This window comes from Sapajus apella, unplaced genomic scaffold (genome assembly GCF_009761245.1).
Source record: "Sapajus apella isolate SASKATOON/1434 unplaced genomic scaffold, GSC_monkey_1.0 scaffold87, whole genome shotgun sequence".
NCBI classification, from domain to species: domain Eukaryota; kingdom Metazoa; phylum Chordata; class Mammalia; order Primates; family Cebidae; genus Sapajus; species Sapajus apella.
The window spans coordinates 7911218-7983306 of record NW_022437027.1 but is presented as its reverse complement, the minus strand read 5'-3'; the positions used below and the strand labels follow the sequence as shown (position 1 = coordinate 7983306).

General features: G+C 35.4%; 1 protein-coding gene across 3 annotated transcripts; it reads right to left on the bottom strand.

Moving 5' to 3' along the window:
- Positions 1–41619: 41619 nt before the first annotated feature.
- Positions 41620–69332, bottom strand: CXXC4 (CXXC finger protein 4). Of its 3 annotated transcripts, XM_032254879.1 has the most exons (4): positions 68989–69030; positions 68793–68868; positions 65034–66343; positions 41620–45653 (listed from the first exon to the last, which is right to left on the bottom strand). In XM_032254879.1, exons 3-4 carry the CDS (start codon positions 66084–66086, stop codon positions 45609–45611), a joined length of 1098 nt encoding a protein of 365 aa, XP_032110770.1. In that variant the 5' UTR covers positions 66087–66343; positions 68793–68868; positions 68989–69030; the 3' UTR covers positions 41620–45608. The 3 variants fall into 3 exon arrangements, with proteins under 3 accessions (XP_032110770.1, XP_032110771.1, XP_032110769.1); XM_032254880.1 differs by lacking the exon at positions 68793–68868 and having other exon boundaries at positions 68989–69327; XM_032254878.1 differs by lacking the exons at positions 41620–45653; positions 68793–68868 and adding an exon at positions 59631–62214 and having other exon boundaries at positions 68989–69332.
- Positions 69333–72089: the final 2757 nt, after the last annotated feature.

Below are 72089 nucleotides of genomic sequence, written 5' to 3'. Positions count from 1 at the left end.
TTTTTTGAGACAGGGTCTCATTCTGTGGTCTGGACTGGAGTGCAGAGGCATGTTTATCTTTCACTACAGCCTTAAACTTTTGGGTTCTAGTGATCCTTGATCCTCTAGTCTCAGCTCCCAAGTAGCTAGAACTACAGGCATGTCCACCACATCCAGCTAATATTTTTATATTTTTTCTGTAGAGATGAGGTCCTGCTCTGTTGTTCAGGCTGATTTCAAACTCTAGTCTCAGATGATCCTCCTACCTTGGCCTCCCAAAATGCTGAAACTACAGATAATGCCACTGCACCTGGCTCTAATAGTCATTTATTATAGGAGTTGGTACGGTATGCTGAGTTCCCAGATAAGGGAGTGGTCACTCTCACCTGGGAATATTAAGGAAAAGTATGAGACATTTGACCAAACACATGAGTTAATCCCTGGTATCTTGATTGGTTCAGCTCTAACCTTTGACTTTTCTTTAATTGGTCATCCATCATGTACGCTATCATTATTACCTGCAAACATGATTAACTACACCAAAATGTGTTGTTTTTATATAGCAATTTACAAGTAAACCAAGTTCATGAGAATAAACACACACATATACTATATAAACTCTTCTAATGTTGGGAACTTCTAACTTCTACAGGGTCCCATTTCTTTGGTCTCCTCAAGGAGGTAACTGCCTCGTTATCAAATAATAGTTTCTAATATAGTTTCCTCCCAGTTTTCTGCACATGCTTTCTTTAATCTGAATGTTTTGGTACAATCTCTTTAGAATACAGTGGCCACTCTAAGAGGTTCTTGAATTATTCAGCATCCAGGAACTTCGTCTTAGAATTTATCTAGTTGCTAAGTAGAACCATTGTTTGTTCTAACTTTCAATATACTTGCAATTCCACAAAGAAACCAAAATAGAAAGTAAAATGATTTTGGCTAGCTCAGTGTATGCTTAAGTCTAGTTTTGAGGCAGCTCTATAGCCAAGCATTTCTGACAAGGGGCATTTGCCAAAAGCAGATTTTCATACACTTTCCCAAGTTTTTAAAATTGAGTTTGAGGTTTTATTGCTTCTTTTGCTTTTTTTCCAAACTTAGTGGCTTTCTTTCACTGGCTTGTGCTCAGCTTGAGCATACAAGAAAATAAAATAAAAGTTAACATATATCATTGGAGACAGGCCTGAAAAACTAATTTGAATGTTTGACATATTTTAGTTAGATAATCTGACAGGGAAAATTTCAGGTCTTAATTAGATGCTTTAATTATTCCTTATTGGTAAAATGAATCTTTATTGATAGCATTTGAAAGAAATTAAACTAAAAACACTGAAATTTGCCTCTCCTTTGTTGTAATTATTGTTATATTTTCAAAAATAAATCTTGATTGCTTATCTCTACACCGTTCTTTTCTGTTTTTTCCTAGCCGTTTATTCTTGTTTGGGATGCCAGAGAAAATAAATCAGATTTAAAAGCCACTTCACAGATGTAGTTATTTTTTTCTGATTATTAGTAATCATGGGAACTTTTTTATAGAATATCTAAAATTTAAATGCAGTCTGGAGGAAGACAATACGCCTTTGTGTCTGTTGAGTGAAACCTCCTATTTGCCTTTGTTGTCTGAACGTATTTCACCCTTCTGTCAAAGTGTGTCCACTCTAACCTTTCCTTTCGCTCTGCTGGCATCTCTCCAGCCTCCAAAATGCATGTTTGACTCTCATCTGACACCTTTATCTGATACAGTCACAACACTTCTTTGCATAATGAGCAGGCATTCCCTACCCATCAGAAAGGTAATTAAAAAAATGTTTAGATTTTTGTTTTCATAGACGTAACAGTATAAATGCAACTTCTGCTCAATTAAGCTCCAGTGTCAGTGAGAGGGGGAGGGCAGGAATGGTTCTTAAGTGTGGATTTTATGCTTCAATCTTAAAACTAGAGATACGGATTTGTGATTTTCCCTCCCCCATGGAAAGAAATCTTTAAAGAAAGATGTCTTCATCTGAATTGACCACCTTTTATAAAAGCAAATCTGGTTGGGGCTTTGCTGCTTTTGCTGAAGGAACATTCCTCCCCATTACAACGGCATTTGCACATTTATAGGAGGAATAAAGAAAAAGATGCATGATACATGTGAAGGAGCCTTCTCTCTGCCATCCAGAGAAAGAAGAACTAAAAGGATTATAAAAGTTCAGATTAAAATGATATAAAATCTAGCATTTGGCTCCAACACTAGTGCCTTGGTCCTCTGAAGCTAATCTGTATGCACTCTGTGACCTCCTCGCAGCGAACCCTGCTAAATATATTATTCCCACGGGGGCTTTCACTGCTGCTTGGTGTCAGAAATCAATATGTATGAGGCGCGTGGATGGGAATTTCTAATAGATCTGCCTGGCCCTGTGCTGCTTTTCAATATCTGCCTTGGACTATTAGTGCCGCCTCGGTGCCTGTGAAATAACCGAGATAATCTTTTAAGGTGCACTGTTAAGGTGGAACCTAAATGTTGCTGTTTCAATTAAAACAAAAATTATATTCATAAATCAGTCAGGTCTGTGTAACCTTGTATAGTCATTCTGGAAGGCTGATTGGAAACCAGGTGGGATTTAAAGCTTTTGGGAGTGCAATGTTATTTTTAACTTCTACTTAGAGTTTGAAGAAACATTTTACATTTTAAGTCTAATAATGTGTTATTTGGAGAGGGGTATAAGGTTAGAAATGAAATTTATAAAGCTGAGAGTTCTCGAATCAAACGTGTGTGTGTGTGTGTGTGTGTGTGTGTGTGTGTGTGTGTGATCATGTTAATAACAGAGAAAAAAGAGTCATAATATATGGTTAGCAAAGTCATTTTCCCCATATTAGATGGGAATGCATTTGCATGTGGTTCTTTTTCATGTAATTTATTCACACTAAAATTACTGCATGAGTGATTTTTTTGGATAACTGTACAAATTAATTTTATCACCATCAAGCAATTGTGCCATGTCTTTATTTATACTTATATCTGTACAGCTATTTGGAGATAAAAGTGTGCAAGAAAGTAGTTCATTAAAGTTCCATGTTACCCGCCCTCATTGATGAATACCTTTCTTCAGTAGCCCAGTAGCCTGAGCACAGGGCAAAGGGGTGTTGGTCTAAGCAGTGTAGAGGGACCACAGAATCGGTCTGGGTTCTCCTTGTTTTCCTCTTTGTTTGCAGGTTAATACTCAGAGGAAGCTGTTCTGGCTCAATGCACAGAGATGCAGCACCCCCAAAAAACTAGCAAAGGTACTTCATCATTACTGGTAGTGGTAGTATCATTATTAATATCAATGGAGAACAGGGAGGATGTCTGTGACCCACACACACATGCATCTGGGTCCTCATGCAGAAAGGCTGGGTTCAAATCCCTGCATGGTGTGGCAGGAAGAGAGCCCTCGCCCAAGAGGACCATGTTTGGTCACCTTTAGCTCTGTTGCCTTGTGAGGCTGTCACCCTACCAAAGGTTGACGAACTGGCATATAACTGTTTTCTGTTTTTCTTCTTTTCTTCCTTTCTTGCACACTTCACTTAGCACAGCACAATCCACCTGACAACCTTCTGAAATGCCTTGACTGCTTGTCTGGCCTTCTCTGGATTGTATGTGAGGCCACAGCATACAACTGGTGATATGGGGCTCTAAGCTGGAAACATCAAAAAGGCAGCACCAAAAACCATAAGGCTAGTAACCCTCTGTTCATTAAGAAGCTGCCTTTAAATAATAGCTCAGTTTACTCCATCTTTATTTATAGTGACAGCAATATAATTGCTGAGGGAAAAAGTACATATTTTTTAAGAATACTCATTTTTCTGCTTACTTCCTGATTTTCCAAAAATTGAAGAAATTGAACTTACTAAACTGTAAATATTACTCTCAGCACAAATTTCCTAGACAACATGTAAGAAAACTCCCTTTAAGGAAGTTTCTCTTTCACACTTGTTCTGTTTTAAAGATGCTATCTCACAGGTACATTTCTATGTGCTCTATAACTGCACTTCAGAATTATAAAAATAAAAAAAAGTTTGACACACAAGAAACCAAACTTGTCTTTGACTTCTTTGTTCAAGATATGGAATTCTATGCATTCACTTTATTCAAAATATTTCCAAAACCCATAAATAGAATGTAAATGTTTATAAAGTATTGTACCACTAGGTTTGTTTCTTTTTCTCTATCATCCAGAATGGAGAAAACAAGCAAGTCAGCTCAATTTTCAGCTGGGCATATAACACAGTCATGATCTCCTATGAGAAATTCCCGGCAGTTTAATCCGTCTAGAAGTCCCTCTCCTCTAAATCCCCCCTTCTTTCAAACCTTCAATTAGAGATTTGTGAAAATCATCTATGTGTTTTCTGCATCTCCCAGAGAGGTGTGACTTTGTGAGGCAGTGGCCATAAGCTTCAGCATTAGTGAGGGGAATAATAACAGCATTTTATAAATGAGTACGCTTAACTAATATAAAATTTAAATAGGGAGAAGGAAAAAAAAATCCCACCTACACAGTAATGTTAAACTATCTTCTTCTATACTGGCTGAATAATAGTAACTTCCTGAGCAATGTAATTAAACGTAAAGAAAAGTAAAAAGGAATACATTTTAAAGGTGACTTCTTACCACGATATTGATGCCTAAGATCAATCCAAGCAAAACATATAATAAAACAAACAGCAGCAGTGATAACAAAATGTGTAATAAAAATGAGTACAGGCATAAGGTGTTTATAATAACACAAAGATACTATTTTTTCTCAATATTCTTAATATCCTATTTTTGCTTAATATCCAAAAATGCCTTGTTAATGAATTTACATAATCTTTTTTGGTATTTCTTTCTTTGACAGAGTCACTACAATTATATCTGTTACAGAATGCCTGAAGAAGTATATTGTATAAGATCCTTACCCTCATTAAATATCAATTACTTCTGTAATAGTTTGAACACAAAGAGAAATGACCATTGAAATCTCATGAATCTACCCATCTAACTAAGAAAACAGAGAACTTTTCCTTTGTGAACAGATGCTCCAACCTGGTGGTCAAAGATAATAAAATCTTTGTTTTACAGTCAACATCACTGATGCAAAATCTGTCATCCAGCCAAATAAGGGAAACATATATTCAGTCACTTCTGCTCATACCTAGGATTGGAGATAATTCGAAACATAGCATCAAGCCATTACCTAGCCAGAAAGTCGAAGCTCACACAGAAAGGCCAGGTTCATACCTTGGCATTTTTGTGCAAATCTAGAAGAAAAGGGCTTTGCTCCACAAGTTCTGTGTCTTTTCAATGAGATAAGAATTTCCTAAATAGAGATTTAAAATGCATCTGAATTACTTTACTTTCTACCTTTGTGTTCATTTATTTGCCCTTTAAGTCAATACACAAGATATATATAAGAACACAGTAGTTGACTAAATATATCACAAATACAGGAAGGAAAGTGTAGAAGAAAGTATAAGGTAAATGAGTTGCCTCCTCCTATGAAATTATAAACTCCTTGAGGACATCAAACCCATTAATATTATTTGGCTGTGTACCCACCCAAATCTCATCTTGAATTGTGGCCTCCATAATTCCCACATGTTGTGGGAAAAAGCTGGTGGGAGATAATTGAATCATGGAGTGGGTCTTTCCCATGTTATTCTTGTGATAGTGAATATGTCTCACAAGGTCTGATAGATATGGTTTTATAAAGGCGAGTTTCCCTGCACAAGTTCTCTCTTTTGCCTGCTGCCATGTAAGACATACCTTTCATCTTCCACCATGATTGTGAGGGGTCCCCAGCCATGTGGAACTGTGAGTCCATTAAACCTCTTTTTAATAATAATAATAACAATAATAATAATTCCAGTGTTGGATATGTCTTTACTGGCAGTGTAAAAACAAACTAATACACCCATCATCTTGTTTTACATTTTTCATGGATCCAATTATTAGGTTGGTACAAAAGTAATTGTGGTTTTTTCCATTACTTCTAATATAAAAATTGTATTGGGCCTCTGTAAGTTTTGGCCTATGTGACAGACTCTGCAAATAAAAGGCTAATAAGGTTCAATGTCCACATAGAGTTTATATTGAAAAAGAGGAGAATGATCTGCAAATAATAATTAAGTATTACACAGTAGTAAGTTCAATGTATCCTCTAGCTTCATGAAGTCAGGTTTTCAGTCAGCTTGACTCACCATGATAGCTCCAATGCACAGTCTTGCCCTCACATATGGTTACTCAAGCAATCAATGTCCAGTCAAAAAAAAAAAAAAAAAAAAGCCACTCAAGGTATTTCTAGGAGAAAGAAATTTAATATCAGGAACTCACTACAAAGGACTTAGAAGAGCTATAGGAGCTAAAAAAAAAGAAAGTGGGAGCCAGGCAGTGCAACAATATGGAGAAGAAGATTACCCAGAGCTCAAGAAGCTGCTCCTATACCTGGGCTGAAACTAAGAGCCATGTGCTGACTATTTGAGCTGGTGGAGACAGTGCAACTAATGATTACACTGTTGGAACTGCACCACAGCTGAGCAGGAGAGAACCAAAGAAATACACTTGTGCTAATCCCACTGGAGGTGCTAATCCCACTCGAGGTGCTACTGCTGCTTTTGCTGTTAGAACAGCATTGCCTAAGCAGGAGCTTGGAGCCCCTGCTGGGGCTGCCATGGTAGAAAGCATCTTCTGAAGCTGGGACTGAGAAGGAGCAAGGTTTCTTTTTTTTTTTTCCCTTTGGTCTTTGGATCCCTACTAATGTAACCCATTGGTGAAACCTAACAGGTGGCCAGCCGAAAAGGCAGACTAGAAAAGTACTTTTCAGGCTTTCAGCCTGCTGGGATACAAAGAAGAAGAAGGAATGGTGGAAAAGACGCTAAGAGATAGGATATATATAGCCAGCCAGTAGCTTTTCAGATAACACATGTTGAGTGAACAATAGACATATATAAAATAGATAATGTAAAAGAGAAAGGACTGGTAACTCTGTCTAAAATTATGTTTAACTCTAGTGATTTCTAAATATTTTTGGCAACAAAATCTACATTTTTTCAAATGAAATTGTAATAAGAAGCACTAACATATATTAAGTGACAAAAGCAGATACTTAAGTTGTAAGTTCAAATGTATTATAAAACAAGTTACAAGTTATTGCAGAATTATTGAGAAAAAATAAAGCTGTTGTGAAAAATGAAAATACTTTTATGTAGTGATTCTAGTTGATATTTGCAGTCAACAGCCATAAAATGCTAACTGAATATTAGGAGTTTTCCTGAATCAAGCACCTATACACAATCATAGGGTTTCAAGAAAAATTAGAACAGTTCTATACCCACAAAAATTAAAAATTAAAAATAATACATTTGAAAAATAGTCAAGTTATAGCAGATATCAAAAGGTTCATAGCAATAATAGTATTTCACTATAGTGAATATTAATTTTAATACAGTTAATTATAAAAGAGATGTATGTATGTCAAGGCAATATTTAGTTTGCTAAAATCTAACAACTGCATATGACAAAAGTTTTGAAATGCAAAGACTCATAATAAGCAGTTAATAATCTACATTTATCTATAACATTTATGATGCTTCATCTCCTTTTATAAGATCTGATAAGATAGCTTTGCCCGCATCACTCCTTTGCTCAAATAATTTCAATATTTCTTCACAGTGCACAAGATAAGCAATAAATGACTAGCTAGCCTAGAATTCAAGGACTTCTAATGTCAAGAATATAACTAATATTTCAATCATATCTTTCAAGATTTATTTAGATAAATTATCTGCTTCAATTCATTGGTCTCTGTACATTATTCACATTTTTCTGCCTTTTCACCTTCAATCAAGTCATTTCCTTTATCAAATTTTGTTCCTCATTCTACCTCAGAAACAACTCTGGATATCCATGCCTATATCTACTCCAGTTGCCTTTGTAGTATTTCCATCGTCTCTGTCTTTCACTCTCTTTCTGTGTGTGTGTATATTTTGGGGGTGGGGGAGGGCTGTTGACAAATGTAAAACTGGAGTTGAAAGCACCATTTACCAAAATTCAAGTGCAGGTAAATTTTTTAAATAAAACCACCCAAAAGATGATAAACGATGGCAAAGTCATGAAAGTATTTATGGTATATATTTTGCTCACAAGCGCCTATTATAAAATTTAGTGCTAAATATTTGTTGAATTAATAAGATAAAATAAAAATAATTTTCAGACATGCTAAAATATTATAACATAGATAGGCCTCTACCTAGCTCTCCTTACCATAAACAGATATAAAAACCTAATTAAGGTATTCACTTACTGAACCAAAATTTACTTTCATGATCCTTCTCAATATACCATTTAAACCAGCCATTATTTATCACTCAGAATGGAACAGAAGACAGTTATTTGCCATACATTGATACACATCCAGTGTATTAGTGTGTTCTCATGCTGCTAATAAATACATACCAAAGACTGGGTAATTTATAAAAGAAAGAGGTTTAATTGACTCACAGTTCTGCAGGGTTGGGGAGGCCTCAGAAAACTTACAATCATGGTAGAAGAAGTAAATATATCCTTCTTTGCTGGGCAACAGGATGGAGAAGAGCTGAACAAAAGGAGGAAAGCCCTTATAGATCTGATTTTTATAAAACAAGAGATAGTGAGAACTCACTCACTATCATGAGAACAGCATGAGGGTAACTGCCTTCATAATAAATTACCTCCCACCAGGTCCCCCGACAACAGTGGGGATTATGGGAACTACAATTCAAGATGAGATTTAGGTGAAGACACAGCCAAACCATATAATTTAGTCTCTAGAATATAGTAATTTGTATTTTCATTTAACATTTAATGTTATATCAACATTTTGCTCAATCAACTGGACTATAATTCATGTGAAGACAGGGAGAAAATATATCTCCTCAGCCTATGCAAGCCTCTACGCATGTGTAATTATTAAATATTGGTTTAAAATGATGAAATACATGCAGAAGCAGGGGATTCTGATTTATTTCTGAAATGCCCTCTGACCAATGAGTATAGCTCAGGAGAACTTAAAAAATTACTGTAGAACATGCTCCCATTGCTGAATGTTGGACTTCTATAGAACATACTGAGTTGAAATTTCTGACACAAATCTCCTGAGGATCACTGTCAAATATAAGGCCATTTGAAATGAACATAAACTCTTCTTCTGCCCCTACCCTTTTGCTTCAAAGGTATTCTGCAATTAGCGATTTCTTCCCATGTGCTTAAAATATAGCACAGAAAAACAGTTTGCACTATTTTTTATCTTCAATTTACACAAATGTTGTCCAGTCTTGCAAATAATGATGTGATCAGCTCTTCTCTTAATGTTATATAAAAATAAACCCTCATCAACTGAAGCTGTACATAAATATTAACATAATCAGAGAAGTGGGGTAGAGTGATAGGAACTTTACTGCCTTTACTCACAAAATCAAGATGTAGGATTCAGTGTGAGTGGTATAAATCCAATCACAATTATCACCAAACAAAACAGTCATTTACCTTGGCAGCTTGGGCTTCACCATTTTTATAGGATGAACAAGACAACAGCAACTACACTGCAAATGAAGAACTGTCTGTCCATGAAGACTGACAATAGCACAGCTCTTTTTTTTAGAAGGAGGAAAAACAATCCTTATTTTTCCTCATCTTTCCAGTCTACCTCTAAAACACATCCTAAAGGAAACGACTTGCTTACAATGTGTGGAACAACCCATTGCTCCTATATTCTTTATTCATAAAAATAATGAGTTTGATAGCAGATAAAGTGTCAAGATGAATCCAGTCAGGATCCTTCCAGTAAACTCTCATTCATCATGCCTGGCCCCTCTATTACATCTCCTTGTAGCTAGATAATCCCTTTTCCATTTTGGTTCAGAGAGCTTTATGCACACTACCTCATTAACTTTGCAAAGGGCTGTGTGTGATGAAGAGAAGGCAAGTAACCAATATGAAAGCTGGAAACCAGTTGCTGAGTGCCAAATGATGCCCCAAATACCCATGTACAACTTATGCAATTGAGTTTGTCAACCAAAATTTCTAATCATTTCTTTTGCTTTTACCTCTGTTAATGAACTCATGAGTCTTTACATAAATGTACAGTAGACAAAGTTAAACAGAAAGTGGATTAATTCTCTGGAAATAACCTTTAGTATATATATATCATTAACCAGGATGATGCTGTCAAAAAATAATTTTAACTAACTAGCTACTTTAGACTAGCTTTGTACCAAATAAAATGAGATTGGTAGCAGCAAGTTAACATTACCCAAATTGGCTATTTACCTATATGAATTTACCAGATAACTGTTCAGTCTTCAAGATAACTTCTGTTGGGTAAACCTAACCTTGGTAGACATGTTTTATTTTATTTTAGTTCTGGGATACATGTGCTGGGCATGCATGTTTGTTACATAAACATGTGCCATAATGGTTTGCTGCACCTATCAACCCATCACCTAGGTATTAAGCCCCACATACATTAGCTATTTATCCTGATGCTCTGCCTCCTTTCACCCTCTGACAGGCCCCACCTTTTGTTGTTCCTCTCCCTGTTTCCATGTGTTCTCATTGTTCAGCTCCCATTTATAAGTGAGTACATGCAGTATTTGGTTTTCTATTCTGTGTTAGTTTGCTGAGGATAATGGATTCCAGCTCCATCCATGTCCCTGCAAACGATATAATCTTATTCCTTTTTATGGCTGCATCATCACAGTGAACAGACCATCTACAAAATGGGAGAAAATTTTTGCAATATATCTATCTGGCAAAGATCTAATACCCAGAATCTATAAGGAACTTAAACAAGTTTGCAAGAAAAAAACAGCCCCATTAAAAAGTGGGCAAAGGACATGAACAGACACTTCTCACAAGAAGATATATTTTCACTTGTGATTAATCTCTATAGTTGATAGTCTCTTTCTTTCATTAGTTAAACTCAATTATCAAGAAATAATTTTCTGACAGATCTATGAGAATAGTATATGCACTGTTTCATGTAAATATGAAAAATGCTGGAAACATAAGGAAATAACCAAACTGGTCTCCAAAATGATGTAGCAGACACTTCTGCACTTCATTTCAATGGTTATGAGCTATATTAAAATATTAGATATTTTTTAAAAACTGTAAAATGGAAATGGTAGATTTTAACCAAAATTCTGTATCATATACATTAACTTCTCTTTGTAAACCTTTTCTACATACTCTCTAACACCGTTTTCCTTTTCCCACCAACATTTTTATTTTAAATAACCAGTCAAGTATAAATAAGTGAATCACTCTATTTGGATTAATAATGAATATGAATTTATTGAGCTCTTTATTACACTCAACACAAGGACTAGAAATTGAAGAATGCAAAGTACCACAACTATCAAAATATTTAGCTATTCTTAAACCTGTTACCTGTAACTCAACCCCTCAGTCTACCTCTGTTTGTTCCCTATCTCAACAAATACCATCATCATTGTCTGTCCAGTTGGCTCAAGCTGGATACTAGTAACTCCTTTTATTCATTGTCCCCACACGCCTAGAAAAGTCCTTTTTATAATGTCTCTTTATCAGTTTTTAAATTGATTGCACTACCACTGTCTACGTCTAGAGCACCACTGTCTATGGTCTGAATTATTCCCCGGCTCTAAGCTCATCTCTATTCAATCCAATTTTAACATGTACATGCAAAGTTGTCTACTGGAATTCCAAATTTGATATTGCCACATCTCAACTCAAAATTGTCCTCTAATACTCTATTTTCTTCAGGTTAAAGTTTAAACTTAGAATAAACTGTCCTTCATAAATTGGTCATAGTTTTACCCTCCAACCTTATCATTTTTAATTCTACTATTTCTGTGTATGTGTAGCTTAAACTACTAAATGTTTATTAAAATCCATTAATTTTTCAACTGTTTAGATAACAAGACTTCATTTCTCACCATCTCTTATCATCTGGAGTGTTCATGTGACAAAATTCTTACATCCCAGTGGGATGTAAGCAGGAATCATATGTGTCACTTCTGCATTAGAATAATTGAGAAATTTGTGTGTCTTTTCCTTGGTATCTTTTTCTATCTGCCAGTTAAATGGGGAGGACTTTAAGGACTCAGAAAAAAAAAAAAAAAGGGATACAAGACAAAAGAAGGCTAGATCCCTGGATTATTACATGGGAAGCTGCCTCACCAAGACCACTGGCAGTGGAATAGAATTTGTGATTTATCTTTAACAGCAATTGATATCCTCTTAGTTTGTACTTGACCATTATCCTAGACACATACTTTTCCTAAAATGTTTCAGGTGCTTACTCAGTTCCAAGTTTGGCACATGATGTTGACTGTCTAGAATCCTCTGACTTTCATGCTCCTTTTACTTATCTCACTCCTGATCATCTGCTGGATTTTAGATTAAACTTCACTTTGGCCAACTATCCTTGATGAGCTTAACCCTCTCTAAAGCCATACCTGTGCTCTTGTTATGTGAATTCAATGCCTTGGACCTACCTTATTTAAGAACTTATCACATACTCACTGTATTATACTTTCCTGTTAATCTGTCTATCCCACTAAATCTAGCAAGCTTCTTAAAAAGGAAGTCTATGACATGATCACTGTTGTATATTTAGCAGCTTACACAGGAAATGGTGCATAGGAAGCACTGATATTTAAATTAATAAGTCATCGATAAACTGTCTATATTTTTGAATCAATAAACTGATTATATTTATTCAATTTGCAAATGTTTATTGATAAACTAATACACGACAGCTACTGTGACAGACAAATTGATATAGTGGTGCACAAAATAATCAAAGTTTTTGCCCTTATACAAATCAGTGTGAGTGGGGAAAAGATAAAAATTGTGATAAATGCCAAGAAGAAAAATTAGATAGCAAATAAAAGAGTATCAGCGTGGGGGGACTAATTTGAATTAGAAAGTGAACCTTCTCTGATGTTGAATTCTGAAATAAAGTTTGCTCTCATTCAGTGGAAAAATTACCTCAATCATTATTTATAAATAAGGAAACTGTCAGTATAATATGGAAGTTGCATTGGTTCAGACAGATTTTTCTGTAGCATTTTACTATTTTATTCCTCTAAATTCTCACAGAGCTGAGTCCAGCTTGCCAGTGACAGAGTGGTATAGTACTATGCACGCTGCTCATTCACCCCATGCTCCAGCTCTTAGCTTAGTCTGGCCACGTGCTCTGTCATAAAATCAGTACTGCAGTGGTCTCCCTACTGGATGTACATTTTTTCTTTATATCTATAACTCAGCAATCTCAACTCTTTGTTAAAATACTTCCATAAACCTTCCATTACTGATTTTTATGGATAAATATCCTGTATTTACTCATGTATCCCTTTATGAATAAGGATGTTAACATATTTTTAAACTGTTAATATTTTCATTAGGGTTATTATTGATTTGTGTGATTATAGTCTATCAATTATAAACTTTCAATGTTTTGTGAAAATATGAAAATTTCAAGTGGCCGGTCCCAGATCTATTCTTGGGATATATACTCTGTTATTTTTCTGTAAATTTTATGAAATGTAAGCTTCTCTAGGAACGTATATATTGTGTTATGGTCAAAACTATATACCATTCCTGATATACCTCTTCCTTCTTAAATTGCTTCCATACAGCTTTCTCTGGAAATTAATAGATGCCCTGCTCTTCTTGCCATATACCAAACACTGGGCATGTCATTTGGTCCCATCTGCGTACAGAAAACCTGTCCAAATCTACCTGTCTAACTGTTAACTTGGCCTCTCCATCCAACTTGGCAAGAGTTTTCTGTACATGGCATTTCAAACTTTATGTACTGTCACTAACAGAAATGAAATGTGGAGAAGACAATTCAGCTTATCATCTTGCAGTGACAGAACTCTGTGCCTGGTTTTTTTGTCACACTAAGGTAATTCCACTATATCAGCAGCAGCCACACAGGAAATCTTGGAGTAATTGTCAACTCATCACTGTTCTTTGTTCTATAGCTTCATTTTCTTTAACTCCCTCTGTAATTGTTCTTATACTTCCCAAAGTTAGCCTTTCTTTATTATGCTTTCACTTTATTCCCTTCTTACATGTATCATATTAAAATTTTCTTATCACCAGACTTTGTGTGGGCCAGAAAGATATGCATCGAAATCTTTGCTTTGTGAGATCCAGTGCAGGTTATTTTACCCATCAAAATCTCTACTTTCTCATATGCAAAATAGGAATAATTATATGCACAATTGTTTTAACATTTGAGTAATGGTATATAAATTTAAATCAGATGTCAAAAAACATAAAATCAAATTTAAAACAAAAATTGAGCAACTATTTGACAAAAAACTAAAAACATTAATATTATATTTTAACATGTTTAAAAGCTGCAAAAATACACTGAAAACCTAGTAAAAATATAAACATTGAAAAATATACGTCTTTGGAGTAAATATTCAAAAATACATAAGGAATTCAAACAACTCAATAGCAAAAAAATGAATAACCTGATTTAAAAACAGGCAATAGCCAGGCTCAGTGGCTCACTCCTGTAGTCCCAGGAATTTGGGAGGCTGAGGCAGGAGGATTACCTGAGCTCAGGAGTTAGAGACCAGACTGGGCAACATGGTGAAGCCCTGTCTGTAATCCCAGCTACTCAGGAGGCTGTGGTGTGAGGATTGCTTGAGCCTTGGGGTTGGAGGTTGCAGTGAGTGAAGATCATACCACTTCACTCCAGCCAGGGTGTCAGAGAGAGACCCTATCTAAGAAGAAAAATAAATAAATAAATAAGCAACAAACTTGTATTGATAAACCTCAAAAGAAGATATACAAATGGCCAACAGTTATATAAAATTGCTCACCATCACTAATCAATCAGAAAAATGCAAATTAAAACCATAATGAGATATCACTTCACACCTGTTATTATCAAAAAAAATAATAATAACAAGTGTTGGCAAGGATCTGGAAAAGGGAAACACTTGAAAACTATTGGTGGGAATATAAAGACATCTAGTCATTATGGTAAACAGTTTGGAGATTCCTCAAAAATTATATCTATATATAATTACCATATGATCCAAGAATCCCACCACTGGGTATACGCCCAAAGAAAATGAAATCAATATGTCAAAGAGATATGTGTGCTCCCTTGTTTACTGCAGCATGATGTGGCTATTACCACAATAGCCAAGATTATGAAATCAATGTAAATGTCCATCAATGGATGGATGAATATGGAAAATGTGATATATACATATACACAAATTGAATACTCCTTACCCATAAAAAGAAGAAAATGCTGTCATTTGTGACAAGATAGATGAACTTGGAAGACACTACATTAAGTAAAATAGTCCAGGAGCAGAAAGATAAATGCCACATGATATCACTCATGTGAAGTCTCAAAATATTAATCTCCATAAAAGTAGAAAGTAGAATGGCGGTTACCAGGGACTGAGGTAGTTGCAGGGATGGAGACAGGGGAGACGTTGGTCAAAGGATACGAAATGTCAGTTTGATAAGAGAAGTTTATATATATATATATATATAGTACAACAGTATGACTATAGCTAGTAACAATGTAATATTTCTTGAAAAATGCTAACAGAAAGGAAACAAATGTTCTTACCACAAAATAATTATATGAGGTGATACATACGTTAATTAGTTAGAGTTAGTCATTCCATGATGTACGTATACTTCAAAATATCATGTTATATACAATAAATACATACAATTTTATCTGCTAATTCCAAAGACAGAGGCAGGAGAGAGAGAGAGAGAGAGCACTACACCCTTCTGGCTATATTCTACTTCTTTCAGAAGTTTTACACTTTACAGTTATATGCAAATATTATTGTAGGCCACAAAATTATTACTCAAACTAATTGTTGTTCAAAACAAAAATGGTGAAGTATCAAGTCTCTCTTAATAAGAAAATATTTAAAGGTCTTATTGTTATTTTTGTGTCATAACTGTGCAGCCTGTTTAATTCTGGATTTTCTGTAACAGGCTTGACCCAATCTGATGAACCATAATCAGAGGTTGTAAACTTCATGGAAAAATCACTGGAGTCAGTGTTGGATAATCTTTACCGGTGTTTAGCTTTCTTACTAGCTGTTTGGCCATAGCAAGATACTTCTCTGAATTCAGGTTAAAAATCATGAAAGATTTTTAATTCTCAGGATTGTTTGTGCAGGGCGACCATATGCAGATAGGCAGCTTTTGTGTTTTACAAAGTCACCCATACAAGAGAAAACGTAGGCTTAAAGCTACTACTGTCTGTTCTTCAGTGACCAAATTAGAAGTCCTGGAGTTGGGCCCATCTATCAGGAGGAGATGTGACATTTTTCTTTCTAAAGTTGTCTTTCGCTTATTGAGCCCTAAGCTTACATCTGCTCAGAGAACGTACTCTTTCTAGTTTACTGAAAGTTTCCACATAGGTTACCTCATTGTGAAAACTGTAACAACAACAACAAATCCTCGAAAGATAGTAACTGTAGAATTCTACACATATATAAAGTATTGTTAATTTTAAAAACTTTTAGGGAAAAAGTAGAGCAAAGATACAAATAGTTATCTAACAAACTAAAAACTAAAAAACTAAAATTATGGGAAAGGCTTTAATAATACTAGTAATCAGGCAAATGTCAATTAAAATAGCTACAAGATATTATCTTTTTATAAAATTAGTGAATAATAAAAGTCAATAGTGAGATGACAATGTATTGAAGAGACACAAACTGCTAGCAGTTTAATTGGTACAAACTGTCTTAATTATTTTTGCAAAATTTGTCAGAACCTTTTAAAATATTCTGACTTAGTAAATTTCCTGAAAGTTCACAACGTTAGCATTCTCAGAATTCTCCTTTTCCTAGGAAAATAAATAAAATATAAGGCCAAGAAATTTCTTGCCAAGAAATTATGAAGACAGTCATATTGATGAGGTCACATAGCTAAAATAACTTCTTAAATAGCATTCTGCAAAAAAAGAGAGCTATTTAAATAGACACTTTTATGCCTTAGTGCTTATGTGATAGACTGACTAGATACAAATCAATTAAAACCTGTGAAATGTTCATGCATTTATATATATGAAACAAACCTACTTTATTCAGCAGATAATCAAGGGAATATTGTTCAAATGTCTACTTTAGTTTACCAGATGTCTAGCAAGAGGAGAAACTGTCCCTTATGCCTGTGTTCATATACTTTTGTTACAATATTCTCAGATAAACTTTTAATATGAAGAATATTTGCTATTATTCTATTTCTTCTTGGTACAATTTCTTGCTTGGTAGTTTTACATTAAAAAAATATTATACATTAAGTTCTGAGGTACATGTGCAGATCATGCAGGTTTGTAACACAGGTATACATGTGCCGTCGTGGTGGTTTACTGCATCCATTGCCTTGTAATCTATATTAGGTATTTCTCCTAATGCTGTGCCCCCATAATCCTCCCACTCCCTGCTATTCCTCCCCTAGCTTCCCACCCCCCAGACCCTGGTGTGTGATGTTCCCCTCCCTTTGCCCGTGTGTTCTCATTGATCAACACCCACTTACGAGTAAGAACATGAGGTGTTTGGTTTTCTGTTCTTGTGTCAGTTTGCTGGGAATGATGGCTTCCAATTTCATCTATGTCCCTGCAAAGGACATGAACTCACCCTTTTTCATGGCTGCACAGTATTCCATAGTGTATCTGTGCCACATTTTCTTTATCCAGTCTATTATTGATGGGCATTTGGGTTGGTTCCAAGTCTTTGCTATTGTTAACAGTGTGGCAATAAACATACCTGTGCATGTGTCTTTATAAAAAAATGATTTATAATCCTTTGGGTATATACCCAGTAATGGGATTGCTGGGTCAAATGGTATTTCTAATTCTAGATCCTTGAGGAATCACCATATTGTCCTCCATAATGGTTGAATTACTTTACACTCCCACCAACTTAAAATAATTATTTTTCTAATCCATCTAATTCCCTGGGACACCCCTCTTCCAGTAATTCTTTGAATTTACCACCAATTTGCTGGATTAACTATCCCCACTTTTACTGTCCATGATCTCCTCACATTCTCTTTCCTTTTAACTAGCTTAAATTCTATTTTAAAACCATTATAATCATTATATTTCATAAACATACTCCCCTTGCCCCCCCATCTCACCACACTTCTTTCCACTTAAATCTAATTCTCTAGTTATATTAGTTTACACCTTTGCTGCTGAACATGAATGGAGAATAATCCATAGCCATGTTGACTGGCTTTACTTTTAATCAATGACCACAAACTTCAAGTGAACTGTTACCCCAGCCTGATAAGCGTACTGTGTTTTCCTAGTCATCTCACATTCCTTTTCTCTTAAACTTCTACTTCTCTATCTTTCCCCTCCTCTTTTTTCTTCCAACCACCCCCTGGCTCAGATGATGACTTGTTTTCCATTGCACTAAGAAAATAGAAGCAATCAGAAAAGAGATTTCTTATTATCTTCTCACCAAATCTGACAGATCTGAATCTAATTTGATTATGGAGGCATTCTGTGTGATCCATTTCTTCTCATCTGAACAATGAAACAGGTTCATGTGATAGGTCCACTTTTGTTCAATCTATTTCTTTAAAGCTAATGTTAAGGTTTCAGGAAGTTACCCTGCAGTTGGTATTAGGGTGTGTATAATGCTTTTCTGATAAATTCTTTTACTTTAGTAAATTATGAATCTATCCAATGATTCCTGTGAAAGTTAGCCATAAATTATTATATATTGGCATTGTCCATCTAATAAGAATATTCCAGCTTATGGGCCATGTTGCATAATGCATAGCATTAACATTAATCTAAGGACTCTTATCTTTGCATTTTCCTTCCCAAGGCATTTCCAATTCATAGCCTTAGATTACAATTCAAAAAATTACTACAGATAGGGAAAGCAGGAACCTGGTACAAATGCCCTTTCTCTTTCCAAATTGGTTTCAAGAACTATACCACTATGTAATACTGAACTATATGTGAAACTTGCGGCAGTTCTGACAGAAGGATACGACAGTCTTTAGAGCTTTGGTTCTTTAAGCTCATCTATAGTGTGCTACATATGTGAGATAGTTAAATGACAGTGAAAAACTGCTGCACTGAAAATCAGTATGAGTAAAAAAATGATAAAATAAGTTTAGATTAAGAAATAAAAGTGTACAAAATTAAATAAAAAGAATTTGAACACAACAAAATAAGAAAGCAAAATGATGTACTGGAAAAATTAAAAGGTTTAAATTCTGGTCTGTTTTACTGGTTTTCAGTGTTGTAAGATTAGTTTAACTCTTAAAGCCAGAGTTTCTTTAATTGTGAAATCAGGAACATAAGATGTCTATAACCTAAGGATATTGTAAAGATCTAATAATATATATAATAAAGTGACAATTGAAATGCCTAGCATACTCTATATATTAAATAACTTTATTTTTAATCATTTATTCAATTTTGCTAGTAGTGTCCTTGTCATTTTTAAGTAAAACATCCTACATAAGCAATCTCAACCATTTCCAAAGCAGCAGCTATTTATACTTTATATTATATATATTTGAGCGGGTGCTCAAATATATATCATTGGTTCTGGGCTTTTTGCTGAACTTGTTTCTACTTGTAAGTGTCCCACAAAAAGCTCAAACCCAAAGTGAACTCACTGTCTTTTCTTATTTTACCTCAAAATCTTGCATGTTTTTCATATGTACCCCAAAAGCTAAAATGCAATAAAAAAAAAAATGTATCCTTCACTGTACTTTACGTCTCATGCAATGGTACTACCGACCACAAAGCCAGTAACCTGGGGATCGCCTTAGGACCTCCATTTTCAATATGTGGACAGGTTTTAACAGGTCTATCTTTTCAACATCCCTTTATGACATCATAGCTTTAATCAGCACCTTTACTTCTTCCCCTATGTTTTTGTTCAAGATCTTTAAGAAAGATCTTCGATCTTGTTTTCCTTCCAATGAGAGTCACTGTCACCAAAGTAATTTGTCTAAAGGAAGCAAGGATACAATCTTCTGGTGGCCCCATGGTGAATAGAATAAGGTCCAAATTCCTTAGTTTGACACATCGACTCCCCAAGATCTGTAGACCTTTTTGAATTCATGGGCCACTGTAAGCTCTGGATATCATGAGTTTGCAGTTGTCTACACACATGATAATGTCCCGTGCTTTCTTGCTTCATCAGTTCTAGTCTCTCATGCCAGAAAGGCCCTTCCTCCTTATGCCCAGCTCAGTTATTTTATCAACCCATTGATGACCAGTTCATCTTTCCCTGTATCACATAAGCATTACTCCAAGAAGCCCTCTCTGAAACCCTCTCCCTATAGAACCAAATCACCTTCTTTTTTGTGACCCCTTCCTATAACTCCCAATTCATTTCTATTTGCATGGATGACTCCATTTCTGCCATTCAAGTTCCTTAAAGGCAACAACTGTATCAAATTCTTCAGGGTGTACCCAGTCTGCATCAGTCAGTTCAGGAGACAGATGCCACCGTCAAAGTCTGCAATTTGAGGAGCATTCAGTAATGATACTATTTCAAAGAGTGTGGGCAGGAATTTGGGAAACAAGTAAGGAATAAGATGGAATCTGGAAGCTCACATAGAGGGAAGCCATACTCAAGAGTAAGGGGAGGGAGTAATTACAGAACACAGAGAAGATAATTATGTGGAGAGGGCTTCCTGGGGCCTACGAGCTGTGGCCTTTTCTACAGGGATGCCACTAACCTGAAGCAAACCCTGTAGGGACAGTAACTAGGGCAATAAATACGCCTGTTTCAGCATCCTCCCGCCCTGCCAGTATTTCCTATATTCTGAATGCAGTCCAGAAGCTGGAGGGAAATGCATGCAAGCCATTAATGTAGCCCATAAAGTTAGTTTTCAGGGGGTCCAGAGCACATTTGAACAACAACAAAAAATATATAGTACAGAATTTAAAGGAGCTGACAGATCCTAATAGTTTAAAAGGTGTGTGTTGAATGAAAGTCCGTTGAATCATCATTCATGTGCCTTTGAAACCTGTACAAAAATGGACAATAAAGAGTTAAACACAAATGCTCTGAAATAGCATTTCTGCCAGCTTTATAGAGGATTACATTGTACAGCCACTTAGCTGCTTCAGCAGAGAAATGCTTTAAAGGGAAAGAACAGGAAGCACTGGAGAAAAAGGTTTTGTCATATTTCCTGGGGGAGAAACGTATTCCTGGTGGTGCTACCCAGAAGGTGGGCTTTGCTAACAAAAAGGTGATGTTTTTGGGGGATAGATGGAAAAAAAAATGGAAGGCCTGCATACAAACACAAATAAACTAGTAGACATAACAAGAGTGATGTCAAAATAAGAATACCAATGGCACAGGGATAAAGAGAAGTGAGTTTTAGTGACAGGTGGAGAAAAGCGGCAGCAGCATGATGAGAAAGGAAGCAGAAAATGGATAAATAAAGTAAGATAATAAGGATTTACTGCAAGGAAAGCAGGCAGTAGTATCAGGAGGAAAATGAGATATCTGCAGAAGGAATCTGTAAATCGCCCACAAAACTCATAACAACTGTGAGAGCCTTGGAATAGCATGTCTGCCAGCTTGGAAAGATTGTCCAAGAAATGACAGCCTGTTCACCCAGCAGGATCTGCAAGGACAGTGCTGGCTCTTCAGGAAAAAAACATAATAAGACCGAAAGAAGAGAAGAAATGGTCTGGGACCCACACTATTCAAATTCAGACTAATAAATTCCTAACAATTAGTTAGAGATGTCTTTCATTAACTGTACATGTACAGACTAATTCTTTGCTAAACTGATTATCACTTTAACATTCTGTGTATATGAAACCAGCTTCAAATAAATCAAATAGTTGATTAAGCTTCTAATCATTAGGTGTTAAAATACCCCAGCCAGGTACTGTCTATGAAAAAATACATGACTTCATGGAAGTCAGAAAGGAAAAATCATATGAGGCAGTGTGACACAGTGCTCAAGAATGTAGGCTTCAGTATCAGATGTACATTTATGTCAATTCTTGCTCTACCATACATAGTGAATGCATATTAACACTGTGCCTGGCACACATTAATTGTTCAAATCCTGAATTATTACTATTTCCAGTGGAGCATACTCTTTACTTGATTTGCATGAGGTCGAAAGGAAACTTTTGAAAACTTTAACATTTTGAGGATTATAAAATATTCTGCAAATTTAAGGTATCATTGGCCAGGCATGGTAGCTCACACCTGTAATCCCAGCACTTTGGGAGGTCGGGAATGGTGGATTACCTGAGGTCAGGTGTTCAAGACCAGCCTGGCCAACATGGTGAAACCCCATCTCTACTAAAAATGCAAAAATGCCTATAATCCCAGCTATTCAGGAGGCTGAGGCAGGAGCACCTCCTGAACACAGGACGCAGAGGTTGCGATGAGCTGAGATTGTGCCATTGCACTCCAGGCTGGGCAACAAGAGCAAAACTCTGTCTTGAAAAAAATATATATATCATTATTACATACAATTATTTATAATGTAGGAGGATTGACTTAAAAAAAAGTAGCTTAAAGATGGTAATTTTTAACACATCAAGATGCCATATCTAAATAGTATTGTTGAGTCATTGTATTGCATTATAATTATAGGGAAAGATAAATAAAGGATATTATTTTGTGAATTAATTACATATCAGTCAAACTATAATGTCATAATACCCAGTTGTTCCAGTTTTTTCAATTATATTTTTCTTGAGTAATATGGTTTGAAAAATAAAATATAGAGGCGTACATCATATTTGTATTATCTAAATCATTAATAATTTCAATAGTCATTCTACTTTACAAAGTTTCTTTAAAGTGTTAAACACATAGTGGGTGCTTAATGAATGTTAAAATTTTTTAAAGAAATAGATGAGACTTGTTTTGATCAAAATTTTTGTTTAAGTTAGGAATCAGGCAAGTGGAAACAAAATTTTAGTGATTAATCATTTTTAACTAAAGTTTTTGTAAATATAACTAATGTACCTAGCTAAATAATGAACAGGTTTTGAATACTGAATTAATGGATTTGAGCTGAGAAATAAATTATAACACATTCCACATTCGTTCATCATGCCACTTTCCAACTATCTTCAACCAAAAAAAAGATGAAAGTTAGGCCAAAATCTATTCTTGCTTAAAATAATTCTTAACGCTGTGGAATGTCTTTGCCTTTACCCTAGAAAGTATGATTTTGAGCCAAATAATTGTATTCTTTATTTCTATTTATTTATTTTTATTCTTTATTTCTCTTTTCTAGAGAGTAATTGTTGAGAAATGTTTGAGAAATACCCTTGTTTAATCAGAAAAAAAGCAAAAGCAGCAGTCACTGAGGCTGCAGTGTGCTCACGATACTAGCTAGATATGCCTCCTTGGTGATTTTTGTAGTTCTTGCAAAAAAACTTTTAAAATATGAAAGGACCTGAGGTCAAATATTCGAGCTATTTTTATCTAGAATTGAATTGTATATATTCTGTATCCAGAACATCCATAAAATTAATTCAAAGCCATCCTTTATGCTAATGCCCCATGTAAAAAATGACACACTACACTCTCCCTTCACTAACAATGACAAACTTTGGCAGTGACATTATTTCTGAATTTGAGGTATAGGAAGAAAGCCAAATAGATATGTGGTTTTTAAAGACCCCCAAGTGATTCTACTAGGTTTTCCTTCTTACTATCTCCCTTCTGAGAATCTCTGAATGGAAAATAAGAATCTCAATGTTAAATGGAAAATACATCTTCTGAAACACACACACAAAGTATTCATTTTCAGAAGCTAAAATTAACTGAGCACTTACTTTGTTAGACATATTTTGACTATTTTAAATGTATTGTCTCATTTGAACTTTAAAATAGCCTTAAGAAGTTGACATTATTTCCAACTTTACAGATGAAGTACCTAGACACAGTGAAGTTAAAATACTTCACTAAGATTGTAGAGTAAGTTAGTGGTAGAACTGAGGTGTGGCCCTATGCTGTCTGGTTCTAGAGCTTGCACTCTAAACTATGAGGATATGTTGCAAAGAAAATGTATTTGGCTAAAATATAAATAAATCTGATTACTTTTACATATAATGCATAATTTTGTTGTTTGATACCACTCTGTCCTTGCTTCTGCTGTCAAGGCTGCCCTTCTACATTTTCTTTCCTTGCCCAACTTCTATCCATCCTCCAAGACTCACCTTAGTTACAGGCTGCTCCAAGACTTCCACTGAACAAACAAAAGGCACTGGGCTTTCACACATAACTCCATCAGAGTTCTTTATTCATTCCTTCTCCTACAAAGTTTTTATAGATATCATGTGTCAGGCTCTGCACTAGACATGTATATCATTTAAATTGCTAATTTTAAAAACTCTCTAGTTTTAATGGCAGGCCTTTATTAAGTTTTGCCTCTCCAGAGTCTGGCAAAATGGCTAGCACATAGGCTGCTTATTATTTCTAAAACTAAAATAAAGCTTAATATGTTGTATCTAGTTACATCAATATCAATGATCCACAGTAATAGATAAGGCCTTTCCAGAATACCAGAGAATCTCTACCAACATAGGTAGAGATTCAGATGGAACTGTAAGCCTCTGCTATTGCTATTTTCCTGTAATTTGTTTAATTAATATGATCAACATTTTTAAGTACTTCTACATGTCAGGTCCTATGTTAGGCATTGAAGAGAGTATAGGTTCCAAAAATGAATAAGGTTTATTCCCAGCACACAAGGAGTATATAGTCTAGTGGAAGAAACAGAGTGGGTACTGGGCTATTTTAAATGAGTGTGATAAGAACCACCATAATACAGTTACAAGAAGAAAAAAAAAAAAAACACTTTGAATTGGAGTGATTCAAGAGTACTTTCAAGAAAAGCAGGCTTCTGGATTGCAACTTAGAGCTCTGCTTGGTGCCAAAGGAAACTTCAGGAACCAAGAATAACCTAAATAGAAAAATTGCAGAGAAATAATATTTTGAGATATTAACTAATTTTTGCCTCCTGTGATATATTTTTTTTAAGTTTTTATCCCTTTTCCTATTCTTCCTTTTACATTAGGGGAGAGATATCACAATATGCAAAGACAACTCTCTTTATTTTCAAAAGCCAAAGCCTTTAAAACTCAAAACACAAGGATTTTGCAGTAGAAGAAGCTAAGCCCTGAAGGATTAAAGGCATAATGTTTATTCCATAAACAAGGAAGAAAGAACGAGACTCCCCCACACAGACTACGTAAAGATTCCACCAAGGAAAATGAAAAATAACCCAGGAGGAAGCTAGGACTTAGATGCTGGTAAGTTTCTGGAAAGAACCCCTAATTCTAATCTACCCTAACTTTGGAAGGTATAATGAAATGCTTAGATAGAATTGAGATACCCAAACCAGGATGGGACCTATTTAAACCTAAAAATAAGAATAGTAAGGTCTAGCCTTGATCAAGCACTTAATAGGACCTGGCATTATTCTTACCAAATTTTATTTGAGTAATAACCAGATTATAAAGGAATTATCATTACAGTTTCACCATTTTGTAGATGACAAAACCAGGTCACGGAGAAGTAATTTGCCCAAAGTCCCTCAATTAGAAATGACAGAGTTAGTATTTGAACCACAGAAGTCTGATTCTAGATAGTGAAAGGGCTAAGGTAATGCTTCCCTTCTACCCTCTGGTTTGCTGAAAATAAGCTGACAATAGGCAGATTTATATGAGAAAAAGGCATAAAAATGTATTTAAAGCAGACTGTCATGGAGCCATACACAAAGTATAAGATTTAAAGAGGGGCCAGATGGTTGAGGCTTTCAAAAGTTCTATATTTGGAAGAGATGTAGGGAGACTTTATTTTGTAAATAATACTCTTGGGAAGCTGGATGAAACTGACAAGTTAGGGAAACCTAGGAGTGGAACTACACAGGAACAAAGGTTGTCTTTTTATGCAAATAAAATTTCTTAGATAGTCTCTTGAAGAAGCTGCTCTGAGATGAAAACCTGTCTTGGTGTTGTGATGACTTTTAGCTATCTTCTCTTCAGTGGTAATTGTGTCCTTTTTTTTCTTTTTTTATTTTTTTTGATGAGATTCTTAAAGAAGCAGTGTCTTAATGCAATTCAATTTCTTTAGGAAAGTTACTTACCTAGTCAGATAAGGAAATTCCAGAGAAAGTCTTTCCTGGTGCTTCAGGAAAGTAAGAGGATCAGAGAGAAAGGAAGCCTGGGAAAAGCCAGAGAGAGACCTTAAGGCTGCTTCTTTAGCTCATCACGCCAAGGCACCATGATTTTGGGTATCATTTTCTGAGCCCCAACAGGCTCAAAATCACTGTGCTAACTGAGGAAGACAGAATTACCTAAGATTTCATTTCTAACACAAGCTAGGATTAAAGATCAACATGAAAACAATGAGTTCGGTTATGAAAAAAGAAAGCAAGTTACATTTTTTGTTGAGTAACTGAACTGCAGATGTAATCACAATGACAGATTTTCCACAAAAGACTTTTTAATCTCTCCAAATGGTTCTGTGACTGTAACTATTATTATCAACTTAAATATGAAAAAGTAGATGACATAGGTAAATTCATCTAAAATTTCATGATTAGTATGTAACTCAGCAGTATTTGTACTCGAGGAATTTGACTCCCCAATCTATATTCTCAATCACTATACCATTGATGTGCTAAAGAAATGGCGACTGCAGGCTGGGTATGGTGGCTCACACCTGTAATCCTAGCACTTTGAGAAGCCGAGGTGGGCAGATCACTTGAGGTCAGGAGTTCGAGACCAGCCTGGCCAACATGGTGAAACCTCATCTCTGGTAAAAATACAAACATTATCCAGGCATGGTGGCGCGCGCCTGTAGTCCCAACTACTCAGGGGGCTGAGGCAGAAGAATCACTTGAACCCAGTAGGTAGAGGTTGCAGTGAGCTACAATCACACCACTGCACTCCTGCTTGGGCGACAGAGTAAGACTCCATCTCTAAATAAGTATATAAATAAATAGCCACTGAGGAGTACATAAAAATATGCTGCTTAGGCCAGGCACGCCTGTAATCCCAGCACTTTGGGAGCTCGAGGCAGTCGGGTCACCTGAGGTCAAGAGTTCAGGACCAGCCTGGCCAACATGGCAAAAACCCTTCTCTAACAAAATATATAAAAATTGTCCAGGTATGGTGTCTGGGTGCCTGTAATACCAGCTACTTGGAAGGCTGAGGAAAAAAAAAAAAAGTGCTGCTTAAATCTCCTGCTATGGGGAACACGGCTGACTGATGGCCCCAACTACTGTTCCTCTAGGTCCACCTCTGCCTTCATTCTAATGCTACACTTTCTACTGGTTGTTCCCACTCAATAATGATCATGGCAAGACAATGTATGGGACTTCTCCAATGGGGATCTTATCCCTAGGAGGCTCCTCATCCACCTAACCAAATCTTTATTGAGCTGTGCTGCAGTCTGAGACTCTTCCTACCTAATCTCCTTTCTTCTCTTTCTCCTAGCATAGCTATCAAACTTCTATCATGGCTAAGGCCTACCCTCACATTCTGCTGCGTATTTCCTCCCTAAATCTCTTACCTGTCCAGTTCTTTTTTGGCATCTGTTTTTCTGTGGACCCCAACAAATGGAAGTGGTAGAGATATGAGAGTGGTCTGAAAAAAAGACATGATGCATGGGGATTTGGCTAAGGCTCACTAACCAGTCATTTTCAGTGAAAGTCGAGTCATGAAGAGTCCTTGACATAAGGCCCGGTTGCTGAAGATTTCAATGGGAGATGATCTACCTTGTAGGTAGAATGGTTCAGGCATTTTAAAGAGAATCAAGTTGGCTAGTTAATACTAAATTGTATTGATATTGACTTCTTGTATAGAGTAAGAAACTGAGAGCCACTAGCAAGTAGTTAATAAGTGTGAGAGCCAAAAGTACTCTTGATAGCCTACCAAAAGCCTGTATCTCCTGGAATGGAAGAAAAGCACAGTTAAGTGGTATGCCAAAGATCTGAAAAAGTCAAAGAGACCCAGAGACCTGTGAATGCTTGGCAAGGGCAGATCTGTTATGCTAGACTCAGGGTCCTGGTTTGGAAAATCTGGAATTTTGGAATATGGGATGGGGACACGACCCTGAGGAAGCTGGCTCCGCACAATCCCCTAATCCCTCAGAACATGCAGATCAGAGGAGTTTATCACATTTCTCAATGTCCTTCCAACATTTAGCTGGCATGTACCCTCAAGAGCCTGCAAAGTAGATTTGGATTTGCATTTAGAAAACGCATCATCAAAAGGGTCAGAAAATAAAACCGGGTAAGGAAGAATTCATTGACTTGGGGGCACATTCTCTAGATTTAACTTTCTCCAGATGTAACATCCTGACAAAGGCCCCCAGGGAATGAGGAATCTCGCTGCTTGCGTGGATCAGGCAAGGCAGCTCTTTCTTGGAACTTTGCTATAATCCAAAACCCATTCTACCCAGTCTTCCATCCTAAATGCAGGTATCAGATATCCATTATGTCCTGAAAGTTTCTCACAACCTTTTGCTCCTTCCTGCAATAAATCTCTGGCATCTCTTATCCTGTCCTATTATCTGCTTCTGGGTGGACCTATACTAACACAGAAAGTAAACACAGTCCTAGGTTCTATAGGAGAAAAACAGGAAATGAGGCTGAAAACTAAGCTCTGGATCTGGTCTAGCACATAAAAGCCCAGGTTGAGGAATCATTCTTAACCTAATGAGAAAATGGGTGAGATTTATAGTTAGCATTTAACATAAACAACATTTGTTGTCAGTATAATAATTTGGGCTCAAGGGCAGGGAAAGAAAAAAAGGGTTAAAAAATCACACATTTGAAAGTTGTTTAAAATCTCAAAAATGTGAGGTAAGAATGCAAATGTCTTTAGTATGGATGTATAAGATAGTTATATTAAAATGCTTGACTAAGCAATGGCACACAAAGGAGCCCAGTAAGTCTCCTTCTCTCTCTCTCTTTTCTTTTTCTCTTCTTTTACTTTAAAGGTATTTGAGAAATGTGAAGGCCCAGTTAGGAGGCTTTTTCATTTACCCCAATTAGCAGGGCTCTGGTAAAATAAAGGAGATTGGACAAGAGTCCATTTAAGTTAAGGAAACATTACCAGATTGTATATGAAAAGTTACCACATTTGCAAATGAATATCCTGTCACCACAGATCTGTTGATGCCTGACGAAATATGATTAAGTAACGATTAATGGAGTACCCTTTGCCATTGGATATAAAGTATTTCTAGGGCTGAAGTTGGGGTGGAAGGGAGATCTCACAGGGTAGGCTTCTTTCAAAGTTTTTACAGTTTGTTCAGTCTAGTTTTTCTTTTTTATCCTCAATACTTTCCATTACTTGAAATTCTTTTTTTTTTTTTTTTTACAAAATAGATAATTGAAAAATATATCAATTATTCTTTTAAAAAAACAAAACAAATTGAAATTAAGTCATGCTGATACCAACAACCTCTAATATAGATGAGGCATATTCAAATGTATGCTTGTTTGGTGTCCACTTTTTTTGGAGAAATTTTTTGAGAAAAATTATATTTTCTGTAATTACATAAGTTCGTGACCCTTGCATTTCATGATATGAACTCTAAAAAGTTACCTTTTCTGGGATGAATAATGTAGTCGATCCACTTAGGTGATATTTTTCATCCTAAAGAGGAGGTGTGCAAGTAAGTAATTGAGCATTAAATTAAGCTAAATATTATAGACCAACAAAAATAGCAGTAGTTATATTTGAACTATCCACTGTCAAATGTTATAAGAATACTTTCTGTCAATCAGGGTGTTAAGATGCACATGTTTTAATGTTATCAATGCTGTAAACATAAAAGTCTATTTTAAGATCTGCTTCATTTTAAAAATTGGTGTTTCTGTAATGTATGCATGCCCGCCTGTATGTGTATTACACTAATGAGTCAGGAGTGAACAACTTGAAAATTTGTAAATATGAATATAGATACATTAAGTCTAACCTATTTTTAAATAATCTGTTTAGTTTGAAAGCATTCATTATCACAAATAAAAGAAACAATCAATTTCCTACAAATATATTTAAATGTCATACTTCTTAGAGTTCATGGCAATGTCCCTTGGATCAGATTTTTCATGTTATCTGTAATAAAGGCCTGCCTATTTTAACTCAAATAAAGAGTCTCTTAACTGAACTTAAAGAGAAACCTAATTCAGAATTCAATGAATTTTTCTTTCTTTGCATTACGTATTTTAGGCATTTTATTTTTATACATATATTTTTAATCTGTCTACATGTCTATATTAATATAAAAGACCAAATTATCTTATACAGCTATTTTCTCTCTTCTAAATTGGAGACCAAGAGGGAACAACCTTTATGTGTGCACAAAAGCCAAATATAAGCCGTATCTTTATAAAGCCAACATACTTAATTTTACTTAATTTTTTTCTACGTTAAATACTGACCTGTTGGGTAACAATTAGAGTATGGATTCAAACACTTGAGAATATTGCTTTGTTTCTCCAACATCATAGGCTCCAGTTGTGTGTAGTTACTCCCTCTTTCTCTATTTAATAAATTAAAAAAATAAGACAAATAAAATAAAAAAACAAATAAAAATGTAAAATATATTTTCAAAAGTTTTAAAGAAATTTAAGTGCCAAGAACATCATGAGTTTCTATTTCTGCAGGTGACAGTTACTACTGTGTTTGCTTGCCCTGCATATACTCCTTTTTGTTGTGATAAAAACTCTTCCTCCACTTTTTCTCCATACAGTGGCTCTCCTCTCTTCCCAGTTGTGTTGGGTCAGGTGAGCTGATTTTATACCCCTAGCTCTGGGTGGAGAGAGTGAGCATATTCACTTCACCTGTCCTGCCTGATGACTGTGTTCTGTCTCCTTGCGTCAGTGATTCAGGGATAGGTAAAAGATTCATGATGAGCCAAATGAGGATTTTTTTCTCCCTCTCTCTCTCTCTCAGAAACTTTTTGCTAAGTTACCAACTGAAATACTGTGTGACTGGAACTGCTGATGACCATGTTATTTCCTGAGAGTGATACTAAAATGATACTAAAAAGAGTAAAGCTCCGGTGAGGGACAGAGGGAAACACACCTGATAATAATATCCCCTAAACACCCAGACTCAGCCATGCCGATTACTGGGCTTTTTAGTTACACAAGTCAGTAAATTCTTATTTTTCTTTAAGCCAATTTACCTAAAAGTGTCATTTGTCACTTAAAGAGGCTGTTTTAATTAGGTTCCTCTATAGAGAATAAGAGAAAAAAAGACAAGGAAGTGATACCTAAACAAACTTCAATGAAACTACAGCCACCTCTGTTAAAACTCTTCAGGCTAGGGATTTTTTCATATAGTAAAGTAGCATGAAGTCAAATGCTTTCCTTTGCTTCTGTACGGCCCAATTGAAGTTGGCATCTGTCAGTCAGACAAGCCACACATGCTTGAATTACCAAACATTATGTAAAAGGAACATGAACTGCTAAAGAAATTGATATCTTTATTTTCTAAGGAGCTTCTAACATCTGCTTTTTAAGTTAGAACCATCTCATTCAAAAACTTAGTTTTCCATTTTATACATGCGAGTTTGCTACACCCATTCTTCCACATCAAGTATTATGGACTATTACTTCAAAGTATCTTTTACTTTGAAGTGCTATTACTTCAAAGTATCTTTTGTATACTAGATTTTCTCTTTTTTCCCATCCTATTTCAGTTTGGGAGATTTCTAGAGACATTTCTTCATGGTCATTAATTCTTCTTTCCTCAGCTGTGTCACTGAAGACATTTTTAATCTGTTACTGTGTGTTTCATTTCTAATATTCCTATTTGATCTTTTCTTGTAGTCTCCATCTCTCTGCTGGAATCACCAGTCAGGTCTTGCATATTGCTCCCCTTTCCAATTATAGGCAATGTCTAGGTACATTTTTCCCAGTAAGTTGGGGCACAACATGTCTCTTCTCTGTGTAGATGCCTCTTCTTAGGCTTGGGGCCAGTTGGTGTCATGTGACATCAGCACTCTCTTAGGCTCAAGAAAAGTCATGAATTTTCTGTTCAGCTAGGTTTCTTCATTGTAAAGTTGGGAGTGGTACTCTCTAACCCCCTATGTGCCTAAGTGGAAACCAAACTCCTGTATGCAGGATTTAGGCTTTGAGTTTTTCAACAAAAACAAACATATTAAGCCAGCTAGCACTACAACCTATGGTTTACCTTCTCCAATTTTGCCATCTTTGTCTTCATAGCAATGTCGGTATAGTCATTTAAATATTATGTTACATATAGTTTTATTGTCTGATAAAATAATAGCATAAAATAGGAAAATAACTTACCTGTCCCAGAAATAATAAATAAGAACTTTCTTATGAGCATAAAGTAATTGAGTTCAAGATGAACAACATTAAAGTGTGCTGAAACTAACACAGTGTATTTCTCCATACACTGGCCCTCCTCTCTTCCCAGTCTTGTTGGGTCAGGTGGGCTGATTTCACACCCCTAGCTCTGGAGGGAGTGAGTGAGCATATTCCCTCACCTGTCCTGCTTGGCTTCAACCATACTTATTGGGCTGAATCAAACAAAGTGTAGGTTCAATGCTGAGGCAGCAAAACACAATGAAAGAATCTGTGTAAAATGCATGTTAAAGCTGGCAGCTAAAATCTGACTTGTATTTTGGGATGTTTGATCTTGTGTTAGTTCTCTGAAAACACAACCTTTCATATAGAAACCTATTACTCATCTTCTACACAATCGACATTTGCACACATTTCTATAGAAATAGCGTGACCATAATGGATAGACTTTTGCTAGAAAGGCTATCACACCCATCGTGAATCATTTTCTTCATCCCAGATATAGTGTGTTCATGTAGACCCAATCATAGATATAATGGTATCGCATATGCCTGGGTGCGTTGTGTGTGTGTTTATGCATATACATGACTAATTAATAAAAATAGATCTTTCAAGTTAACCAAATAGAGTTATCATACAATTATACAGAAATTAATTATCCTATTAGAATTCCAGCTAAGATCCCAGTTTCTCTGCGTCCTCCCTCCTGCAGCATCCTTGTCTATTAACCCTTCAATATAATGTGATGTAGGAGCCACATATTATTTCTCCTTTCTTCCTTCTTTTTGTCTATTCTGCTCTCTCTCCCTCCCTTTCTTCTTTTCCCTTATTTTCTTTTTTCTCTTTATCCCTTTTAGTCCTTTCTTCCTTTCATTCATTTTTTCCTGCCCACTATCAATTTTTCTGTTTCTAATAAACAAATCCTGATTTTCCCTGGAAAACTACTTTTCTTTCATTCTCAGTAAACATCGTGTGAAGAGGCAGTATCCCCTGCCCCAATTTTAGGAAGAGGCTAAGATTAACCAAATCTTTGCTTAGCCTCCTTTACAGCTAGTTATAGGTTGAACACATGATCCAATTCAACCAAAGGGATCCACCCAGTATAAATTCTGAGATTTTTTTCTGAACCTGTCAAAAACAAAAATTATTCCCTATACAGTAATTCTTAGCAATGGAAAAGAAACTGTCCAAGTGCTAGAGGCCACAAAAGACACAGATAAAGCCTCAGAATAAACCCAACTGAGAGTACTGAAAAGACAAGGAGAGTAGGATAAAATAACATGGGTTTTGCTTCAGTCTGTCCTCAGGACCTTTCAATCATCTGAGATGTATTCCCCTTCACTGTTTTATCTATTGTGAGTAGTTACACTTTCTACCTTTTAAACAGAATAACTTAATATGAAATAAAATATTCTAAACAGCTTCATTCTCATAGAAACCATTTACTCTTCTAGACAACAAGAAGGCTAGTTACATGAGTCTAACCATCTGATTTAGTGGTTCTATTTTAGCACATCAACAAAAGACTGGTAAAGTTAGAAATAAGGTTATAAAGATGAGGAAAAATTAACTTTCCATATTCTCTGTTATTTTTTTCCTTCTTTCACTACATAACTCTCATGTAAATTGTAATTTGACTACAAGCCTCAAAGTAAAAAATGGTGCACTTTATTTCCTTTTAAATACTTTAGGAGCTCCAGTGAAACACCTTTTCAAACTATAGCCCATCATTTAAAAACTTATTTACTCACTCACTGTTCTCTAACAAACCTTTAAGTACTCTACTAAGTTAGACTCCCCTGGAAGTCATGTGTTATATCTCTATTTAAAAGTAAATCAATGGGATAGTCACCTACCATATAAGCATCAAAATGATCCATAGAGTTCATAAAGTAAGATATATTAATGTCATGAATAAAATGCAAATGTATCTTTCAATTACAATCGATATTTTAGGGTTTACTGTGGGTGGCAGCTGTAGAAACAATTAAAGAATTCTATTTAAAGCTACTTGAAGCAAATAACAGCTATATCAGATTTCCCCATCTAATGGAATTCCTCTTAAAGATAGAAAGGATCAACAGTTATTTTTTATCTAAATCAAGAGCAGGTTTATTCGCCTATTATATGCCACTTCCACTAATAACATAAGGAATGTATACATAGATTACGAAATGAAGGATATAACTGTACAACATTGGCAGCGTGTGTGATGATTACCCACAAGAATTAATCAGCATTTCTCATGCCATACACAATGCAGTTAGAATAGAAACAGCAAATCTGTTCAAGGAATGCAAACAAGCTGCATAAAAGGCTAAACAAGTAAAAGTATATCATCAACTATGACTCAAATTACATCTTTAAATTGTGTGCCAGCTTCCTTTAAATTAGCTATTTAAGAACTTGGTCCATGATAGACTTTATAAACTGAAAAATACTATATCTTCTCAGGTTCACAATTTTGTTATAATGTCAGTGTGGGAACTGCATTTAACAGTTCAGCTTTTAAATTAACCTTTACTTATACGAGTGATATATTGCTGTGGATACTTATGTATTTTTTAGTTATGGAATCTGTTGATGAGTCTCAGAAGTTCTGTAGCCATCTATGGTGACAATGTGGCCCAAGCTCCTAAAGAAAGTATAGACTGTAGTTTTATTTCTAAATTCTTTACAACTCAAAATTCTTTATTCTTGATATTTTTGTAACAGTCTCAACATTTTCTACCAAGCTGTGAACTCAAGCATTTCAGTTTTTATTGTAGTCATTGCTTGTTTTCTTGTGCTGGATATACTGAAGTCCTTGGGATTTTAATGGACTGCAACAATTACTATTCAGTTCTTTGGGGTTTAGAGCTAGTCATTATTTAGTCCTCAGAACTCAAGTGGTAAGGATTCAACTGAGATCTTGTGCTATGTAGAGATTCTGCCAGATAGCAGGTCTTAAAATGAAACTTAGGTCTAAGAAAATTATGATGCAAAATACTTTCTCTTTCCATGAAAAATATAAAGAAATAATTATCTACTAAGCATTCCCCCTGGAATGTATTTTGGCTATTAGCGAATATGTTTATGATAAACTCTGTAAAGTAGAGGATAAAGGAACAGGAATAGTAAGTAGTAAAAATTTTGCATTCTAATATTTCAATAGTCACGAACCAACTTCTTCCCTTGTGAAAGAAAGTTTAGGCAAAACTGAAAACCATATTATCCCTTTCTTGTGGTAGGGAGTGCACCCAAATTAATCTCAATTCTCAATTTGTAGTTTTTAACATCTACCCACTTTTCTGTTCAAACATTTCAGTGCTTAGAGATATTAAATAGCAATAACAGGCTTCTCTGCCTATGGAGTAGCCATTCTTTTATTGCTTTACTTTCCTAAAAAATTTGTTTTCACTTTACTATTAAAAAAATGGCAATAATAATCTATTTCCTCCAATGGAATTGCCAATGAAGACTATAAGGATAGTAGTTTGTGTTATACAAATTTTAGTAGAATTGTGCTTATTTTTTTAAATATACAAATTATGGCCAGCATCAAACTTTAACACAATACTTATATATGTGTTAGGAGAAAAATATTGTCATGTACAGTGGAGTTATTGCATCAGAATGGTGTATACGGATAAACATAAATAAACAAGTATGTGCTTTTACATGCAGTGGAGAGGGGATAAGTTGAGGGGGATGAATAGTTAACCGTTACCTGTGGACAAGGGGTAAAGATTGGGGTAATAATTAAAAGAATGTGGGTTACCAGGAAAAGGGGGAACTGGAAGAACTCACTTGCAGAACTTATGCATGGGCTTCCACTTATTCTCTACTTTGTTCAGTAGCAGAGACGGGCAGTAACCATGTGATAATTATAGGGACGGTGAGAGCACAACTGTTGTGGGTGAGCCCCAGGTCTGACTTTGACCATCCTCTCTTGTATGTATCTACAATCACTTCTTTAATAATCCCCTCCTGGCTCATTATTTTTAAATACCACCTGTATCTTTAACTCTAAGTTCATATATTAAGCTGTATAGTTGATATCTTTACTTGGGTATGTTAGAAGCAGCTTAAATTGTGAATGTTCATAAACAAAATGTAGTCTTCCCCATCTCAGTAGATAGCAACTGTGTTTTTCCAGTTATTCTTGTCAAAAGCCTGAAAGTCATTCTAAATTATTCTCTTCTTTACATCCATAAATTCTGATCTGCCCACAAATCCTGTTGCCTTTATTTCACATGATATGCTGAACTCAACCTCTTTTTGTTTTCTGCAGATTCCACTGCTACCACCCTATTTCCGCTATCTTCATTCACTTGGATTACAGAATTAGCTTCCCCAAAGTGGTCTCCCTCTTTTCCCCTTGACCCTCTATAGTCTATTCTTAACGCAGTAGCCAAGGCTGTCCTTTCATAATATAAATCAGGTTCAGATTATGTCTTCTTCTAATCAAACCCTCCAAAGACTTCCTTTCTCACTCTGAAACTAAGTCAAAGTCTTTAACATGACACTACACAATTGTGTCTTTTTTTTTTTTAACTACATTTTTTGCTCTTCTCTTATTCACGGCACTTCAAACACAATGGGCTCTTTCTGGACCCTGAAAATTCCAGACCCATTCTTGTCACAAGGTCTTCCTATCTGTTAATTCCTTCTGCCAGGTAGGCTATTTCCAAGTTATCCATGTGGCTCACTTCCTTGCTTCTTTCATGTCTTATTTCCAATGTCATCTTCTCAGTTAGGTTTTCCCTAACTACTCATGTAAAATTCCAATCATCTTCCTTACCTTTTCACCTTACAGATATTCCTAATCAATCTCATTTCCCCTCCTAAATTGCATTCATAGAATATATTACCATGTGATATTTGTGTGTGTGTATATATGTATGTATATATATAATTTTATATATGTATATATGCATTTATATTTATGCATGTGTATATATTTGTTAATAATGTCTTTTCTTCCAATAGAAAGGGAACTATGAATTGCCCAGATAAATGGAGAGCACAGGGTAAATATTTGTTGAATGAAATAACCAATAATTGCTATGAAGAGGTATAAGTTACTTTGAGAGCCTATAATAGATGAGTTTTGACAGTCACAATAATTAGGAAGAAATTTCTTCTAAAAAAGGAATCCAAAATTTCTGAAGAATGAAGAGGGATTATCCAGGAGAAGAGAAAAGGAAAGGGGATTCTAAGTATTAAGAATAACATGAGTAGCCAGGGATGGTGGCTCAGGTCTGTGATCCCAGCTACTCGGGAGGCTAGGGCAGGAGGATTGCTTGAGACCAGCAGTTGATACTGCAATGAGCTATACTGAACCACTGTACTCCAGCCTGGGTGGAAAAAAAGAGCACCATGAACAGAATGTTCTGAGGTGGGAGGGAAAACCCATCTTGCAAATGTGGGAAACTACAGTTTTTATTTATATGTATAAATAGGACTTGCAGAGACTGGAAGAAAGTCCAAGTGGCTGGAGCTTAGAGAGAGAAAGGAGTGACATGACATGTAATAAGATTGCAGAGCCAGATCACAAATGGCCTTATCGACCCATTTGGGGTTTTATTCTAATAACAATGGGAAGTCTTCAATGATAAACATGGAATCACATAAATGTGTGTGTTGTGTTTGTTTTAAAAGGTTAACTCAAGCTGCAGCAGAGAAAATACGTTGAAGACAGATAAGAATAAATGGAGGGAGAATATTGCGGTAGCTCTGAAAGTAATCTCCATGAGACAAGACAGCAGTTCGAACTAAGCCTGTAGTATTTCTCAGCACTTTGGACTTATTCTCTTCTTTCCTGCCATTCTAATCTCTTTGTCTTTACCTCTAAAAGTGCTTACCTCTTACCTCCTTCTCTCAGCTGGAAAGATGTTGAAATCGAAGAACTTCACTCTACCATTTTCTACCACTCGTCCACATGTTGCCTGCTCTTTTCACAACAAAGGTTTTCCACAGTTTTTATGTATTTGTATATTTGTTTCAGCCATTTAGTTGAGTTCCATGGTGATGGTAAAGTGTCAGGAATCACGTTTTGTTCATCTTGATATCCTCAATAGCTGCTACATTGAAGACACACAATAATATTTGTTGAATAAATGGGAAATTACGTCAGTTGGTGGTCTGCCAATACAAAATGTTCATAATGTTCTTCTCAGTACTACTCTGTAGGCATTGTAAATTCTTTTCAGATAATGCCTTTTTCTATATAGTCAAAGCATATATGCTACACACCAAGTTACATATTAGTGACTGGATGTTCCCTTGATGTTCAAATATATAAATAGCCCAGTAGAATATAAATATGCCCCAAATGTTCAAATTATATGAAGATAAAGAAAGCATTAGAGAAATAAATTCTATACATAATATTCAACAAAATTCCTCAAGTGGCTAAAAATAGGATATGGTGAACTAAAGTGGCAACTCATTAAGAGTACCTAACAAGCCCAAAAGAGCTCATGTGGCTTCATCAAATTTCCTGATTCCCAGGGGGTAGATTAAGCATTATAAAATGCTGAGCCATCAAATTTAATTTCAACTATACAAAAGTGACAGAATTCTTTCCACTAGAGATTCTTAATAACCTAGACTGGCCCTCAGCTATTCTGAAGTATGGTCTAAAACTCTGTTGAATAAAACACATATACACACATATACAGATTCACACATGTGTGTGTGTGTATGTCTATATATGCACACACACATATTAATTCGATATTAATGTTTTAAATAAAATTAAAAGGCAAGTCATGGAAACAACTTTTTAAAAAAGTTTTTAAAATATAAAATAAGGATTTGTAGTTATATTTCTTTTAGGAAAGTATCAATGGTTAATTAGTAATATTTAAATGTGTTCTTTACCAACTTCCAACTATGCAGTTTTCTGGAAGCCGTAGAACTTTAAATAGATTACCTTTCAGAAAAGTTGTAAAGAGAAGATCATAACTCAAACCAGGCAAACATACTCTCCATCTAACTGTTAAAGAAATCATGCAACTCAGTTCAGTAATAAAAATACTTTATACTTATGTTAGACATAAGAGTAGCTTTAAAAGTAGTGTTCTTGGAAAGAGATACATACATTGCTTCCAATTTGTGAAAGTATAACTCCTGTTAACTAGATTTTTTTTTTGGTCATAAGTAACATATTGTAAACAAAACACAGTCCTACCTAAAAAGATAATTTGGTAGATACTTCAATTTGTATAAGTACATTGAAATTAAGAAACATTGACTTACAAACTGGCCCAAAAAATCTGAATTTTAAAAGGCAGTAATATAGATCACAAACCAATATAGAATAAAATATTAGAAACAAAATTTTGAAATAAGCAAGTGTTATGTACAATTATGCTACTTATGTAGTATATGCAAATATAACCTGAAATTTGTGTTGTTTACTTCAAATAATATTTTCTTCTCCATTAAAAAAATGACATACTATCCTTAAATACTGGAACAGAAAACGAACTATCACATGTTCTCATTTATAACTGGCAACTAAATGATGAGAACACATGGACACATAGAGGGGGACAACAAACACTAGGGCCTTTCAGAGGATGGAGGGTGGGAGGAGGGAGAGGATTAGGAAAAATAACTAATGGGTACTAGGCTTACCTGGCTGATGAAATAATTTATACAACAAACCCCCATGACACAAGTTTATCTATGTAACAAAGACTGCACATGTACCTCCAAACTTAAAAGTTAAAAAAGGAAAAGAGAGGCCAGGTGCAGTGACTCATGCCTGTAATTCCAGCACTTTGGGAGGCCGAGGCAGGTGGATCACGTGAAGTCAGGAGTTCAAAATCAGCCTGGCCAACATGGTGAAACCTACCTCTACTACAAATACAAAAAATTAGCCATGTGTGGTGGTGAGTGCCTGTAATCCCAGCTACTCGGGAGGCTAAGGCAGGAGAATCGCTTGAACCCAGGCCATGGAGGTTGCAGTGAGCCAAGATCATGCCATTGCACTCCAGCCTGGGTAACAACAGTGAAATTACATCTCAAAAAAAAAAAAAAAAAAAAAAAAGAAGAAAAAGAAGAAAAGACTAGAAATAAATGGACAGCAGCTTTTGTAGGAAATGCAGGAACAAAAACAACTTTTACCAATAAACACACTTGAAAAAATATATGTTTGTGCGAAGTCCATATGAAATTATCAGACTCAATATCTAGATAAGTTATAGATACTCCCTGCCCCATTTGCCTTTTTGGTTTATTCAAACTCTCTTGAAATATTATTCTTTTATCATTACATATGAACATCCAAGTATTTGTATCCTTGATGATTTCAATAAAAAAAGAAGTATTACTTTGAAAATCCAATCTATTTGCCATATTGTTGTTGCTTATACCAAAATATGATAAAGCAGCACAGTGACTTACCTGAAAATTACTGAGTATTCAGAATCTCGCATAATAAAAAATTACCTAATTATTTTTTCTCACCATATATATTCCAATTCTGTTGCCTTAGCCCTATTTTATATTTTTGATATACTAACAGAACACATGCTAATGTTTAATAAATGTATAAAAAATGTTCTAATATGATGTTATATTCTATAGACATGAACCCTTTTAATTATATGAAGTTTTGTGTTTGAAATCATATTAAAGATTTCCAAGGTATTAAACCATGTTCTACTTTTTTGTGTAGTTTATAAGGCATCAAAAAAAACTGGACCTTGTACTGAGAAGTAGTGAAATAAGTGTTAAGCACATTCACTACCAACTAATGAGTAACCTGGGTGGACCACAAATGTTCCATAATAAAAAAGTAACACAATAAAAATTTCATCTCAGGGTATTGCTGACGGTGGCTGAAGACAGAATTCCAGTGTTTTAAATTTCTTCATGCACATTAATGCTTTCAAGTAGCATCACCAAGACTTTTCATTCATGGTAAAATGCATGAGATATTTTCTCCTGGCACACTTATGATGCAGAAGGAAAGAGAAATGTTTGGGTGCGTTCAGTTCTTCCTCTATTTAGACCTTTTGAGTTTTCAACAAAAATACATTCTCTAGAAATGGATATGGAATCATGTTCTTTTTTCTTTTCTTTCAGTAGATGAGAAAAATATATAAAGAGAAACAAAAACATCACTAGACTGTTTTATGAAAGATTCACACAAAGCACTCATTCTGCTGACACAAGGCCAAGTGTAGAATTATAAAGTTTTTTTTATCATAAACAAAATTAAATTATGATCATATGCTTATTGTTCAAAATCCCACAAATAAAAATTTATCATGGAAAAATAGAGGTATTTTGAATACTAAAGTCCTTTATTCAACAACACAGAAATTTCACAAAAACAACTTTACTGGGCAAATTGAATGTGATTTTTTTTACTTTTTTTTTTTTTTTACAGTTTTGTACATGCCCCATATGTGATTTTCTTTAATAAATACACTGTTTTCCAAAACCGCTTTTTAAATAATTGCACAAGCATACATACACCTTACACAAATATCTATTAGAAAATTTAATAGATAACTGCACAGTTCAGAAGAGGAGAACACTGTGGAAGGAGTACATTTTGTGGCCCATGTTCCTGAAATATCTGTTTTGCAATTGTGAAAATGGAATCCCTCCTAATATAGTAGCTGTCTTTTATTCACGAGGAATACAGATCTCAGTGTGAAATGCCAAATTTAATATAAAAAAATCTGAAACATTTAGCTGTTACATGAGAACCAACTGTTCGATATCACTGTGAATCTAACCATGATCAAAGACCCACTACAGCTTTTTGCTGAATGTATTTGACCCTGAATAGTGTGCTCATTTAACTGCTTTCCTTTTTTCATTATTTGATTACAGATACTTATCAGTTTAAAGACTTTATATGCTTTAGCATTAATTGCACAACTTATATGTCAGGGTTTCTGAATGAAAGGAAGGAAATATTCCTTTCTTCTAGTGATTGCTTAATATTAATTCTTAGTAAGCCCACCATCTCTCTCTCCCTATAAATGTGTTTAGAAGAAGGAAATTGAGTGTTGGGAATTAAGCAACCAGGAGACATTTTTATATACTCCTACAGTGGGGGAAGACTATTACTATTTTCTCTCCCAAGGATGGATACATTTCTCCACTTGTAGATAGACAGGCAGAATCCATGAGAAAGCCACTTTGGTCTGAAGGCCTAGAAAGAGGTTTGCATTAGTGATGTTCTTGGTGATGTTAGGGTGCTGCGTGACAACTGAAAAGGAAATTGGCTCACTGCACTATGTACCAACGCCTCAAGTATTTTCCATGCTCTCCCCAAATGCTGGCGATTATGGCATCTCTCTATCCACACCTAGGGAGGACAAGATCCTGTGTGCGTAGATCACTCTTACAAAGTTTTTTATTCAGTTTATCTGAGATATAATTATTAAGTTGTGCAGAGTTGTCCACACAATCTACATTCTGACTTGACACTGAATAATGAAACATACAGTGAGGAATTTTTTTAAGTTACATTTCATTGGTATTTTAGAATCATGAAAAATGTAAACCTTCAAATCACTGCCTTGGGGTTATAATGATAAACTTTACAAGTTCTCAATACATGGACATGTGAAGAAGAAAACTAGAGAAAGGTCAGAAGAGTCATATCCTTCTTCAACATCACCAATGAGAACTTTAAATGCACCCTACATTGTATAAATGGAGTTTAACCAAAAACATTAAAAAGTGGGTGGTATAAAACAACAATATCAAGAATAAAAAACATAAGAGAATTAATGAAAAGCTACACTTTTTTCATTTCAGTAATCAACAAATTTTCTTTCATTAAAAAATGAATTGACATGTAAAACACCACAGTTTACAATATACAGATTCATTAGTTCTTTTAAAAAGGAAACAAATAAAAGCACACCAAGACATGCAATACTAGATTGTGTTTTAGACTCTCAGTACACTGCTGTGAGATCGTTATGTTACTGTATGTCTAATACAGCCTGAATAGAAGTTTGTTTCACTTCTGCAATAACAATCATCTCACCATTTTCCAAAAAGCAAGGCAAGTTTATCATTCAAGTGTGAAAGTAAGTTTTCACTTACTTGCAATTAATTAGCAAATTGGTAAACAAAAAGAAAAAAAAGAAAAGAAAATAATGGAAAAAGAAAAAAAAAGAAAACAACTCATACAGCTCTCATTGGTCCCACAGCAGAAGCTGAAACTCTAGCTAGAAACCCTCAAAGAAATATACATCAAGTAAAAAGCTATCTCAAAATGAATACAGTATACAGCACATTTTAGCTTGTAATCATTAAATTCTTATCTCTAAACATGGATGGGTGTAATACATCATGAGTTGTTCTTGAAAACGCTTGTTGACCATAACTGTGGACATGTATTCATACTCTAGGCGAGGTAAGTCACACTTGATTTTCACATTGGCATGTGTGCGTGCTTTGTCCACCCTTCCCCAGTAATCTCACCATGAAACACTCTTTCTGCTTTTTAAAAACCTTTTATGTCCTATCATATCCCATTCAAAGCTACAACTAAATTTTTAAAAATATTCACCTGCTAGTCTTTCCTAATCTTTACAGCTTCTTCCATTGTACCATTTACCCTTTCTCTTCTCAAATTATCTTTCTTCTTGTGATTTACTTTGCTAACATTTTTCAGCAAGCTAATGGATGTAGAGGGTTAAAACAACTGTCTAGTGGAAAAAGAACAAAAAGTTGCAGTAACATGGCAACTCTGATACTCTATGATTTTTGGTAAACCCTATTCTACTCCTGAAATTGAAAATAGTCTTTATAACTGGGACAAACAAAAAACAAAATGAAATGTAAATATTTGTCCTGATGGGATGGCCTTAAGAACTCTGACTATGATAAGAAAATTAAACTCTACATGAAAAGGTAGCACAGGTTCTGTGAAGCATTAGATCCTTTGTGTGCAGGTGGTGGGGGGAGGGGTATGTCTTACATTTATGAAATTCTGCAGATCATAGCCCTGCCTTCTCAGGAATGAAAGCATCAAGTAACAAGAATGGAAATGGCAGCAAAGGAGCATTTTATTGAGGGACTAGGGGAAACCACTAGTCCAACTGAGTGGCTATGAGAAAAGAAAAGAAAAAGAGATAAAATGCTTCACTTTTATGAATGTGTTTACTTCTTTGTAAATTAAAAACATCAAGCCATGCCTCAAGGCAGAAGCCCTCAGCATATTCAAGTGTTAAAACTACCCATTTAAATTAAACATTGGAGTAGTTTTCATTCAGTTTTTTTCCTACAGAAAAAATAAGAAAAAATTTAAGAAATAATAAAATGTATGCAGCCCATGTTGGGCTGGGGAAAAAAAGTAAGTTATGGATTTTTTCCTCCTAAGATACAATACTTTATTCTTTAGCCTAGAAAACACTTTTCTTAAAAAAATTATACAACTGATTCTGCATTTTCCAACTACTCTGAGTACTCCGCCTTACAGTGCAAACCAAGACAAGTCAACTACACTAAAGTATTTGGGAGGTATACCCTTCTGTACAGCTCGTTTGTAAGCAATGCAAGTGCATAACCACTACTCTAATATAGTGCTCAAAAGATTAATTGAAACTTTCATAACATCTTCCCCTCTTACAACAATACAACTGAAGGTAATTGGTGGATGCATCATAATCTTTTAGTCTTATAAAACTTGGCATCAAGTCTCTATGGAAAGATGCATGGCAAAATGGTGCCAGTGCTGTTGCTGCTTCTAGAAACAACTGGCAAAAAATAGTTAAAGCTAAAATTTATTGCTCCAGATTTAACTTGCAGAACCATACTGTTGTGTACAAACTGTTAATCTCCATAGATGCTCAGACATGATTGTCTCCTTGTGTCTAAACACATAAAATACAAGCTGCTATCTGTACAGTTTACAGTACTGAAACACATATATTTGAAAATGAAGTATAGATATGTACTTTGCAAAGATACATGATTTTACAGCAGGGGTTTACCCAAACTTATTTTTTATAGCCACTTTCAAAATAGACAACAACTTCACTAGTATAGCTAAATTACATCAAAGAAAGAGTCAGTGTATTGAAAGTAAATAGACTGGCCAATTCTCCAAGCTCCCACATTATTTTTATCTCTTTTTTCTTTTCCTTTCCTCTTTTTTTTTTTTGAAGAAACCCCTATAACGTAAAATGAAAATAATTTCTGGATATTTTCTTCAGTGGTGGACTAAGCAGTTTCTTAAAACAAGACATTAGTTTGCCCTTCATTTCCAAATGCCTTGAAAATAAGATATACTACTGCTTTAAAAGAACCATCGGAATGCTTCAGCGCTGGGAACAGGTGTTCTCTATAAAAAAAGAGCAAGAAAACAAGTTAAGCTTTCTTTCTATGCCAATATAAAATTAGATTTTTCTCCTTTACACTTCAGCAATATTTTTAGTTACCAATATACAACATAATGACTTGTATATTTCAACATTTAATAAAAAGAAAAAAATGCTCAATCTTAGAACATGACAATAATTAGAATACTCAATTTAATGCTAACTTGCTGAATATACTGATTAAAACACATTGGTTTAAAAACATAGGAAATGCAGTCTGAAACACATATAGGAAGCAGAATAAAGGGAAAGTTCAATCTCTTAACCAATATTAGGAAGACCAGTCAGCACAGGTACTTAAAATCTGTATCTGCCTTGCAGAATGCCTATATCATTTTGAGTGGATCATCTTACTGTCAGGATAACACAGAAGGCACAATCATATCATGAAAAAAGAAAGGATTCACTTTTACTGGTTAGCTTTCTACATTAGTCATTTCTCATGATATTTCTTTCAAAAGACATGATCAGCTATGCACATGGTCTTAAACGTGAGTGAGACATATAAGCATTCTATGCAGTTAAAATGACTACAATTGAATTCCTCTGCCCCCAACCACCCTAACAAAAATGCAAGCAAAAACTGAAACTGAAATTTAGGTCACTGTTTCATGTACAAAAATCACAATATATATATACATATCCAAACTATGTAAAGCTGATGTTCAGAATTCAGGTAAGTAATTTATTCTGAAGATTTTCTTAAATGACAGGATAATAGCAAATATCAATATTACCTGCAACACTTCTCAATTATTAAATTCTAAATGTATTTTATAGTCTAATGAGAACTATAATGATAAAACACAGTTTCAAAGTGAGTTTGTATTTTCAACAAATTAATATATATATAAAGCAAATTGATACTAACCAATGATATTCAATTAAGCATAACTACCCTATCGAATTGTAAACATACTATCAATGGTGTCTCCGAAGAAATATCAAGCTAGCACCAAAGTATAAGCAATCCTCTTAACAAAAAAACTTATAGTTACTATGAAGTTTGCTTGTTAGGTAAACGGTAGTTAAGCTTGAATTTTCTATGTACATTAACATCCAACAATTCCTCATGCAATTTATTTCCTTCTTTAAAATGTATTCTAATGGTGTACAATAAAACAATCACATGAATATACAGTGAAGATATGCAAGAAACAACATGCTAAGGGTAGATTCTCCTGCAAAAGAAAGTTGATTTCATTCCTTAGATCAGCCCAGCAAGCCTGTATGAAATGTAAGATGGCTGCTAAGAATAAATATGTCTATAAATTGATGTGTTGAATATAAGATGACAATATATTTACTAGGTAAACAAAAACACATGAACACATACGTACACACACATTCCTTGTAATACATCTTAAAACATTGTTAATAGCACCTGAATTTTGTATTTCAGAAAATACAGAATTCTACTAAAAATCCTCTAATAATTGAGGTTAGCTTTTATTTACTTTCTCACATGTGTTAGTTGGTTGACATTATCCTATTGTAATTATGTCATCTAATAATATGTGTTGATTAGGATGTCAATTAGAAATCAATAAAATAAATAAGTATTTTGGAAAGCAAATCTGCTTTTCACTATCTGTACTAAAATAACCTTTTAACAGAATGTCATCACAACCAACACAACAAATTTCAAAATGACTGTATTAAGAACAAATCATTGATAAATAATGATCTTCCTACTCCAAATCTGCATATACATATACAGAACAAAATCTACCTGTGCAGTGTTTTCTAAACAAAAAATTCACTATTCTCATGGAAATTTTACTGATCTTATTAACATGTTATGCCTTACTCTTGAGTTTCATGGTTTTCTCCTTTCCAGCTCACTATGCATACCTGAATCGCTATCATTTGATCCAGTTGGTTGGTGAGAAAAACCCCTTTACAACTTTCTAAAGTTAACTTTGAATAAATGTAGGAATTACATGCTTTGATTACATTAATCATTATTAAGAAGTTATATGAAGTAATATGAACTAGAACATGCCCATTCTAATACTCATGCTTTATACACACACATAAGCAATAAATGAAAACTTCAAAGTTTATACCAGATGCTAACTTACTGGCTGATGCCAACTAAGAATAAATTTTATATAAGTATGCACACTTATATAAATGTAGTCATTTCTAACGAGATAAGTTAGATCCAAGCATATTCATACAATTATAGATTTATGGTTACAGATTCACATATGAAAAATAAACATGTGCATATATATTCATATATATTCACATTTATGTGTATATGTATGACATAGAGATGCCAACTTACTCTCAGATGCCAACTGGAAACAAGATTATAAATATATACTTATGTAATCTTGTATCTTGATAAACATATATGTTTACGAAGATAAACAGCAAAAATATATGGAGTACATTTTTTAAATGAGATGAAGTCCTTATGTCTTAGATATACTTTTAAATCTCTTTTCCAATTTTTTGCTCTTCCTGTGCCCCTTTCAGCTACTCAATTGTATTTGTAACATTTAGAAATAGCAAGCTTATAAAATGCCACTTAGGGTCAAAGGTCATTGTTGTGAGAAAAAAGATCATCATATCTCAATACCTGCTAGCAGTAAAAATTAAATAATGCAAACATGAGAAAAGCAGAACAAAGATTTTCTACACTTACTTGATATTAACTGTGCATTGTGATATTACTATGCATACACTGAGACCAGTATGCACCTCCCCAGATGTAAGAATATGGACAGTTTATTGCAGAAGAAGTGAGAAGGTAAGCAGGGAAGCCTCTTTTAAAAATTATTTCTTCCTTATATTAAGATCCTTGAGATCAAGAAGCCTAAAAATGATTAGTTGGCAAATCACCAAATAACATATGTGAGAAAAATTAGGAAAACTACTGGTGCAGTAATCAGAAAAATAATCAAGGCACACACCAGAAATTTGTAGTAAAGTTTCTCTAACACTTGTATTTCAGGATTGAAAAAGTGTCAAAATTCTTTAGCGTCCTGTAGCCTACACAAAACAGATGTCTATCCAATCTCCTGACCAATTTTCATCAGGAACAATGAAAATGTTCTTTAGGACTGACTGAGTTTGTTTCAGACAAGCTGGGTGAAGCAACAATGTTTTCATAGATAAAATATTGAGTTAAACTACGGGTTTCTAATTAAGTTTGTCCTAATTTGGGGACACATATTTTTTTGTTCTGTCAACTAACGAGGTCATCCTTGTAAGAGAAGTTTTATTTTAAATGGTGCGGGGTGCTCAGCACACCAATGTGGGGGATTAAATACCCTGACCGGCTACCTTCAGGTTATATAAATTCGAAAGTCCCAGCTAGGGATTCACACTCTTGATGAGATTACAGTGACTTTCTGAATCTCAGTGATGCTTGCAGGGGATCTTTATCCTGAGTGACAGGAAAGCCAGATTCCCCTGAAAGAGAAGGGGGTGGGGAGGCAAAGAATAGAATTGAGTTGATCAGCATTGTTTAAGGCAGCCTTCGCTGTTCATGCAGGTGCAAACACTGACAAACAGCCGTCTTGCTCCCAGGAGGCCTGTGGAGAAACCTGCAGCCCCAGCTCTCTTTCCAGTACTGCTGTAAAGCACAGTGTTCCAGAGAATTCGTCCCTACACAAGCCAGGTACAATACTACCTTCAAGTCTAAAGGAGTCTTCTGTTTCTGCCCTAAGTTACGTTTAAAAATAAGGGAATTTCCTTGAATAAAAGAATGATATTGTCCAAGAACATTTTATATTTACTTTTAAAAATAAATTTAAAAATTGGTAATGTTCCTAGCAGACACATATTTCAGTTCGATTTTCATTAAATCAGCAGTAAAGAATTAACCTAAAATAATAAAGAATTCTAAAAGCTTTCAACTTAAGAATTTTAGCATGTTTCTCTTTTCTTTTTCTTTCTTTTCTTCCTTTCTTTTGTTATTATTTTTTTTTTTTTTGAGATGGAGTCTCCCTCTGTCACCCAGGCTGGAGTGCAGTGGCATGATCTTAGCTCACTGCAACCTCTGCCTCCTGGGTTCAAGCAAATCTCCTGCCTCAAATCCTGAGTAGCTGGGACTACAGGTGCCCACAACCACACCCAGCTAACTTTTGTATTTTTAGTAGAGACAGAGTGTCACCATGTTGGCCAGGCTAGTCTTGAACTCCTGACTTCATGATCCACCCACTTCAGCCTCCTAAAGTGCTAGGATTACAGGCCCGAGCCACTGCGCCCAACCTCATGTTTTTCTTTTCATACCTGCTAAGCAGATACATAGAAAGTGGTATCTTCAGGTGAAGGATACATCTACACATGCTTGTCAAAAATACGTCAAGTCTAATAAAACATCAGCTCCTAAAAGCTGAAAATGGGGCATCTCTAACTCTGTACATATGAGGATATGTGGATTGGCCATTCAAATTTAGGTATAGTACGTAAAATGTAGCGGTATTTACAAAATTGCACTTAACACAAATCACTTTCAATAATGTCAGACCCGAGGTTTCAAAGAGGAAATTGATAACTTTTGATGTTGAAATTCACCTTAAATACATAGAATTTTAAATTGAGATCATGATTATGACACTAGAAATGTCTATAACTAAAGTTAAATATATCTTTCCAATATTTATTCATATACATTATAATCTAAAAATTTCAGTGATTCACCAAGGCCTTCAAACTTCTACTGTGAAACAAGATGGCTCTGATGATTTCCAACTGGAGGTCACTATTTGGGGTGCCATTATTTCTATACTAATCAAAAAAATAATTTCTTATTTTCCCATTTATTATTAACTATGGAAACAAACGTTATAGAATTATTTTATGATTCCCATATAATTGTGAAGCATACTTTCTCCCAACCAAACTTAAATTTCGGGCCGCAGTTAGCTAATACCACCTATTGCATAATCTTTTGAAATACTGTTTTCACTATGAGGAGTCCCACTATAAGTTTCTTAGACTCCTTGGCATCTAAGGCATTGATATTGGAAAGCCTCACTGTATTCAAGTCTATCATTTCACACTAGAATGCAAAGACCTTACTGAATCACTGAAATTTGCAGTGGAGCGTATGTGAAAAAATATGACAAAAGATAATAATAGGACCCAGTGTTTGCTTCAAGTTATTTGATTATATATGTTTTGTTTGTGGCCACATATAAAACTTTCAAACTTAAGAAATTTCTGGATGAACAAATGCAAGAAGGTTCCTTATAGTGAAGAAAAGTACCCTTTTTCTGATTTGATTCACGAAGAATCTAAAACATTGTTCTATATAGGTTCGGGTTTATTTTACTGACAAAATTTCAAAATCTACTTGGAGAAATGGGAAATTGTATTATATACACAGTATTGTGAATGTGAACAAACGGATTAACAAAAATTAATATATAGTAATACAAATATTTGAATAAATGATTATGATATAAAATAATATCTAGCAAAGGTGAGTACCTCCCCAGCAAGTTTTTAGCAGAAAGATTGTTCTATATTCCATTTATAAATAATACATTACAAATAATACTATAGTATAATACATTTTAGAAATTTAGAAATAATACATACAAATTTATAAATAATACATTTCTAAAATGCATTATTATACTATAGTCTAGTAACTATAATAGAGTTATTAGAAAGCACTGGTAAACTATAGGCTAATAATATAAGAGAACTGTTAATGATAACCACACAGTCTAACAATTTATAACTATTATAAATAAAACAACATTTTATTAATAATACCTAAATTTAAATTTATTTGGAGTAATATAAGTATATACTGTTTCCACTTTTTAAACTGCACCTCACTTACTTTTTTCTTCTGCTCTGTTGTAATAAATCTGTATTGTATAAGCAATATATAGCAGATTAATTTTTCTCATAATCCAGATTCATTTATCACATAACTATATGTCTTTGGTATAATCACACCTTATTTTGGACATTATCCAAATATAAGCTATGAACAACTTTCAACATCAACCACTAACTGAAATATTAGACCCCTATTTAAAAAGGGGAAAGCACCAAATAAGTAATTAGATAATTTTTATGACATAACTTTTGGAGGCTTTAAATATGATTACAAGGAACATTCCACATTTTGGTTTCCAAACTGACATTTATGACCAAGATTTCTTCAATTAATGATGGAGGACTAGAGATGGCCTTTTCATTGATATTGATTCTGCCTCGGCTGTTGCTCCTGTTGCTCTGTCTTGCACCCTACACTGCAACCACCACAGTCACCATCACCACTGTGACAGCATGATTTTAGACTGTGACAGTGTGACTTTAGAAGGCAAACCTGGCTAACTTCTGAAAATGAAAAGATGACTTCTTATGTTATGTTGTAAAGGTACTATGTCAAGTCTATATGGTGATAAAGACTGTCAGGAAAACAGCTGTTTAAAGGAGAATGTATGTACAGGGTGAGAGTGTGTTGGTAGGGGCTAAAAATGACAGACACATTAACATCACGATTCACAATGGTCCAGAAGTGACCAGAAAATGTACCTCCTTTTGGCCATCGATCTAATGTAACTACTTTAGTTGATCAAATCTCTTGATAATGCTATGTATGTATGATTATATTCAGTTAAATTTTTGGTAAAAATACTTCAAACCACACATTCTAACAAAGAAGTAAATTTAGTGTATTAGAAATGGGTAGTTTAGTGGTTAAAATATTCTTAAACATAAAAAGATAAACTACAGTATGAGGGTACCATGGTAAGCAGAAAGAGAAAAATCTTTCAATGATTCACAAATTTAAAAGGTATTTATCAAAAAATTTTATATATTTAACCTTATGTGTAAGAGAGAATGTGAAGGATAATTAGAAGTAAAATTAAGATTTAAAAAGTAAAAATTAGGTTAACAAAATCAATATTATACATTTAAGAATGACTGAATTATTTTATGTATATATATTCATATGTTCATATTTCATTGGCTACATATATATATAAATATATATGGTTATAGACTCTAAATATATGTATGTGTATATATACATATATATATATATATATATATGAATATATATGTGTATTTAAAAGTTCCACAATTCAACTTCTTCTCAAGTAATTCCTGTTGAATGCAACAATATAGCATTAGGTGAGCTCATTGGTAATTAGCCATTGAAATACAATGAGCAGTCTATTCCAGAGCAAGTGGTTGGACAATTTTGAAAATCTGGTTAACTTTAAAGTAGTCAGTGAATTTGTATCAACTTTATCACCTTTTATTGAAGAGAAACATAAATATTCACATAAAATATTAGAAAATGGGAAGTCACTTAAAAAATCTTAAGAAGTGATGTTTAACCTTACTATCAAAGCTATGATTTGGACACCCTTTAATTTATATGAAAATAGTTACACTTAACCTCCATAAGCAAATCAATATGTTGCATCCCTTTTATTATATTTCTGAGATTTGAGAAATATTTATTTCTTAATACATAAAAATGAAAATAAGTTTAACAGAAAAGTTCCTGTTAGGCTAAATCAAGTAGCATTTTGGATGTAGTCACTGAACTTCATTTGGTTCAGAATCTGTTATGAGCCATCCAACCACTGGGACACATACATAAATAAATAAATAAACCATATATATTTATATATATTGCCAATGAAATATGAACATGTGAATATATATACATAAAGTAACTCCGTCATTCACTGAGTTTTATGTCTGTGCTTACTAACTACTGAGAAAAATTTAGAAAACATTAATTCCAAACATTTCGGTCAACAAGATGCTATCACCAAAATAATGTACTTTGGTTAAAACTATAGTTCTAAGAATAACATGTAGTTTTTGTTGTCCCTCCCTTGCTTTTTCTCCTTCTTTCCTTCAATCCCTTCCTTTCCTTTTCCTTTCCTTTCCTCATCTCCCTCCCTCTATTCCTTCCTTTCAATTGCCATATGGAATGCTCAAATTCACTGTGACTTTGACTTTTGGTCTTTTCTCTTATCTTTTAAAACAATAAAATTAAAAAGTATACAGTCAACAACTAATTTAATTTTCATCAAGTCTTTACATGTTTCTTAATTGTTTAGAAATATACTTTGGTTAATCTACTCTCATCAAGAAGATAAATGCTATGAAGCATTTTCCACTACCATAACATCATGGTAGGCATTTGCTCTTGTGCCAGAACAAACCTTCAAGTATTTACATTCTAATTTCACCTCAGGAAGTTTTCATGAACTACCCATTTTTCTATAAGTATCATGTGTTCCATCCAAAGTATATAAATATATATACCCAGTAGAACATAGCCATATTTAGATAGTCAACTGACAAGCGAAGTAAATAATAAGCTTAGTTTTTCACCATAGGATTTATAAGATGTAGTGATTGATATCCTTCACACCACCATTCTTTGGTAGCCTTTTTTATAGGCACAATTCTGTATTTTCTCAGCAATTCTCCTTATGATTATTTAAAACATACACTGATATTTTGTACCATCAGCTCATTATAGGGATTGGATAGCCTCGAGCTCCCTAAATGTCATTAGTTTTCCCATCTTGGCTTTTCTGTTTCTAATTGCAGTTTGCAGACTTGAGAATTACTTTCAATTATTTAAAAAACAAAAACAAAAACATAATTTTCAGAAAACTAATTTTTCCAAATTGGAAAGAAAAAAAAAATCCAATACATAGTGATTCTAGTGGACCTAAACCCAGACCCATGACATCTTTCCATAAATTTTGAGACATTAAACATTGCTTCTCATTTCTTATTTAAACCCGACTCAAGATGATCTTAAGTATGCCATTTCTTTTTGCCAATATGCTATTTCTGATTTTCCTTAAATAGAAGCAATCCTGTAACCTGAATTTACTTCCTTTCTTCTTTGCTTTCCTTCCCTCTTTCCTTTCCCTTTTCCCTCCCCTTTCCCTTTTCCCTTCCCTTTCCCTTCCCCTCCCCTTCCCCTTCCCCTCCCCTTCCCCTTCCCCTCCCCTTTCCCTTCCCCTCCCCTTCCTCTTCCCCTTCCCCTTCCCCTTCCTCCTTCCCTTCCCTTCCTTTCCTTTCCTTTCTTCCCTCCCTTCTTTCTTTCTTCCAATATGATCTTTTCTCTTATTCAAGTAAAATGATGGTTTCTGGCATTCTATAAAATATGACTTGAAATAAAACAGAAAATATAATACTACAGAATCACATGAGGTAGCAAGGCAGAAATCACATTAGTCTGTATTACTTATCTAGATGTGGAGAACTAAACCAAGGATGAGTCAAGCAATCCAAAGGCTTTTAAATAGGTGTGAGATTGCTTCCAGAATTTTCTAAAATTTCAATGTTATTTTAAATGTATCAATTTGTCCATTTCTTGGACTAAAATTAAAAATGTAAATAGGGAATTTTAAAATTTTTATACAAATTAAAAAATATAAATAGGCTGGGCTCTGTGGCTCATGCCTGTAACCTCAGCACTGTGAGAGGCTGAGGCAGGTGGATCACATGAGGTCAGGAGTTCGAGGCCAGCCTGGCCAACATGGTGAAAACCCATTTTTACTAAAAGAATACAAAAATCAGCCAGGCATTACGGTGCATTCCTGTAATCCCAGCTACTTAGGAGGCTGAGGCATGAGAACAGTTTGAACCCAGGTGGTGAAGGTTGCAGTGAGCTGAGATCATGCCACTGCACTCCAGGCTGGGTAGACCAAGACACTGTCTCAAGAAAAAAAAAAAAATACATATATATATATACATGTATATATACATGTGTGTATATATATATACATATATATATATGGAACTAAGTAGCTTGGATGAAAGACTAAGACCTAGAGCTAAAGCATTACATGGGTATTGAAAAAAGAGCAGAAATAAAGAGCATTTAGGGTTCTTTAAGCCAGGATGTATGTATGTGTATACGCATTTACAGGTATATGGGTATATATGTATGTATGTATCCACAGAACTTAAACAAGTCTTGGAAGATAACAGTTCCACCTAAATATCTGTTAAATTGAATTGAATTTATCAAGGGTTTACTATGTGCTAACTAATATCATATATTCATGAATAGACAGCATAAGTATAGACCTGCCTGGAATAAGTAAAAGAACACTATTTGCAGAAACATTTCAATTTTACTCTTTATCTTGTTAACATTGTTCAAATACAATTTCTTTCCTCACTACTGACTTGTTGTGATGTTGGTATTGCTAGATTAGTGTTTTTCAAACTTGACTGCAACCAGTTATAAATACATTTTACATAGCGACACATACACATACATTTCTTCAAGTGTACATAACTGAAACAGAAGTTGAACAATACTTACTATTACTACATGTGATAAACTCATATATTTTCTGTTCTGTTCTATTCTAATATATCTTTTTTTTTTTTTTTTTTTAAATGAAGTTTCACTCCGTCACCACGCTGGAGTGCAGTGGCATGATCTCGGCTTATTGCAACTTCCACCTCCTGGGTTCAAGCAATTCTACTGCCTCAGCCTCCCGAGTAGGCATGTGCCACCAAGCAAGCTAATTTTTGTATTTTCAGTAGAGATGGGGTTTCACCATATTGGCCAGAATGGTCTCAATCTCCTGACCTCGTGATCCGCCTGCCTCGACCTCCCAAAGTGTTGGGATTACAGGCATGAGCCACCATGCTGGGCCTTTTAATCTACTTTTTAAAAACTCATGATGGTAAATCAAAACATTTGTTTCATGGACCACCAACATACTGTCACCTGCAGTTTGATAAATACACCTCTATGCTATAAATAAAAATAAATTCACATGAAAAGAATCACATGAAGAAAATCTAAAAACCATGCCACTTCATAATGAATTTAACTCTACATATAGTGGTGTTACAAAGAAGATCTAATGTATTTCTCTTATGATGGAAACAAGCCAATGTTCTCTTCTGTTTTTCATGGACTAAAGGTAGAGCAGACAAAATATTTCATGTTTAATGGAAGACTCCACATGTTCTCACTTCTTATCCACCTACATATGACTGTTAATTTTATCCTTTTTTTTCTTATCTTCACTCCATTAAGATCATCACTTATCTAATTCAATCTATTTAAAAAACATTGCCAATACAGAAGTTATTCCCAAGCATAGTTATTTTTCTACCACTGACTCGCACACTAGTTCTCGCCATTTCCACATGATTAAATTTATATGGTCTTCGCTTAAAAACATATTTAATGTTGTTTCATTCTCTAAATTTTTGAGATAACATATCTTCTCTGGCATTTGCCAGATTTGCTGAAATAGACAGAAATGTCCATAATTTTTCCTAATCAACCAATATATATCCTTTTCTCTTCTCATTCTACTTGATCTTTATCATTATAGCATTATCAATAATCCAGCTGTGGTTTGGTGTGGGGTTTTCTGTTTTTGTTTCTTAGTCTTTGGGAAAAAAAAACAAAAACAAAAAAACAGCACTTTTAGCGCCGTTTTTCCCATAGTCTGACACTTTACTTTCTTAAGAATGTTTTCTAAAATATGAATTTTAATGCAGAAGAGACACAAATGGGATACCATTTTCCACCCATCTTGGAAGTATTCTCTTTTAGTTACACTTTGGAATTATTCTACCAAATGTTTCAAATGCATAAGTAAAAATAATAACATCAGCTATAACACAATCTGTTTTTCCTTATCTCTAATTCATCTGCCACTCCTCTCAAGCCTCAGCTCTGACTCTCAAACCAGAAGTATTGAGTCAAGTCATTAAAAAAGTTATCTTCCCTTTTAAGAAATATTTTCCATCCTCTAAACAGCTTTTGTAACTGCCAAAGCAAGCATATACCCATATTCCATTTTGTCAAATTTCCTTCTAGACACTGCATTGCATTGTGGCTTAAGCATTCCTTTCTCCTTTCTCATCTTTCTTGGTCAACATTACACATCTTTTAGGGCTTATCACTATTCTCCCCCAGAAAAATACCAGCTTTTTCTATTACTGCTTAATAACTGTCTTCATTTTTTACAAATAGTTTTTTAGTAAAAAACAAACAACAAACAACTGCATATAGCTACTTCATTTTTTTATGTAAAAATGAATGTCTGCCTGTTTTATTTCCTATGTATACTCATAGGTATATATTTTCCAATTTTCCAAATTTGTTAAATATGCTCACTTTCCGATATTTGTTACATATCTTTCCCAACTAGAGTTCATCTCTTTCTTACAATAATTCTCTTGACCTCACAAATTCACATTCAGAATATCTCTGTGTCTCGGAAATAGTCAAATAAAAGTATTGGGTTAGTAATGTGAAACATACACACATACATCTATGAAAATATATAAAAATTAATAGTGGTGATGTGTCTGTGGTTAAAAAAAAAAAAAGGAGAAAGAGCGCTAAATAATTGAAATTGGCTCACCACATTGTCTGACTTCACTGGGTAACAGGCTCAGTTTCCTAAGACAATGCAAGTATACAGACAAGGAAACATGTTCAATTAGATTTATCTCTTTTCAAGTAAACTCAAGCCATATCTTTGTCAAATGTATGATTCAAACACATATGCAAAAAACATAGATATCTGGGCTTTAATGTCTGAAAACTATAAGTAAACTGTTGTTGTGTTATCTATAAATATGGATGCCTTATTCTCCATTTTTATTGATGGTTTTAAAATTGGACTGAGAAATTATATTTTTATAATATAAAAAATATATTTTAGTTTGCCAGCAATATTAACCTACATATAATATTAACAAATTATAAGGTAGGTTGATATTATCTTCATCTTATTGATGAGAAAATTAATTTCAGAGAAGTTATGCTGATGTACCTAGAACACTGTTCATCTGTTAAGTTACTTGATACTAGTGGCTCTTTCCACAATTTCTTACCTATGTGGTCACAGGAACCATGGATTTTAAATAAAAAGAAATGAAAATCTAGGAACATAGTAGTATATTTCCTGAATATAATTTATATCTAGCTTTATATAAACCACAGAAATACAACTTGAATATGAGGTATTTGAAAAAGTAATTGCTTACTTTGCCACAATCTCTTTAGTAAAAAAAAACAAACAACAAAAAAAAGTAGTCAGAAATAAATGGTTTAAAGATAAGAAAGAGGAAAACAAAAAATTCAGCAGGCTTGGTTTCATACCTAGCTATAGATTCTTATGCTTTTAAAATAAATTTAGAGAAAGCCCAGAAGTTTCAAACAGGAAAAAATATTTCTCATAATGTTTTAGAGTAAAAGTTAACAAGCCTGCTGGGATCCTTTTAGCCCCTGCAGAGCTAAGTCTTCAACATTATTAAATGGCTGTCGCATCTGAAGTATGGTGCAACATAACTCAATAAACAACAGAAAACATATGATGCTGAATGGAGGGAGGCTTTTCGATTACCCCACAGAATAATTCAATTTCAGGACAGGTGTTTGCATGTGATGGAACAAGATATGACTCAAGGATAAAATCACCCTTTTGCCCCTCCCCCAATATTTTGAAGCTCCTAAGAATAATAGCAAAATGCTAGATTTGAAAGTATGTTTAAAAAGGACAGAAACACAGAAGCATAAATGAAGGAACAAAATTACACATGCACAAAATTCTCTAAATGGATTACAAAAAATATGTACTTTCTTAAAAACAAGTTTTTAACAAAGACAATGTTTCCTAGAATGCCGTACTTCCCCAGCTAAGATCATCTGACAGTTTAATCAGCGACTAAAATTTTACTTATTACTAATAAAATTTAAAGATTTTATTTTCAATTCATTTTTGCTTTTGAAAAACTAATCTGGGAATGGAGAGAAACTATAAAACAATTAGTCCTTTCTCAAATTGTATATTTACATGGGTCTCTAAATAAATCTTGAATTTAACTTATGACTTTAGATATTTCTATATGACAAACACAAGAGCTTATTTTTAGTATTTTGTATAATGTGAGTAAAAATAAATTTAAGGAATTAAAGCATATCCACTTATATTAAATTTATTGAAAAGTAGGACATTTTATCAAGCTTTTTCAGAGCAAATTAAAGTAAAATGTTTTCTGTGTATTCAGGCAATTTGACCAATTGAGGTTCAGCCGTAATTTCTAAGAGCATCAACAACTCTAGAAGACTTTCTTAAAAGCACACTTTCAACCTATGCCTGATAGGTTGAAATACTCAAATAGTATGTCTAACTTTGTATTCAGAAAGATACGTTGTATCCAGAATATTCAAACAATGTTTCCACCCCAACATGGATCTTGAGTCTGGAACTTGTTAAACAATGTTCCAGCTGGAGTAAATATGGATCAAATGCCTGCCCTTTTTGCATGCCTTTCAATTTTCAGTGTTAAAGGCTATTTTATTAAACTGTTCTGTATTTATCAATCTGTAAGTCTGACTATGCAAAATTTAACTATAAATTCAGAAAAGTAGATGACCAAGACTAAAAAAAATAAAGAGAAATACTTTAGTGACCAACTCTTTAAAAACTTGAAAAGCCACACAACTTTTATTACTTTCATCACTATACTTTTCATTCTTAAAACATCCAAATATTTTTCTCAGATTAAATAGAAACCTAGTTTATTTTTAAATTTGTTCTTATATGTTTTGTGATTGCTTGCTTATATTTTGTTTGATGATGGCTGAATTTTATACATTCTTATAGCATAATTTATAGATGAATTTTAATTATTTTACTATTCCTAATTGCCATCTAAAACATGGCTTAGAATTTACATGTTGTTTGGATGGGTGAAACTACTGTTTTCATTTAGGAAGTATTAAAAATGTATGCTTTGTAAGTTTGTGAACTGACAGTTAAAATTGCATGTATTTACTGTGTATACAACATGATGTTTTGAAGGATATAAAAAAAGAACTTTAACTCCCTTGTATTAAATCTAGTGATGGAAAAATAATCTCATTGAACTTGTATTGCAGTTTGATTCCTTGGCCACAAATTCATTTTGTGGCTTTAGTCAAAGACAAAATTTTCTAAGACTTTTCCTTATTATTTATAAAACTGAGGTGCTTTTTCCTACATTATTTACATGCTACATTCTAATGTTAACATACTATCATTTTGTTTTGAAAAATTTCCTCTTTCACTTTTATACTCAATTATATATTTGCATTTTTTGATTAAAATAAAAATTTATATATTTCTGCTGGAAAGTTTCTTATTCTTGAGATGAAAAATTGAAAACTCATTTTTATAAACTATGACATAAAAGAAAAACTGGCGGATGTTTCCATTGAAGACATCAAACATTTGCATAATATCTGTAGATATTTTTTAAATCACCAAACCTCAAAAATGTATATGTTCAATTATTGACTTGTTTTATTATTTAGCTAAAAGCTCTTAGTTTGAGTGACACACCTATTTTATACAAGTTAATTTCCTCAGGAAGCAGGTGCCATCTTCCTGCACACATTACAGACAGTGCTTTGTCCAGGGTTTTACAATTGTCATTTAGTTGGGGCTCTTAGAACTTAACAGGATATACACTACGTCCCTCCTCCCCTATTACACTCTTTCTAAGTAAGTTATCAAGTTTGAGACAGTATTTGAATGTTTTCCACCAACGCTTTTAAAAGCTCAACCTAACTTGTGGAAAAATTATTGTTGGCCTGTACATTCAGCAGATAGATTTTTAAGAGATAAAAGAAAAGAAAGTAAAGAAAAAAAAATTGGAACCATCCTTCTTCCTTATTTTCCAGTTTCTCAATGTCTTCACTGTAACCTGCCCTCTTTAGTTTCTTCTCCAGCTCAAGGAAAGCCTCAGTGGTGACAGTTTGAAACTCACTGGAAAGAAAGCCAAGAGTGGGGGCAGGGAAACCTCCTGAGGCACTGCTCACTAATTCCATAAATCAACTAATGGGAGAGAAACCAGATCTGTGTGGTCTGTAATGCTGTCCCACAGAGATCAATCATGTTACCTGAACAATGTTAAGGGACTAAGAGGCTGGGGTTGCCCGTGGGACAATGTTATCCCTTGAGTCATAACAGATTGGGATATTTTTAAAAGTTAGGACTTCGTATCAGAAATGTAGCTGTTGTGAATATAAAAGCTAAAAGATTATCTTTGCAAAGGACAAAGTGTTATCATGTAACTTATCATAAAGATCTCCTATATGATCACATTTATTAAAACATGTAGGAACTTAATATTTTGCATTTAGGATACAAGTTTTTAAAACAGTTTTTGTCACACAAGGGACAGACACCATTTGTAATGACTGCTTTGAACAATTAGTGGCTATTTTTTTAAAAACAGAGTAATTGACTTAATGAACAGTGGCTATGCAAATATACAGAGCATAGTATAACAGAAAAACTAAATGCTTTGTGTGTATTATCATATCAAACACGATCAAGGGGGGATTTTATAAACACATTTCTAGGGCATCGTAAGATGCCTTTAAGGTGAGACTAAGCAGAAAAATAGAAATCAGTAAGGCAGTTTTAAAAGGAACACTAGAGAGGAGGTTTTGAAAAAAATGTGGATGAGAGTCCCAACACAACCAGGTGAGTCTGTCTTCACTTCAGTTTTCTCACTCTGAAAAAAAAATCTGACTATGCCTCCAGTCTTTGAGATGAGAACAAGTCAAAGGGAAGAATGGCACATGAGGTTTGAAGTGATCAATAAGAATATATATGTTATGATTATGAACCGGATGTTAATTGACAACCATAATTCAAAGCCCACAAATATTAGCTATGGAGTTTATATCAGGAACCATAGGTGATATCCATAATGAGTCCCCAGATCACTACCCTCAGCCAGGAACCCATCAAATCTCTAAAACATTTTCTCAGATGAGGATGGACCAAATTAAAGAGAGAAACCAGGTCAGCAGGGGGACTTTTCGCCTCCCTGCAATTCCTGTTTCAGCTCTGGGTCAGTCATGTAAGCCCTGCCACACTGACGTGCCCAGCTGGTTTCCTACAACCATAACAGTGTGTTTGCACATGGGTTTAAGGCGGTCATGATGGCATTGTCTTTTTTAAGGCAGTCATGATGGTACTGTCTTTTTTAATGATCTAGATAGAATCTTAGACAATTTTAAAAAACTTTTTCTTTAATTTAGCCAAACAGCCTTCCGCTAATAATCTTAGCCTCGAAGCGCAACCCATGCTCTGATAGAAGTGGTCTGAAGTTAGAAGATCACCTTAAAAGTTCAAAGGAAAAAAAAGCTCACCTTCCTCTCCTATCCATACCTCACCTTGTGAAGATGAACAGAATTTTTGTGCATGAGAATTTTTTAAAAGAAGAGAATGTAATTTTACAGGATTTTGTCATCAAAATGCCTGGGAAATTTAAATATCACAACAAGCTTGTATTAAAACTACCAAAAGAAAAAAAAAATCATATCATCATAGAAACTTTTGCAGAAAACCTACTGGTTCTCACATCAAACTTCTCCAAGGTAATTATTTACTAAATCAGAATTATTCAGTTACTACATACCCTAAATTGGGATGCAGGTAGTGCCATGAGTCTAGCTAAAGATGAGGCATAAGAGAAGAACCAAATTTATAATTCTAGATTCTATATTTCAAGAGGAAAAATGAAAGCCATGTTGTCCTTATCAATTGGAAATTAATAGAGAATTTCAATATGAACTGAATTTTAATTTCCCACAGTCCTTAGAGACCTAGAGAAGTTTTAATAAATCAATCCAGAAAGATGATTCAAAAGCTATTTTTGCCACCTAAGAAAACACATGGACCTGCATTATAGTTGCTATTATCTTTTTTCTAGGAAAGCTGTCAAAAAAAAATGTAATAAACCATCTAGAAGTAAAGTTAAACTTTCCAAAAAGAGACAATTTAGCTCATAAAGAAGAATAAATGCAATATTTTGATGAAACTGATCATACTCAATAATGACATCAACATAATTCTGATATTTTTAGAATCTCAGAGTGCTAACTAGTCTGATTCACACAATTAAAGGTTTTTTAAAAAAACAAACAAAAAAAAACAAAACACTGTATCTTTTCTGTGTTCAAACCTGTCCCAAAGATCTTTAACCTTCCTCTTTATTCTCTTCAAGACTGCTTCCCAGTTGTTAAAGAAAATTCCTCTAAGCAGTACTAACAATTTTTAAAAGAATGTACAGATACCCCTCAGATGATAACTTATGAGAGCCACTCTCATCCTGCAATTCACCCCACAGAATGTTCCCAAATGTTAAATCCACCACCTGCAGTCTCATGCATATATGAACATCTAATTATCTACCCTGTAAATTTTATCAAGGGACTAACTATAATTACTTGTCCACATTTCTTTGCTTAATATACCACCAAAGCCATTTACCTGTGATTTTTTTCATTTTTCCCCTTGTTTTGATCAGGACACAATATAAAATTTTTATCAAACCTATCAAGCTCTGTATTTAGCATAATTAATAACCTCATTTAACAATTACTTTAGTGATCATCTGTATAATATCTGTTTTAAGGACATATAGGTAAAAGAAATTATTATTGACCATATAAGGTATCAACCAAAACAGTGCTTGATGTATAGACCAACTTTACAACCACAAAATGGTTACTTTGTCTAATGGAGAGGCCAAGGGAAATACTTCTTTTGTAACTGAGTTTTAGAAATTACTCATTCTGAAACTACATAAAATAATTTTTAAACAAAATCACCATCATCTTCCTGAAATTAACTAATTGTGTTCCTTTATTCTAAGTCACATCTCTAAAATTTGCAGGTGGAAATTTGCTTTCTACACTGTTTCAGTTTTCTCCAAAAGTATCAGGTATGCAGAAAATTCAATAGGAAGCATTCTCCCTTGATTAGGAGAAAAACTATTATAGAAAGGGGTAGGAAATCCCCTTCTGAATCCAGGTGTTTCAGCCTCAATGAATACTGTTGTGTGGTTTGTTGTTGTTCTGTTTTAACGAGAACAGGCTTGTGTGCCACAAACTGTGTCCTCATTGTTATAATTGGGCCACTAACTTAGCCAATAAACTTGTATAGGATGTGATGTGTCCAGTCCTTTGGGCAAATGATGCCCCACCCTTTAATAAAGAGGAGGGGGCATTTTAAACCACCAAGGGAAAACATTGAGCACACTGACTGTGAAACTTCTGATTCTTCAAACCAATTACATTATGTTTCCCCCAGAGATAAAAAGGAGGGGACCCTCTCTACCAGAAGGGCGGTGTCACGTGAAGTGCAGCTGGGGCGGGTGGTGGAGAGGCCAAGCCTTTCGCAAACCACCTACAACTCTTACCACCTGAATGAAGCTTCAGAGATGGGGTACTGCATCTCGAAGCCAGACAAGAATCCCTGAAGGGGAGAGGGAGTGAGGAGGGAACGGGGGAGACTGGGAAACAAGAAATCATCTCCTCTGACCTCTAGTGAAGTGCCAGGTTTTTTCTTTAGCTCTTCACATTTTCTAAATTTGCAGATCTGGTGTCCCGTTTTGCGGTTCCTGCAACTGCTGCAGACGCCACAGTTGATGAGCCTCTTGCAGGGCACGCAGACCCCACACCTTTTCCTCTTCTTCTTGGCTGGGTTGGCTCCGCCAGCTCCTCCTGAGGAGGACGAGGAGGAGGAGGAATGATTCTGCGGGCAGTCTGCCAGATTGGCAATTTGAAACGCACTGTCTGTGACGGCTGCTGAGGCTGCTGCGGGGGAGTGAAGGGCTGTCATGACGATGACCCCTGGAGGTAATGAGATGCCCCCTAAAGCCGGGATAGCGGAAAAAGTCCCCACGCGCTCGGGGAGATTCATTATCTCTGCTTCAGCAGCGCCGCATTTGAGCTTGTTCATGCATTCCCCCGCCAAAGGTCTGCAGTGTTCAGGGGATAAGGTGGAGAGGAAATTAGTATTTGCCATTTGCAACGACGGCTCTGGCGGGCAGCCAGCTTTCCCCAGCCTCTGGGAGTCGTTTCGGTGGTGCATGCTGGTCCTGCTGCTGCTGCCGCCGCCGCCGCCGCCGCCACCGCCGGCGGGGAGGATCGCCGAGGAGGAGGAGGCGGAGGAGGAGGCGGCGGCGGAGGAGGATTTCCTGCCGCCCCCGCCGCCCCCGCCCCCGCCCCCGCCCCCGCCGCCGCCTCCCCCGCCGCCGCCCCCGCCCCCGCCGCTGCCCCAGAGCATGGCGGTGGCGGCGGCGGCGGTGGCCGCGTTGTCGCAGTTCCAGGGGGACATGCCGATGCGCGCGGCGGCCGCGGCGGCGGCGGCGCTGCTGGGGAAGATGGGGGTGGTGATGCGCGCGATCTTGGCAGCCTGTGGGAAGGCGCCCCCGTTGGTCTTGTAGAAGGAGGTGGCGAAGGAGCGGTAGCGCTCCATTTCCGAGTTGTAATCCACAAGGCTGTTCAGAGCCCCCTCGGGCAAGTGGCTTTCCTTGGGCAAGCCCGGGGCCTCCGGGCTCGGCCCGGGCTCCACGCAGACATTGGTGTTCATGGTGCAGGGGGGGAAGAAGGGGTGCAGGGTGGAAGTGGGGACCGCCTGGTCCGACACCTGGGTGGAAAAGGGGGAAAGGTGGGGGGGAGGGAAGGGAGTGATGGTGGTGTTGGGGTGGGGGCCGAGGCGGGAGGGGAAAGTGGGTTCGGGTGGGGAGAGCAAGGTGAGGGCTGCTTTATTCCTCTCGGGGGCTCATTTCCACAGACGGTGAATTCCCAGGCAGCGTCTTCCTTTGCATTATCCTCCAACTGTTACAACTAAAATAAAGAAAGTCATTCCAACGAGCTGCACGAGGAAAAAGATTAAAAATAAATAAACAGCCTCCCTCACTAACCCACCGCCGACACCGAAAGCTCCCACATTCTTCCGTCAGGTCGTTTGCATAAGAATCATCAAGACGTGACCCCCCCCCCCCGCCCATCCACCCCCAACGCTCCCAACCCCCGCTCCCTCCCTCCCCACAGCAAACCACAGCTCCTCCCCCCTATTCTTATAACCCTCCTGAGAAAATGTATTAATAGCCAGGATACCCAGGGAAAGAGGGAAGACGGGGGTGACAAACGCCTAAGGAAAAGGGCAATTGGAGTGCTAAAGACATGCAAATCATGGGTGGGAGGGTGATACTACCTATAAGCAGAGGGCATTTAAACATTATGAAATGTGTGAACAAGTGCTGCCTGGGCATGCAAATGCTGTAAAGTAGAAAACAGCAATGGCCCTATGAGGAAAATGAACAGGAAATTAGCAAATGAAGTACTGAGAAAGTCTACAATACATCCGAGTATAAACTGTAAGCAAACACAATACAACTGAGAGCTAAGAGACTGCCCACATACAATCTGAACTAAAGAGGCAGGGAAAAAAGAACTACCAGCTGCCACAGTGTCCTTCTGTGTCTGCGGTCATTAGTTTGAATCCCAGCACAGCTGGCTCTGTTAGGGTCTTAATTCAATGGACCAAGGACAGGTCTCAATTGTACAAGCCATTTGGTGGTGGGGCTTGGTGGGGGTAAGAGGACGGTGTTCTACTTTTTTTTTTTTTTTAAGGTAGAAAATAAAGATGAGCCAGATATATACATATAAAACCAATGTCTCAGGTTTTAAGCCAAGTGCCTGCAGGCTCTGTAAGAATATTCCTAATCATTCTTAATGGAGATTGCAGTCTATTCCCAAGACAAGAGGAAAGTGTGGGACTTCTTGAAAAGGATCTCTCACAAGCACTGATTTTTACATTGAGTAAAAAGGGGGAAAAGCCCTTAAGGTGTTGTTTGCCAGAGAAAAATAACCAGTAAAATGATTTTTTTTTTCATTTTGCTCTTTTTAAGAGGAAAGTTTAATGTTAACTGGGTATTTGCATTCATCTCCTTGCTTACAGGCCATTATTATGCTTTAAGGAGAGGTATTTTAGTTGTTTATTACAGAGGGAGAAGTGCATCACAGCCTTTTAAGAAGTAAAGCAAAGACATCAAGTGTATATTCACCTAAAAAACCAGTTTCTTTGTTTCCAGATTTTTTGGCCAGAATCTCTTTTTGTAACATCTTTTGAAGCCCATAGATTGGTCTAGAATGTAGAGTTCAGGGAATTCTACATGGGGCCCACTAGTCTCAGTCTCAAATACTCAGAGTTCAAAATGGTTATCAATTATAGTAATTATGCTTATAATTAGATTAATGAACCATTTATGCCCAAACTCCAAGTGCAAAAACTTCCAGACCTACTGATGAGGTGCTCTAAAAAGAGGGGTTTATGTAAGCAAATCCCTAATAGGCAAAGTAAATCAAGATAAGGAACCTCACCCCAGGCTGGATTAGAAGCTTGCAGGCATCTTTCAATCACAGCAAGTCCCTAATCACTCAGGAACCACCTCTGTGGTTTCGCATTAGGGAAAACTGCTCCCCTCTGAGGTCTGAGGGCAATACAAAGGGTGCCCCAAAACGCTCTTGGCTAAATATTCTTGATGCTTGGAAGGGGTGGGGGAAGAACCAGAAAGAATATGCATATAGCTTCAGTTTCTGCGAATCACACTGTAACTGCAAGACCATAATAACTGCTACTCAGTAAAAACTAGTTATGTCAACCATGCATTAGATATAATCACATTGAGTGGAGGGAAAATTTTCAACGTTTTAGTCTTTTGACCTTGTTCCAAATAAAGAAATAATTTAATGTCCCTTTTTTAGAGTCTTAGAGTGGTGTTTCCAAACACAAGCTTTCCTTGCTGGTCTGATTGCCATCACCTCCCCCCTTCCTACCTCAAGGTTTAATACCACCAGAAACTGTAGAAAATGATTATGCCCAGTATCCAGGTCATTATTGTTTAATCAATGCATCTCTGGAGCATGAAAAAGGTACCTAAGCCACAGCTATTGTTTGGATTTTATTAAAAAACAAAATAAAACACACACAAATAACTATAGTTCTATTCCATAGCTAAATTAGAGATCTATACTTCATGATCCTGTTTTGCCTTTAAACAATGTGACTGTACATGCCTAATATTGTATGTCTGGTCTACCAGAGACATAGAGATCAAAGGTCATATTTAACATTCAGGAGGAGGGGCGGGTGCAGATTAATTAATAAATTAATACAGCGACGCTTTTCCTTGCTGGAGTCCAGCATTAATAATCTACTTTCACAATCCCAACGGACAGCAAACATTTAAGAGAAAAAAAAGCCAGAGAAAGAGAAAGAACAATCACTTACCAGTCTCTTTTTATTTGGGGAGCCTTAGAATTTGCAGACGCTGCCAGTCTGCCTTTAATTAGTTGCACATCACCCCCTAACACAAAGAAACACAAATCCAGATGTGTCTTGGCAGCTCCCAATTACAACTTTAATACTTGTAAACAAACTGTTGGGGAGGGGGGGGATAAATAAATATGCGGATCAAAAAAAATACCTGTAAATGGCTTTTTTTTCTTGTTGCAGAGAGAAGGAGGAGGAGATGGTGTTAGTGGTGGGGGTGGAAGGAGGAGGAGGTGGGGGGAGAGGAAAGAGTCGAGTGTGAGTGTATGTGTGAGAGCGCGGGGCTGTTGTCGGTGGTCTCTCCTCTCCCAGCGCGTTGCTCTCCGTCCGTCTCCAGTCGCTGTGTGCGAGGGAGGGAGGGAGCCGGGGAGTCTCTCCTCTCTCTCTCTCTCTCTCCTCTCTCTCTCTCTCCCTCCCTCTCTCTCACCCTCCCCCCCCTTCTTTCTCTGTTTGTGTGTGTGCGTGTGTGCGGTTGCTGGGGGAGGGGAGCGCGAAAGAAAGGCGAGGGAGGAGGTGTGGAGGCTGGGGGCGGGGGCGCGGGGTGGGGGTGATTGGCGCCGAGGTGAGGAGGACGCAGGGACGTGGACACCTACTGATGATTGGCTGCAAATTACACGGGGAACAAGAGGCGCACGCGGGCCAGCGCTCCTTTTCACAAATCCTCTCATCGGCGGAGGAGCCACGTTTCCCTGCTCGCCTGCGGATCGCCCTCCCTCCTCGCGCCCGGCTCTCCGGCTCAGCCCAGCACACAGGGCTGTTGATTATTTTCTTTGCTCTCGGAGATAATTGTTTGGAAGGGATGGAAAGAGGGCGTTTCCGCCACTCTTCGTGTAGGGGGTGTGTGTGTGTGCGGGTGTGTGTGTGTGTGCGGGTGTGTGTGTAAATAAACTTGTCTAGGATTTCTGGCTGGGTTGAGAAGAGCAATATAAGAAAGAGAGAAAAGGTCATGTTTGTTTGAAGAATGCTCTTAGTTCGTACCCAACGGCATGGTTTTCAATAAATTTCCTGGTGTACCCAGGAAGACTTAAAAAAAAAAAAAAATTACTATTTAGATCTTTAAAGTAAGGGAAAACGGACCAGTGGGGTTTTTCAGACCCTTGAAATACTATTATGCCAGAATGTAAAAACTCGGTGATTTGAAGCTTGGCCAATCTGAAAATCCATCTCAATCTCTGTCTCTCTTCTACTCTTCTCTTCTCTCTCTCCTCCCAGCCCCCTCTTTTACTATTCCATCTGGTAGTTCCAAAGATTAAATCAAATTTTTAACTCACTGCCCTATTTTTAATTTCAAACTTTACTTAAACAAAAACTTTGGTATTTCAGTCTGTTTTATACTAGTATATGATTAACATTTCACTTCTTGCCACTTGGGAAAACACAGTTTATGAATTGAAACATAAATATTTTACCTCAGGTCAAATATAAATAAAACTCGTTCATAAATGCAGCTGTAAATTAACCTCTTCACTGCTGCCTCAAATAGAATGAGATATTGTGGACACATGCTATCCTACTGTTAAAGCATACTCTAGTGGAAAAGTTATAAAAATAGGTTATAGAGTTATGCATCCTTTTAAACAATTTTTTTCTAAGAGGAGAACAGTGGCTAATGGTGAGTTATAGAGTAGGAAATAAATTCAGATTATTTAAATGGTGAGTATGCAATATTATATTTTCAAAGAATCGAGGAAAATATGTTTTGTTTCTTTGGTAAGAAAAAATGCTGAAAAACCATTTCAAACCATTTTACATTTGAATTTTCAAAAGATCAACTTTGACCATATCAACTATGGAGGATAAATTGTTGATAGCAAGTTTAAAACTGTGGTGTGTGTATGCCAAGGTGAAGGTGCTATTTCAAGAGTGGGCTAGTACTGCAGTAGGAAACAGGTGTATCTTGTGACTCACTGATTAATGTATATGTTTTGTAATTTTTTTAAACCATAGGCTAAGTTTGATTATTACTGGTTATTTCACATTTATAGAGAAAACAACTGGATGATTAATAATTATTCAGGTTAATAAGATACTTTTATACTTGTGCTAATTCCTTGTAAAAGCAAAAAAAAGGAATTTTCCATTTGATTTTTTTGTTTTAGCTAAGCTTCATAGGAAATTTATCAGGAAAATGCAGTCACTTTTTAATGAGTGAAAACATGCTGGAAAAATGATAGATTCTTAAACATCTTTTCACAATATTTAAAATATCAATCCAATGTTGGAAATTTTGTAGTTTATAAATAAGCAATGTTTTTAATCAAATAGAGACATCATACTTTCTTTTGCCAAATTTTCTTTTCTATAAATTTTCCTTTTTGGAAATTCCTTTTCTCATGCTTTCCTTTTTGGGACTCTTCAAGCTCACTTTCAAAATGAAATCTTAAACACATGAGAGAAAATATGCTCAAAATTCCAATGAATTTTATTTTCCAGCTGATAAAGGGAAACTACGGAACACTTGGTCTTAATAATTAATAATAATGGCCCCTATTAGTGACCCATTAGTGTCAGATCCTGCACCAAGTAATTTGCAGATATTCTTTTTTATCCTTGCAATAATTCTGTGAAGTGCCTATTATTTCCATTTTACAAACAAGGATATTGAGGCCCAGAGAAATTTGGTAACCTAGATTATGTCATAAAGTCAGTATGTAACAAGTTTGAAATTTGTACCCAATCTGGTCTATTCCAAAGCCTTATGTTTATAATCTCTACCCTAGTCTCACTATTAATAATTAATCAATAAACCTTCTCTGGATACTAGATCCTCAGATTTAATTATGATTGTAGGCCCCTAGTTGATATGGTATCAATTGAATTTATAAAATAAATTATAAAGAATATACCTCATGGCTCTGATATAGCATTCTGTTGCCTTTCCACTAGGGAATTGATTGCCGCCTTAGCCAAATGTGATTAGGGGAAATCTTTTTTGGATCTATCTCATATCTATTTTTTTATACTAGTGTACACACATATATGTCTCACACTAGTCTATGTTTGTCTTCTTTAAAATGATATATCAGGGTTTTGATAATAATTGCTGAGAACACTCAGTTCTTTGTTAACTGTCTTTAAGTCCACAGTTCTGTATGATGTACCGAAAAGTGAGGTTGTCTCCTCTGCAAAATGTCCCTTACAGCTTCCAATTACCTGAAAGTGGTTTGTGCTTTTACCCTGCTTTATGATTTCTTAAAATCTGAACTAGGAAGGAGTTCAGAGTTTTCTTAGATATCCTGATGGGAATTTTTTAAA

What these genes read in the sequence shown, in the direction of transcription:
- CXXC4 (XM_032254878.1), bottom strand. Translation starts at nt 66,086, where the DNA reads ATGAACACCAATGTCTGCGTGGAGCCCGGGCCGAGCCCGGAGGCCCCG. An exon ending in AACCTGGCACTTCACTAGAG is followed by an intron (nt 62,215 to 65,033) that starts GTCAGAGGAGAT and finishes TTTTTTTTTCAG; the next exon opens with AGTGAGAAAACTGAAGTGAA.